Genomic DNA, 61,064 nt, shown 5'->3' with positions numbered 1-61,064 from the left:
TTCAGTTTGCAACTGGATCTGTTTCACTTGTGCTTCTAGGGAAGGATTGTCAGTCTTTCTGAGCAGGCCATTTGCTCTGAGGGTAAGGTTGATCCTACAGTCCCTTGTCACCTGAGTGTGGGTACTCATTGCTGCAGTCTGTGTGCAGACAGCACATAAACCTCACAGGCTATGGAAGGGAGAGGGACAGAGAAGTCAGGTGGGGATGGTGGGTGCCCAGGGAACACAGGTCAGGCAGCAGTTTCAGTGCCTCCAGGCTGTTACAAGAAGCACACCCTCTTTACTGCCTGAAGGGGGGAAGCAGAAGTGAAATTGTAAAACACAAAACTGTTACTCCAGTGGGTGCTAAAGCAGCAGTACCACTCACTGCAAAGTTGGCCACAGTTGGCAGCATTTCTTCTCTGCCCTGGTGATAAGGATCAATACAGTTAAAATTCCTGTAACAAAAATCCTGGCTGTGAGTGACAGCAGTGGTAAGACAACTGAGCTATTGTGAAAACACACCTTCACACTTGTGGTGTTCTGGTTTTGTGTGTGTGTATATTTTGTGTGTGTAGCTGCTGGAAGACACCTTAAGTGAAGTTTTGGTTCTGCTTTCACAGCAAATTTGTAACCAATAGACTAAAACAAACCCCAAAGCCAGTAATGGCTGGTGAGGAAATTGTGTTGTCTAGTTAGGTAAGTTTGAACAAAGATCTAATTGTATAAAGAGTGGAGAATATTCCACAAACCTGAATAGTGATGTTGATCCAAATCTGCTTATTTTTAAATAACTTTCTTTCCAAGTGTTTGCATACACTGTAGTGCTCTTGAAACAGCTTCTTGCTTGACCAAAGTACTCCTGTTCAGTTTTTGTGGCATGGTTTATATCTATTCAGCATAACATTTTTTTAGCTGTAAAAATGACAGGACATGGATAATTCTTCTTGTTCACTGGGGTTCATGAGAGCTGCCACTTTTTTTCTTTCTTTTTTTTTTTTTACACAAAAATATTTTCTTAATTCTTACAAATTATTTCACCTGTTCCTCTAGTACCTGGGGAAATCACTTCTGAATTGAGAAAAAAAACCTTCACTGGTTATGTAGTAGTATTATCAGTAAATCAGAGAGGAAAAAAAACCACCCCCACTTTCACTTACCATTAAAAAAAGCAGAACAATACCACTGTATCTGGAAGCTCCACAGTTCTGCCCTTATTAGTGAAGAATTTGTCCCATTTCTACATTGCAGTCTTTAGGCCAGGGCACTACTGATGTTTGTGTTGTAGCAAATCTCCAATACGTGGTTCTACAGCATCATCACAGAATAAATTTAGAAAGGATAAAACATTTCCTGCTTCCTCATTGTTTATTAGCAGTTTAATAAAACCTAAAATCAAAAGGTATTTTCAGTTTTTTTTAAATTCCTAAGTGCAATAAATGCTCCTGAACAAATGTGATTTTCCCCAGATCTTTTCTTCCTCTGGCATTTAAGCCACAGAAAGGTGAGTACCTCATAAATGAACTAATGATGGGAGTACAGATGCCTCTCCAGTGAGCAAGAAACTGTACACTGCAATTTCATCATTTTTCTTCGAGCTTGATTAGGATCTGAACTCGATTGCTGCACTGAATTGTTCACTTCAGGCATGCAGGGGAGCAAGTGCCACTTGCCACCCTCATCCAGAGCTGGTACAGGGTAGAATTCACCTCCTCAGCTTGTGGACAAGCAGCAAGTCTGTCTTTCTTTACCACTTAGGCAGAAACTGTGTAGTTAAACTGATGTTTAATCACTCAAGAGTGAATAGAGGTTCTTAAAGCTTATCACACATTCATTCCCCTATTAAAAAATGGATGTAATAACACATTTTTTCTGGATGAAGAGAGCTCTTTTTTTCAGAAATAAGAAATGGCCTGGAGCAGCTAGAATCCTGTGCCATGGACTCTGGAATGGAAGTCAGGTGTTGGTATTTTCTCCTTTGCCTCATTTTAGTTCAAGCCCAAGGTAAGGGGATTACAGTTTACCCTCTATTTGTATTTCTCTCAATAAGATACTTTGGGAAATGGATATAATTATGGGGGAACATGGAACAAATTAGAACCAAGTTAATTTCTCATTTGTAAGGATATGCAGAACTTGGGGGGTGGGAGGGGAGGGAAGAGAGGGAGATGGTATATCAGAGATTATAAAGTTGAAAACAAAACTTACAGATTGCAAGCTTTAAAGAGAAGGTTATTCTGGGAGGACTGGTGTAGGGCCCAGCATGGCAGTCCTCTCACAGAACCCCAAGCCTTCCACATAAATTATTTTTCTATTTGTGGGGTAGGAAAAGGGGCAGCCCTGAATTCATACAAGGAAACTTGAAACTGTACATGTTCTTTCCATTTCTAGTTTTAATAAGTGCATACTTTGAAATATTGTTTGTCAGTGAGAAAGTTCTATCTGGTGACAAATGTTTCTATTTCTTATGGCTGCCTTGTAAAGATTGAAAAATGTACAAAACCCAATTTCTTAATATGAACTAAGTAGTAAGATTTCTACAACTGGTAAAAGATTTTGATGTGACCTGGTTTTTAAAAATCTTACAACAGATGAGTCAAATAAAATCTTCCTTGCCTTTAAGCAAACAGTGTCACTGATTTTTCTTACCAAGGAGATGGGAAGCTTTAGGTCACCATTGTACATCCTTGTAGCCTGTGGAAACAGCACAGTTTAATATATCTGACTACCTGCAATAATGCTTGGATTGGAGGTTGTGTATTCTCATGAGAGAATAGGCCAGTAATGAGAGAGCATCTTTATGAACACTTTATAGAAGTAGTTTTAGTACATGCAGAGTAATTTCAAGCTACTGTTCCATATAGAAAGGTGGTTTAAAAAAACCCAACCCACTACATAAAACACACACAAAAACTACATCAAGAAACAACTCAAGCTGTGTGCTAACACAACAGTCATCTGAAAGCCTGGAAGTCAGGGTCATTTTTGCATTTCCAGGCATCACTTAGTGTTTCAATATTTTAAAACAGTCCAGTTTGACAGGAATAAAATCTAAGAGCCAGTCTAAAAATCAATACTTACACATAAAGCAGAACCAAACATGACTGCTTCCCTTATTTGTCTTCAATACCACTTAATTTAAATGTTTGTAGTTCATAATGAAAATCACCAAGTAGAGCAAAGCTTCCCAAATCAGCCTTTCATTTGAAGGTTCATCTTGAAGTGATTGCAGTCTGAAAGGCTGCACAACACTGTGACCATGGAAAAGAAGAGCCTTGGTGTTGAAGTCCAGCAGCTTGAGAAATTGTTGCTTTAGTTGAAAGGTTGTGCTTTGTTAAATAGCATCCCCTACCAAAAAGGACTTGTCAAATGAACATTTTTTTAAAAATAGTAATTAGAAGCAAAATACAGGTATCAAATGCCTAGTATAGTTCATCACAGAAAATACCTACACCGTGATATTAGCTAGTAACAGGTTATGAGGTTACATTAGTTGTATTAATTACTGTGTATAACTAAATAAAGGACAGATGTTGTAGTACAAAACCAATGTTTACATTGACTGCTGTCGTGGTTTTACCCCAGCTGAGAGCAGAGATCCACCCAGCTGCCTGCTCTTTGAAGGAAAAGAGATTGGGGGGGGTGGGGGGGTGGGGAAAGAGAAGGGAAAAGGAAGGGGCAAATAACAACCCCAAAACCAGGAAACCAAAAGCCTGTGGGTTGGGATAAGGAGAGTTTCCTAAGATAGCAGAAAGATCCAATATAACAATGCTAACAGGACTTGAGAGCAAAAAATCTATGAAACTGTTGACACACAATGCTGTTTCTCACCGAACCCACAGCTCAGGCCGTGCCACCCAGAGCTGTCCCAGAACCCGACTGTCCCCCAAAAACCATGTGTCCTGGAGCTGCCCCACTCTTCCTCCCATCAGCCCCCTTTATACTGAGAATGATGGAATTGGCATGGAATACTCTCTTTGGCCAGTTTGGGTCACCTGTCCTGGCTTCGTCCCTCCTTTCTCATTAATAGAAAATTATGAAGAGCTGAGAAAGTCCTTGACTGCCTGACAACAACTCAAACCATCAGGGTGTTACCAGCACTGCTCCCATTGTAACACCCAAACACAGCATCCCATCCTCTGCTACAAGAGAAGTTAACTCCATCCTGACCCAAACCAGGACAACTGCCAAGATGCAATTCAAAGCAGCAGCAAGAAATTACAAAGTTGCTCTGATTTGCCTGGAACCCAACTACTTAAGATAGAATTAGTCAGGCTAATCTAATAGAACCTTAAAGCAATGAATTACAAGCCCTAAGCTGGTTCCTTCTCTTATGACATGAGTGAATCCACAGAAACCTGTTGCCTTGGAATTCCAGTTGCCATCAGAATGCAAACAAGCCACTAGTGTTTTATTACCCTCCAGTTAAGCATCATGCTCAACTTCCAGGTTGTTCATGTACAGGAAAAAATTTAGGTTTTCAAAATATCAGAGCAGTACTTGCACTATGCAAAGGACTCACACCAAAACTCATGGCAATTGGATACCACTCTGTACTACCATTGCCTATGATCTCCCTTCATACACCTGTGGCCCATGCTCTGGCTAATCCTACTGGTCAGTTCAACATCAGTCTCAAAGTACTGATTGCCTTAGGAAAGATGGTCAAGATGGTCCCTTATCCCAGTAGGACAGAAAACACTGTGGTACAATTTCATGTCATCAGAGAAAGCAAGGGAAATGCTGAATTACTTTGTCAAGACAGACTAGAAAAATGTAATGGCTTGTTCAGTGTATAGAGTTCACCCTTTCAAGTGCTACACAGAGCTCTCCACTGTATATGCTCATAAACTAGCAACAGCCATCTCTGCCTAGGTACCAAGTACTTGATGGAGTTTCTTTGCTTGCCTTCCAATAGCTTGAGAGAGTTTCCAAGGGCGACGTGCAGACTGTAAGTTTCGAGCCATTAGACAGTAGTAGTTTGATATTGTGTGGTGCCTGCAGAGGAACAAGACTGTCATTAGCAGCATGAAGTCAGTAAGGTCAGTTAACTGGCTGTCAGGCAAATTCCTGGAAAACTGTTAGATGGGAGCAAGAGGTCTGGGACCAGTACACTGTAATAACAGCTCTAAACACCAGCAAGAAAGTATTGTTACCTCCAATGAACATAAATGGCAATACAGAAGTACTGCAATACTTAGGAGTGTTTCTTATGATACAATGAAATCCATTAAAACCAAACCCCCTAGGACAGTCCATGTAACTGGCAGCTATGAATTGCTGAGCTCAAGGTTTGTTTCATCATGGAAAAGATGAAAAAAGGAGCTGTAATACTCAAACTCACAGCAATCAGATACCAGAATAGAAAGTCACCTGCAAGACTGCAAGGGCACCTCCAAAAAAAGGCTTATTGCATAATTATTCCAGTAGGCAACACACAGACTAACCAGTGACAGAGCACATTTGATACATCTACACATGCAGAACTGGGACACATTGCTCTGTGGAAGCCACACACATCACTATTTAAAGCTTCAGTCAAACACTTAAACTGCTCTCATGTCCTGAAATGTTACAGTAATCACCTTCCTACACCAATCTTTGTTGCTGAAACAGGACATGGTATTCAGGATGTAACTTTCCCCTTAGCAAAAGGGTATTTCCAACATAAAAAGGTGAAGATACCAATGTCACAATACAGTGAATTGATACTAGAGGTGATGCTTAGAAACTTAAGAGCAAAGAATTTCTGTTCCCATCCATTTAGGTACAATTGCTGTGTTTAAAAATGCCAGCAATACAGGTATCAACTGCTGTCACTGTGATAGCATTGTCTTAACTGCTAAGGCAGTACTAGGGATGTAAAAGAAAGGTTGTAAAATTAGAGAGCCAAGGGTAACAGTTTGTTCTGTCATGCTTTATGATCTTCATTAGTAATCAATGAGAACTGAGGTTGAGTGACATTAGTACCAGTAGTTTTCTAGTCTGGGGTGAGAAAAGCTGCTGTTTGCTTAGAAACCCAACTTAGAGTTCATTGTGAACACACAAGGCTTCACTAACAGACAACAGAGGTGAGGTTTTACAACTGCACCATGATCTGCTGTAGCAGCCACAGCCCCAGTGAACATGAGGGAAGAGCCCTGTGGTTCTGCATGAGTTAACACCACTTACTCTCTCCAAACAGCAAGTTCTCTCCCCACAGAGGCATGCAGGTATAGACAAGGTAAGTGAACAACTACTTTACCTGGTTGATACTATCTTCAGTTACGAATGAGAGAAACTGTCATATCACTAACAGATGGGAGAATATTAGGAGTCAAATTTAGTGAACTTTCAATGGATATGATCATTAACTTCACACAAGATTTAACCCATAGTTATCTAGAAATGGTCCCACTGGTAAAAATTTAATTTTTGGAATTACATGGAATTTGAAGCCCTTCTGTGTAGGTAAAAGATGCTGAGCCCTTGCTAAAGGATTTGAGGTGCTTGACTTGACAACACATGTTCTAAGAGAGGAAGAGGTTCAGGGACTTGCCCTGTGACAAGACTTCTGACCATTAGTTTTTACTGTCTTAATATGTCTAATTCAGAATGACATCACCTTTAGAAACACAGTAGCCCATCACCTCATGGATTAACCAAGGTGTTGTGTAAGAGGCTTCTGCATCCCCTCAATTGGAGTCATGGATACTGTTGACTATTTGTTAACACAATGTTACCTAGTAAAAGGATTTTCTTATAAATGTGTTCTCAGCCTGGGTCAAGAGTAGGCTCTTGCTGGGAAAAATCTGAGTTTCACAGCAAGAAACCTGAAGACAAGGAGAGTATTTGACACGTTTTAGAAGCTGCAAGTCAAACTGCAGATTTAATTTGCACAGGTATCTTGAAGAAATGCTCTGCGATGCTACAGCTAAGTCCTGCAACTGTTCCTCATCCTGAGTTACAGGGATCCCTTAACCTGCAAGTGGCAATGTCCGAGTAGGAGGTGCAGTGCAAAAGAAGTTGAGTGACAGTGGTATTTACCTCTCCTCTTGCTCAATGGCATCATCAAATGACTGGGAGAGACGCTTCAATTGGCAAATTCCTGAGACCAGCTCCAGCTCACAGTCAAACTCTCTGCAAACAGAATGGTCATTACTGAAGATCAAACAGGGCAGACTGAGTAGGTGACATTATCCAAATCTCTTTTCCAGCAGTAACCACTATAGTTACCACCAGACCTCACCCAGAGAGGTTTAAGACTGTAGCAATCCTACTCTTAATACCACTACCAACAGCTTCACATCTCTGTTCATCCTTGAGACACCTATCTTCCAACTCAAGACACTGGGTTCAGATTCACAAGGCTTGGATTCAGCATCCAGCTTTGACATTTCTTATGTGTCTTTGACCAAAACAAAAGCCTCTGTGTATTACAAGTATTTCCCCAGGTTACAAGCCTTTACCTAATTTGTGTTAAATCTAAGGCAGGATGCTCTCTGCTGCCTGTCTAGAGCTCAACATAAGTGGAGCTATTCCAGGTATCTTTGCAATATAAAGAACAACTTTGGAAAAGTTAGAGCTCTCTAGTGTCTAACGGGGACTGGTGCTGAGAAACATGGCATAAACATACTTAGTGTGAAAGTGATTTTTGGGATTAGGATAGCAGCCTTCATATCTTCCCTGTCCCCTTACAAGATGCTCTGATCACAGTAATAAAAGAATGAGGTTTACGTCTTTCTGCTGGTAGAAGCAGAGGATGAGTAAGGGCTCTTCAGTGCTGCTGCTCTTCTTGACCTCCGGAGAGAGACGGCATCTTTCCCAAGCCAGGATGAGACACCTCTCCACTCTCTATGTTCAGACAACTCTGTTGGCCCAGGCAAGGCTCTTTTGCTGGATCTTGGAGTGCATTTGGAACTGGCTGCTGGAGTCACACTCTTCTTACGACAGGGGGTTTGAGGTGTAGCACTTCTCTTCTTGGTGGAACTGGCCGCACAACTTCTGCCAACGGATCCAGCTGGAAGGGTCACCATCGAGTCTACTGGGCCTTGGCAAGACTTCTGTATTTTCTGAAAGAAGCATTAGAGACACATTAATTAGCCTAGAGTTTGGAACTAGGAAGATAAGGGATATTTGAGCGGAATCCCTGGCTTCCACTCACATCAGGTTCAGTCTCTAACATGACTGCTTCTCAACTCTCTGTACCCATCTGCATCAGATGGGTCAGTTGGTCCCCCATTCCTTGGAACCTGTCAAGCAGGTATTGTAACAGAGCTCCTGCTGCTCCTATGCAAGGAAGAGCCAGGCTCCCTAACATGTAACTGACACAGTTAAAATCAGAGGTCTCCACAAATGCAAGTTCAAGTTTGGCACCCTGCTACCACCTAGTGGTTTTTGTCAGTCCAAATTTAGATTGACTGTAAAGACCATGTTAACACCACAGTACAGTTACAGGAAAAGGAATAAAACATAAACAAACAATGCAAAGCTCTATGATTTCTCCAAAGTGATTCTTTGCAAGCAATGTCAGTCTCTACCCACCTTACTCCTTGTGAAGGCTGGTCTACCATAGATGATGGAATACAGTAGGGGAAAAACATGTATTTAGCAATATGTTAAAAGTTTCTTTCCCCTCTGTTCTGCCAGAACCATAATTTGCCTGTCTACAGCAAGGATACTGAAGATTTTACTAGTTAGTAGCTATGACACAGCCATGAAAGTGTGCAAGTGCATGGGATAGACTCTGTGGAATACAGTATTCTGTACAGAGTCTAGAAATCTGAGTTCTGAAGTTGAAGCAAATGCTAAACTCCACTTCAACGTACCTGAGACACTGTTCCAAAAGCATTTTTTGCTGTTCTTTTAATACTTTGAAGAGTTTGGCACTTCTGTCTTCCTTCCAGACTTTCCCAGGTCGGGGTCTTATGAAAATTCATTTCTACTTGCTTTAATGGTACTCGTTTCCTTAGAGACATGCTGATAGTGTTGAGAGAACTCAAAGGAGCCCCTCTATTGAATTTGCTGGGTACAGGGCTCTCCTCCTCATCAAAGTCAGCCAGGAGCTGGTGTTTTCGCCAGGTCATTGTTGCCTTGACATTTTGGAGCACAGATACCATCTTGTTCCAATTCTTGGTTAACCTTATTTCTAAAAGAATCAGGACAAGATTAAGAATAAGAGCAAGGTATAGAGCAGTGGGAAAGAAATGGAAATCATTATGCAATATATTGAGTTACATTTGTCTGAAACAACAACGAGCTAAGCAGGCTTTTACTTGGAAGCTTGGAAAAGAGTATTGATTCCTACAGCTATTCAGGTCTGTGTAGATCCACAGAAAAGCCTTGCACTGCATTTCAAACACTGAACATCAAGACCTGGTAAACTGCCAGATTCAGTCCCCTAAGGTAGAATACTCCATAACTGCAAATTTTTTGTTGGTGTCTCAGACTAACGTCCCATATCCCAAATTTTTGCCTTGATTAATCAAAACTACCTTAACTGCCAGACATGTTTACACAGCTGTTACTGTCTCCTGCCTGAGTTACTACATGGAGGCTCACCCATCAGTTGTGATTGTGGATATGCATGTTCTGAAACAAACAGGATTGTTACTGGCAGAAGATAGTAGTGGGAAGGGCTAAAATGCTTGCCATCTCTATCATGTATGACAATTTGAACACAAACACATATATACGTAGGTATAGTTTAAATTCATTTTCACTAGAAAATCCTGCTAGCAGATTACTTCAAAAGAGCAACTGAAATGCAAGTGTATTGTAGCAATCTTGGTAATGAATTAATTTTATCAACACTGCATCACAGAGTACTGTCAATGGAAAGAGCCAGGAGGGCTCTACCATCAATATACCACATACTAGGAAAGCCTATTCCTATTCTTTACTACCTCTGGTCTCCTAAATCGTCTCCACCTCTCACAAGTGTCCTTAGTTATGCCAGGGAGCTGTAAGACTTGGTGAAATCTCTTCATTGGGAAGGTGTTTGGCATCCTGGATGCGTTTCCTGGGTGTGGCAGCCAGGAAAGGCTTGTGATGAGGGTCTGTTTTCTTCCTACCTCACAACTTCCCCGGCTTCCTTTTGATAAGCTGCTAACGATTGACAATTAATTGACACCAGAAAACGCTACTCGGGTGGAACGCCCAGAAAGGAGTAACTACCGCCCCAGGGTTCCGTTTACCCGTCACCGAGCCAGCAAGGCACAAGGCCTGGTGCTCCGGCTCATCTGGGGCCCAGGGCAAAGGCCGCGGGCAGCCGCCGCGCCAGGCAGCTCCCTCGCTGTAACGCGACCGCGGCCCTTGGAGCTGCCGCAAGCGGTTTGCGCGGCGCGGCAAGGCCTCCCCCCTCCCCTGGCACTGAGGCCGCGGCCTGGCTAAGCGAGCCAGCTCTGCCCCGCCGGAGCGGGCACAGCGGAACAGGGCGAGTCCAGCCGGCGCCATTAGCGCGGTCACTGGGGGCGGCTGAAACAAATGTGAGAGCCGACGCCACGGGGGAAGGGCCCGGCTAACGCTTCTCAGGCGGCCAGGAGACGCGGGCCGCAGCCGAGCCGCTCCGGTGGCTGCTTGGGGGTGTACTCACAGCGACAGACGAGACGGGAACCGGGACTGAAAGCGGGACGGGCCTGGCGCCGCTCGCTAAGAACCCGCTCGCGCCCCTCGTTTGAACCGCGCCCCGCCCACCGCGGCTGCCCGGATTGGCACCGCCGCCGCGGCCCGCGCTGGTTGGCTACGTCACTCACACGCCGCGGCCGTTATATGGCTCGGGTCCGGCTCTGCGGAGGGAGTCGGGCTTGGGCTGCGCTGTAGGGGGCTGGGATCCTTGTCCTTCCTGCGCCGGCGGGAGGAGTGAAGGAGGGCAGGGCAGGGCGCAGCTAGGCCAGGCCCGCTCCGGCCGGGTGGTTGCATCTTGACCAGCTGCAAGTGCCTCAGCGCCGCTGATGGCGACCGTGCTCGAGAGCGGCTGGCGCTGCCGCCACTCCCCTCTCCCCCCAGTCCCTCTGCCCCCGCGAACCAGGGGCCGGGGCCCCAGGGCAGCAGGAACAGCAGAAGGGTCCGGAGCTGCGTTGCCCACTCGGCTCTCAGAGCCGTAGTTCCTGTGGCTTCTGGTAATTCGTTATGAGCAAGGCAGGCTCTTGTCTGTGCGGTTTCCTCCAGTGGCTTCTGCGGCTTTTGCTGGAGGATGGCTGGTTGAACTGGTGCTGGCAACCCCCTCGGATGTGCTCTGTAGCCAGTCAGACAGCAAAGCCAAGTGCAAAGAATGTGGTTTGGTTTTGGCTGGGGGTGGGGGGTGTGTGGTTTGGTTTTGCTTGGGGTGGGGTTTTTTTTTTGTCTTACCCTAGAGGAAAACAAGACATGCAAGGCTTTTCTCTTTAAAAACACTTCTACCTAAAAAATTGCTCTGGAAAAACCTGTAGTGTCTTCTGTTTTCCAAAGGTTTGGTTTCTCCCCATGAAATTAAGCTAAGAGCTGACAGCTAGAGACACCTCCATAGCTAATACTTGGCTTAGAGCCATGGGGGTGCCGAGATACCACTTTGGTCCCAAGAGAATCCCTAAAAATAGAGGTGGTGCTAATTGAACAGACAGCACATACAGGCAGAGAAATAATATGTGACAGAAGAACTGTAAGCCAAAAGGGAAGCATCAGGCTTAAGGCAAACTGGGCAGTCAGCTTGGCCTTTCACACATGTTTGTAAAATAAAAATAGAATTATCCAAGCCTCTGTAGATGTAAACACCCTTAGAGATCTGCCTGTTTTCTCCATCTTGGGGTGCCTCTGCTGTTTCTATCCATTTCAACTTTGTTACCCAACGGAATAGGACATGCAAAGGAGGAAAGATGGATTCTTTGTAGATTGGCATAATGTAGTTTTAGTTGCAAGTTCTTGTAGTTCTTTCAGCTTATAAGCCTTGATTTTTGGGGTAGACTGTAGGAAAGTATCTCTAGATGTTTGTCCAGAGCTAAGAACTAAGTGATTTTGCCATGATAAGAGGTGCCTCTGTCTTTGCCACAAAACACTGGCTTTCCATGCCCTTTGGCTGTTTCTAGAGCCAACTAATAGCCTGTTCCCATGACAACTCAGGTCGGGGGATATAGTTTGCATTTCAAGTTTGCAATTCATAGCTTCAGTTCACTGCAATTCATAGAGGATGCATTGTTTCCCTTCTTAGCTGTTCATTGCTCAGCCACTTCATCAGTGGTGAAAAGGGACGAGACCTACGGTCTGCACCTGGCTTGCAGACTATGGCCTGTTTGTCACTTCCTAGGTCTGTTTTCCTTTCCACTGTCTTCACCTTAGCCCAAATGACTTGGCTCAAGTTGAATTTGTTCACTGCTGGCCCATGCATACATTTAGTTCTCATGACATCACAAAGGTTACTGCTTGCTACCATGGCAATGGCTGAACTTTGTGGAGGCAGCAGTCAGAGGTAGAGCAAACAAATGCTGTGCTCTCTGGAGGGTGATGATGAGAGCTGGAAGAGCACACAGGGACCTGAATACTAACACAGTCCAGCTGTTGAGAGTGCAACTGGTAACTTCTTGCACTGTGGCTGTTTACTTACATGTTTTACCATTACCCAGCTGGTCTTCTGACTTGCTAGCTTTCTCCCTGGCCATCAGAGCACAATGACTGAGCACCTGGCTTGAATCAGTGATGGAACAGCTTATATTGCTTATTACTCTCAACAGGGATCTATGGCAGTATACTACCTCAGATGATTGTCATGGAACAGTACCCCAGAAAGATGTGTCATTTGTGCTAGTTTTGTACCAGCAGTACTGTTCAAAAGTATACAGCCCAAAGCACTGAATACTTTTAGACACTAGGCCACAAACTGTTACCAACTGCAGCTCATGCTAACCGAAGGTTTCTAGAGGCTGTGGCTGCTCTAGCACCAGTTGATATCCTTTCACTGTTTACCTAGACTGAAGGCCAAAAAGTGGAAGGATGTGTCCTGTGCTTGTATTGCTGTTGTTCTTCACTCTCTTTTTTTTTTTTCTTTTGATTTAGGTTAGACTATAGTTTGGACTCCAGCCTTTTTCACCCTGACAGCCTGAGTGCAGAAGGCAAAGAAAGGATTGTTGGTTTGGAACGTGAAGCAGCAAACATTCATTTGCTGGGAAGCCTGTTCAGTTTGGAAAAGCAAATCACAGACTTTTTTTCACATAAATTTGGCTCAACACCCAGACGTGGAAACCTGCCTTCTCAATGGAAGATGACAGCGAACCTGAGCAGAGATCCTGGGCTTATCTACCTGATGTCTGTCTGAGGCGTGTCTTCCATTGGTTAAATGACAGGGACAGATCTCAGGCTGCCTTGGTCTGTAAAAAATGGAGTTGCACCATGTGTTCAGCATCGCTCTGGAGAACCAGAACCATCACTTTCTATGGCCGACCATCAAAAGCGTGCAAATTGCAGCTTCAAAGCTCACTATGGTATGTCAAGAAGTTTGGCATGCATTTGGAGCACCTGGAGATCAAGTTATCAAATCCTTACAATACTACCTTTACCCAAAAATTTAAAGTGACCATGAGAGTTCTTCTTTCACACCTGGCTAAGTGTAACAGTCGCCTAGCATGTCTGAGCATCAAGTACCTGGAATTAGACCGCTTCTTCTGGAGAAATGCCACCAGGATTCAGTTTATCAAGAACTTAGCTGCCTTCCTGAAAAAAATGAGCAAACAGCTTGATTATCTCAATTTAAGAGGAGCAAGAGTAACTTTGGAAGAAGGCTGTCAGCTTCTGAATTCTCTGAGCTGCTTGACAAATAAGAGCTTTATATCCCACATCAGTATTGAGGATTTCTTCCGTCTCCACCTTCATGTCTACAGCAGCACGTTGTTCCACCAAACTATGTCCAAGTTCCACAGTCTAGTGACCCTGACCTTCAATTATAATTGCATCTCTGATGAATTACTGGACATCCTAAGGGAGCACAGCGCTCATTCCCTGTGCACTTTGAATATCAAATGTCATGTCCATGACCCTCATGGGCAAGTTGTCTGGGGAATGTCATGGGCAAACTTGGTCAAGAGAGCCCCTAAACTGAAGGTTAACTTTTTCTTTGAGAGAGTCATGAAGCATGATCACCTAGCCAGGATCCTGCTTGCAGAGATCCCAGTCAAGAGTATCAGCCTGCGGAGCTGCTATTTACGTGACCCAGAATGGATAATGAGACCTACCCTCATCAATCTCCTCCCAGCCTACGGTCACGTTCTTCAGGTAAGAGAACCAGTAGTGACATGGTGATGGAGTAACTGCAGCAGTAGACAAGGGAAGAGCTATGGATGTCAGCTACCTGGATTTCTGCGTGGCTTTTGACACGGTCCCCCACAACATCCTTCTCTCTAAATTGGAGAGAGATGGATCTGATGGGTGGACTGTTCAGTGGATAAGGAATTGGCTGGGTGGTCCCATGCAGAAGGTGGTGGTCAATGGCTTGCTGTCCAGATGGGAGAAGGTGACAAGCAGTGCTCCTCAAGGGCTAGTACTTGTACCAGTGCTGTTTAATATATTTATTAATGATATTGACAGTGGGATTAAGTGCACCCTCAGCAAGTTCACTGATGACACCAAGCTGTGTGGTGAAGTTAATGTATCAGAGGGATGGGGGGGAATGCCTTCCAGAGGGAGTTGGACAGGCTGCAGAAGAGGGCTCAGGTGAACCTCATGAGATTCAACAAAGCCAAGGGCAGGGTCCTGCACCTAGATCAGGACAATCCTCATTATAGATAGAGATTAGGAGATGATGTGCTGGAAAGCAGCCCTGAGAAGGACCTGTGAGTACTTGTGGATGAAAAGCTGGACATGAGCCACCAATGTGTATCTGCAGCCCAGAAGACCAACCACATCCTGGGCTGCATCAAAAGAAGTGTGGCCAGCAGCTTGAGAGAGGGGATTCTGCCCCTCTGCTCTGGTCTGGTGAGACCTCATCTGAAGTATTGTGTCCAGCTTTGCAGCCCTTAACACAAGAACAGGGACCTTCTCCATCTTAATGGGAGAGTGGGCATTACTGTAACATACACTGTTATAACACAAAACTGAATCTCTCCTAATGTCAAGGTGAAAAATTGATCTGCTGACAGTCACTTCTGTTAGTAAAATTGGGAAACCTGTTCATTCTAGTTACTGTGCTCACAAGCTCTGTTCAGTAGTACTAACAGTGTTCATTCTTTTTCAAGAAATTAACACTTGAATTAAACAATGACCATGAATGCCTGGACGATGAACTGCTACAGCTCATCTTATCATGCAAGAAGCTGTTATTTCTGAAGGTCTTTGCATTTCTAAATACTACCTTTATGGAGAGGCTGCTACAAAACCGTGCAGAGAGGAAATGCATTTTGACTACCATAAAGGTAAGACTTTGTGCTTCAAAACTCCTGGTATCTTCCTCTCTTCAACATCCAGAGAAAGGTGATGTACTTGTGCCCATAGAAACCTCACTTACAGAAATGTTAACTACCTTCCCTGTGTTATGCTTAAGCATTATAACGAGCCTGAGAAACACTCACAGAAACAGGGCTTCCCAAACTATGTAGCTGTGTACAGAATACTACAGAAGTTTAATAACAAGCCCCCAAATTCCACAAGTCCTTCCTAGGCTGGGGTTCCTTCTGTCACCTCTAGTTCAAGCTAAGGATTCTCACTCACCTCCCAATGCTTATGTCTGTGCTTAATTTGAAGCATGTGGGTTGAATCCCACTAAACTGGAAAAAGATCATAGAATCATAGAACAGTTTGGGTTGGAAGGGACCTTAAAGATCATCTAGTTCCAACCCCCTGCCACAGGTAGGGACACCCTCCACTAGCCCAGAGTGCCCAAAGCCTCATCCAACCTGGCCTTGAACCCTGCATGGAACAGGGCAGCCACTTCTCTGGGCAACCCGTGACAGTGCCTCACCACCCTCACAGGGAAGAATTTCTTCCTAATGTCTAACCTAAGTCTACCCACTTTTAGTTTAAACCCATTACCCCTTGTCCTACTTTATTGCTACACTCCCTGATCAACTCCCATCTTTCCCATAGGCTCCCTAAGATACAAACATATGTCACTCTTTAGGCATGAACTAAGATCAGACCATAACTGCAGCTGGTGTAAATTCAGTAGATCCTCCCAGATCTGTACAGATCCATCAGTATTGGGGGTAAAAGGAACCTTGCTCTCCCCAAAAATTCTTTGGCAGGAGAAGATGCTTTCAATCAGTTTGGAGTGAAAGCAGAGTAAAACCTCAAAATTCTACTCAAACCCAAGGAATTTGGGCTCTCTAGATTCCTGACTAGTCGCAGAAGCTGCTTCTTGTTGTGAGTTGTAATGGGCTGAGCTTGGTCCAAGTATGAGACACGTGACTGTCATTCATGCACACAGGTCAAGATTTACACAGCGCAACAGGAGACCCACGAGAAGGATCAGCTGCTGCGTGATATTTACATGAAGTTTAAACACCTGATTGACTCAGAGCTGAATTATTTTGTCATCGCCTGCCCCACGGTGTGAACTGGGCCAGAGGAGAACATCCATGACATCCCCAAGCAATGAATGGATCCTTTGGAGGGCATTAGTAAATGACTGGAATCTTGCCAATCTGAATCTTTCTCTCTGAAAGGGAGATTACCCTGACAGTAAGAGAGGGGCAAGGGACAACGTGCATTAAAATGTTGGGCTTGGGAAACAGCCTCCTATGTCTCCAACATAATTTATTCTTACCCTTGCTTTGTTCTCCTGCACCAGAACCAAAGGAAGCAGTGATCCCTTTTCCACCTTTACAGGTATCTCCAGTGAAAATAAGTCCCTGCTCTTTTTTCAGCACTTCTCACTGTAGGGCTTCAAGCACCTTACCAATAAAGCCCAGCTCATTGTTCCCATTTTACAAATACTGAAACTGAGATCTGGGGTGTGGAAGCAATTATCTGAAAGCAAGCCTTGGCTTGATCTTGACTCAGATGCACTGTCCAGTGTATCACCAAACCCTTTCTCCTGTTGTGTGACATACAACCTGTGCCTAATTCTTAACAGCAGATGTTATGAACAAAACACAATGGCTAGTTCTGAGTGACCCCTCCACCTTGCCCAGCTTTCCAACAAGTGATTTCTGAGGACACTCCTGCTCATCTAGCCTCCACAGCTTCTAGACTTTTCAATGGCAAAAGATATCATTGGTTGCACATGAGATAAACAACATGGATGAATCATAAATTCATCAAATGCAGTAGGGGGGACGAGACCTTTAGAGGTCATCTAGTCATCCTCCTGCAGTAAACAGGGACACCTTTAACTAGGGCAGGTTGCTCAGAGCCCCATCAAGCCTGACCTTCACTGTCTCCAGGGATGGGGCCTCCACCACCTCCCTGGGCAGCCTGCTCCAGTGTCTCACCACCCTCATAGTAAAGAACTTCTTCCTAATGTCTAATCTAAACCTACCCTGCTCTTGTTTAAAACCATTGCCCCTCATCCTGTTGCTACATGCCCTTGCAAACAGTTACTCCCCAGCTTTCCTGTAGGTCCCTTCAGGTTCTGGAAGGCTGCAGTAAGGTCTCCCCTGAGCCTTCTCTTCTCCAGGACATTTCTTTTTTTCCCTGGAATTTTATTGCCAAGTGTGAGACTTCATCAGGCATTCTAGAGCACAGATAGTACCTGCTTCACAGCTAAGTATGTTTTATTTACCTTGCACAACTAGAACCAGGACAGCATTGAGCCAAGCTAATAAATCTGGAGGTGTGTCAATAAAATTTCAGCAGGTGCTGGCTCTGTGGAGCACGCACAATCTCCCAGTATGATAGCTTCAGAAGTCATTAATGTGAACAGACTCTCTCATTTGCATGCAAAGCACTTCATCAATGTACAGTGTATTCTCCTTGACCTGGATCTCCTCCTCCAAGGAAAGCTGCCGGCGGCTCAGACTCCTCAGCTCAGTCTCAGCCTGTGCCAGTGTGTCCTTTAATCTACCAGGGATGATACGGACAGACATTAGTTGAACACACAGGGCTAGTTGGTGGGGTTTTTTTGTATGGGATAAGAATTTGGGGGGGTGGGCAGGGGTCAAGATTGAAGGCAATTCAGAGAGACAATATCCATGCAGCTGCCTTTTCAGGCAGAATAGCTAGGACCCAATGATATTTTTGCTCATTAAATCAACCCAGTAATCTATCCCACAGATTCCACCACACCCCACCATCATTTTTACTTGCCTTTGAATATTTTTTGTAAGCTCTTCAACTTCACTAATCAGCCTGCATTGCACCGTGTCGTAACACAGTTCCATGTTGGGGCGATGATTTCTTGCTTCCAGGCGGGTTTGTGCCACTTTAATGGGTCCTTCTTTATCAGCAATTGCTTTCTTTAAGGCTGCAATGTTCTCCTCCTGTGAGGCAGTCTCATCCAGCACCTTAACAAATCCAACACTGTTACAATGGGTGAAATCACCAACATCATCTTTAATACTTACAGTAACACTCATTATTTTAAAATGCTATTTAATCAAAGGATATTTTATAGATGTCAACCAAGATGACGATTCCTTCATTAGAAAGCAGGTGATCCTTTTGAGAGGCACCAAAGATTTATGCTCAGGATTCAATTTTTAACATTAACACTCATTTTTCACGTATCAAATTCTGAGCACATTGACCCTGATTGTCTTAGATCACAATCATGAATATTCTATAGCAGTCCCATGCAACTAAAAATCACAAGGGGAAATCCTGACTTTACAGATGCCTGCAGCAACATTTCTATCAAGTGAGTGATTCAAAAAATTCACCTCTCTGGTGATGCATACACTGCTGAGAAAAATATAATCAACAATGACTTTCATGGGGGCTGCAAGAGGGAAGGAAAATCTGTCAGGGGTTGTCAGTACTGCAGAGGCAAAATTCTTAATGCAAAGTAGCTCCAACTACTGGATTAAGAAAACTGGTAGATAACACAAGCCCACTGTTTCCACTTTTTCACTGGCCCCTACCACTTACCATGGCAAGGAGAGTCTCTAGTTTGTGCTTGGCATCCTTGACTTCCTTCACCCTATTTGCAAATGCAACATTCACCGTCTCACGTTGCTTGCGAAGGTCACTTGCTGTCTGTGAGAGGATGCCATCAATCAGTGCCCTCAGGGCCAAAGAGTTGTTTCTTTCTTTGTCAGCCTTTTCAATGTTTATGTTTGAGAAATCTATCCAGTCTTCAGGGCTAACAAAACTGAGATTAAAAATAAAAAGGTCATCCACTGGCAGCATCAGGCTCTCTGACTTCATAACTCTATAATTCCTCCACAAAACCAAGAACAAAGCAGGACTGTTAACTACACGTCCCAGTGAGAGGCAGTTTTGCTGGGGACTCTACAGATAGAAAATAAAGATCTTCTCTGTTTCAGAATGAAGTAGGCAAGGGTAGGACAGAAGTGAATTTGCTAAAGTCACAGAGCAACTTTGTTAGAAGTTTCCTTTCCATGATAAAGGATTAAGTTGTTATTGGGGAAACATAGATAATAACCAATATTCCTCAGATGAGCTTTCTTTAAATAAGCTGTTACTACTAATACAATTCAGCTGTTACTATTAATAGCAGGATATTATCAGTATATTTCCTCTTTTCAGCCAGTTTTTCTACTTCTCCATCTAAACCACTCACACTAACCCTAACATGGAAGGGGTGCATTTGGTAGGTACATGACCGAGTTCGGAACTGACTCCCCACCTCATGTGTCCCAGTCCAATGTTTTCTCCACCAGGACAATCTGGGAGAAGAGGTTAGATTATTAAATCTATTCTGTCCTTAAGCAATGTGTGAAATTTCTCCTTAGTTGTGATCCTCAAAAACTTTTAGTAAACGGCAGTTCATTGGGAACATGATTATTGTGGCTTATTTCACAGACACTAAAGTGATGGAAAGAAGTAGGGAAATAATCTTTAACAGGGATGATGGACAGATATAGTCTGGTTTACACAGAATTAATTTAATCTTGCTATTACTGGAACAGCTCATACAGGCTGTATACTTATCATGTGTTCATTGAACTAAATAACCACTTACTTTCCTTCTACTTTCACTGCATCATTAGTATATCTGATATCAGGAGTGTTGCTTGTCAAGCTAGCACAGTAATCGTCGATCATCAGAGCTGTGAACTTGTCCTTCAGATCCATTTCCAGGTTGTATTTTGCTGAACGGTTTAGTCTAGGAGAAGAAACAACCAAACTCTCAGCCAAAGTGAGGGCACTCACAGGTGTTCCTAACATGCATGCAAACATGCATTAGGTAAGAAAAATGTTGTTATGGAATTCTTCACATATGAACTGTTAGTTGCCATGCCCCAGAATCTAGACTATGAAGCTGCCTCCATGTAAATTGATGGCAAAATTCATGTTGGAATTAAAGGCACAGGACTGGATCACAAGAAGGTGAGGGATCATGTGCAAGTACTTTTCTAACAAATACAACTTTTCACCATTACTGATTGAATAGTATGAATGAGAATTGACCTCTGTTTAACACTGAAGGTAACTTTGGACCTGTGTTCAGCCTGACCCTTCAACTCCTCAGGGTTACGGTTGTCCTACGTTTACCTAATCAGTGTCCAGTTACACTCTTCACCTCGCACCTGATTTGCTCATTGGTTTGTTCCAGCATACGCCCAAGCAAAGCAATAACCCCCTGGAGGACTTCAACTTCCTTCACCAGTTCCTCTTCTACTTCATCACGCACCAAGTCAATCCCAGTTCGCCTCTGCCTAAACAAAAAGAGGAAGAGCCATTAGTCACATTGTTGAAAGGCCAGCAGCTAACAGAAGGTGATGAAGGATGAAGCTGAGCTTTCCACATTGAAGGCTTTTCTTTGCATCAGGGAAAGTTTTTTCTTTATAGCCTTGGCTCCCTGGTGTATAACACCTGTTAAAGGACCATTACATAGATTATTTTTTTTCCCTCTCCCTGAAGGCTTTTCTTTTTAATCATCTCACCTATTCAGGATACACTTTTGGGCAATGATGAGTGGCTCTCTGCAGCTCTCCAAAAATTTCTCCAGTCTAGTCTTGAAAGTCAACAATACCTCTGTCTCATGAACAATCTGTTCAAGTTTGTTATCCAGTTCTTGCTTCCAGAATTTTATTTCTTCCTGTCGCTGTTCTGCAGAATGAAAATTGCAAACAGGTAGTACCACCTTATATGCCAGAGCACCATGGGTCAGGTCTTGGGTATGGCTAAAAATGGATTCATTCTATAGTAGAAATCTATGTAAAGCTGTAGACTGATTTGTGGAGACAGTTTTGCAACCATGTATCAGGAGGTTGGGTTGGAATAGCTTTCTGTGTGTTTTGGAGAGGTAATTTATTTGTTATAAAATAAAGAATTTGCCTCAAAATATTTTTAAAACTATTTTGATTTTTTCCATGAGATCAGAGAGCATGGCAATTGACATACATTCCAATTCATTATCTTCTAAGTCAATCTTAAACATATAGCTCAAATAACACATCCTGACACCTGCAAAACACGTTAATATTACCTGTTTTCTTGTTGACATCACTTTGAGTTTTCAGAGTTGTCTTTTCTGTTTCATCCAGCAGCCTCTGACTCTCAGCTATCACGCGCTCTGACCTGCATTTCTGAAACTCAGTACTGGCACGCTGCATCTTGTTTGCCATGTGCCATTCTGAGGGATGAAACTTGGGTGGAGCTTGCACCAGTCTGGCCATGTTTCTTTACAAAATCTCTGGATATAATGCAGGTCAGTTCTTGGAATGTGGAACCTGAAAACAGGAATAGCAGAAGCAACCAGGGGATAAAAGAGGTCCATGATGATGAGAAAAATTCTTGCCCTTTTTACCTGCAAAATGACACAGCTATGAAAAGAAATGACTTCTTGCTCAAGGCTCCCCAAATCTTTGCTACGGTGTTGTGGGGGTGAAGGGGGAGAAAGCTTGGAGTGGGAGAAAGCTTGGAGTGGGAGAATGAAGAACCAGGAGAATATGGCAGTGGAAACTAGGAGGAGAGTAAAAGGCTTGAAAGTGGAACTGAAAGGAAAAGATGGGCTACCTGCCATAGGAGGGAGCAGAGAAAGGAAAGAAAAGGAGACCTATGAGAAAGGGTGGACCTATGAGAAATCAGGACTTGACACACTGCTGCTCCAGTTCCATTAATAAGTCTGACAGAAGCTGAAATGTGAAAACTCCTGTGCTTCTTGTTTATGTTTCTTCATTGTCCCACCCTGTTAGCCAGCCTTCCTGGGGAGATTGGGCGGCGCAGGCGCCCTCCTTGTTGGTGTAAAAAAGAAATGCAATGGTCATTAGGGGAAAAAGACAAAGACCTGAAAAGCTGAAAAAGGAGATACAGCAGAAAATGAGGCAATGGAAAAGCCTAGGAAGGGCTAAAGCAGAACAAAGAACAAGGCATACCAGGGACATTGGTTTAATGTAAGGTAAAAGTAATGCCCAACATACATGCAAAGCCACAGCAGTTTGATTGTCAGTTTACCTATTCTTGTGCTATGCTCATCCAGCGTTCCTGAGACAGTGCCTCACTCCAAACGTACACAGCTGATCCTCAGCAACACACAGCTTTGCCCATGCTCCAGCACGGGTACCCTTAAAACAATCCTTCCCCCTCACACACCTCCTGGCTTATCAGCTGGACTGCTCCCAGGGTCGAACCCTGGTAATTGTCACATCCTCAGTTCCACTTCCCTGGAGGGAATTTGCCTCCAAACAGTCTTCCAGCCTCAGTGTCCCCAGCAGCAGCACACGGTTTCTTTTTCAAATGCGGGACTAAATATTCCATAGACAGCAAACAAACCAGTTGCTGTGGGAACAGCAAGACTGCCTCTAGCAACCGGCTGCTATTGCACCAGGTGGAAGCAGCACAGCACACACCCCCACACACCCCAATGGCGTTTCCTTTCACCCATTGCCAGTTAAGATCTGTCTGGAAATAAAAATGTACTCTTTGTACATTAATTGATAGATCACACAGCTTTGGACAGTATTTTTTTGATTGATTTATTGCAGAAATGCACAAATATTGTGAAAGCAAATGAAAGGCACGTGAAGTACCTAGCTAGCTGAAGTGTCAGTCATAAAATATCCTTAGCAGTAATACTTCATCTCTGTGGCAATTATATTCTTTCCTGGGACAAAAGAGATCAGGAGCCAGACAGAAGAAATGAAGGAGAGAAAGGAGCATTACATCAGATGGTAGTTATGCCACCTCCGTATAGCCCTGATGTAGTTTACATTAGAGCAGAGTTCCCAACAAGGTTCAAAGAGATTGCAAAGTGATAAAGAACCAAGCAGCATCAATCAAAAGAAGCTGAGCTGTTCCAAGACAGAAAAGTGAGAAGCAACTGCAATTATCAGATGCAAATACAGTACAGTGACAGCTAGAAAGCTTCTAATGAGCTTAATTTCAAACAGTAGCTGAATTCTGAGATCATTAAAACCAGTAACCACAGTACCTCTCACACCAGCTGCTGTAAACAGAAATCTGCAGGTACCCCAGATGGGTGAAAAAGGGGGTTCAGCTGAAGAAACACTGTCTTACGTGGAAATACAGGCATTTCAGAGATAGCCAAAGAAACCTACAGGCTTCAGAAGACAGACTTGACATTAGAACTGAAGCCATTAACCTGAGAGAAGGACTTAGATATTCAATAAGCAACAGACAATGGGGTGCAAGGCAAGCAAGGAAAATTAACAATACAGCTGAGGCCACAGACACTTGGAATGCTCCTGGTTCACCGGGCAAAGCAAAACTATGACTAGGCTGAATACTGATTGGAATACATTACCCAGACCACTAGCAAGGCAGACCAGTAAATCAGTTTATACGGTACTGCACAAATGAAGCCCACAGCTATTTGTACAGGAGAACAATGCTCTATGAGCTGTCTCTTGCTCTGCAGATTCCCTTTTATTCTAGCCATACTTTTTTTTTTTGGTTCTTCTATTGATTATTTGGGGGAAAAAAAAATCTTAACAGTGTAAAACTAGTTCCTTGAAAGTGGTAATTTTTGTCACATGAACAGCTGGAGCAGAAATTGGAGCCGCTTCCATAATAACTGAAAGATCTCTAATGACTTAAGTAGATCTGAACTCAAAGGTCATTTGAACAGAGCTTTACTTTGGGCAGCACGAGTCAGAGAATATCTATCAGGCTGCACATTCATTGTCTTCCACAAAGTTTGGTTATCTGTACTCTCAGTAACATTCCAAGGCTTTTAAAAATATGAGGAAATTAAAGTGGGAAGCGATGAAATATCTGCACACAGGTTGTGAATAATGAATGACTCACTTATCAGGAAACAGGCTCATCCGAAAGCTGAGGAATCCCCAGCTGACAGCCCTCCAAGGCGTTATGGTGAGACCTGTGGGTTCTGAAAACCCAAGTATGCGAGGAGCTGTGAGCAACACCATTGTGTGGTGTTGGCAGTTACCAACCTCATATTCCTTCTTGCTAGCTTGCTGTGGGAATGATTTCCCTGTAGACTGTGAATACCAAATACACAGCTGACCCTCCATAAACTACAGCTGACCCTTCATAAACTACGTGTCGTAAGAAAGTGACTTTTACCTCAGAGAGCGTCCCGAGGCTGACCATCGGTGCCGGCGGTCAAACAGCAGCGCTAGAGCTGACGCGACCCTTGGGAGAGTTCAGAAATGAATCCACATCAGGCGGCCAGTCCCCTCCTGCGAGCCCCTGCGCACTGACGGGCGGAACCTGAGGCGACGCCCCGCCCCTCCGCGAGCCGCGTAACGGCTGCCGCGCGCGCCGTCCCTTCCCGCCCTGCCCCTTGGCTGCCCCCGCAGCCAATCGGCTGCCTCCGCAGCCGCGGCCCGCCCGCCTCGCCCTAGCGCGGGCGGGCTCGTCGGTGAGGGGACTGGCGTGACGCTCCGCCAAGGGGCACCTCGGCAGCGCATTTCCCGCGCAGCGTGTGCGGGCAGCGGCGGCCAGCTGACAAAGAGAAGCGCCTCCCGTCCTTGGGAGCGCCCTGATGCAGGGCTGCCCGAAGGGAGCAGTTCCTCACCTCGCTGGATTGTGTCCAGACAGAGAAACTGAGCTCGTTATTCGTGAAGAAGTTGCCAAAGTCCTCAGCGCCTGGAAAAATACCTTGTGCTTGCTGTGGGGGAGCCTAAATAACCAGCGTTAATGAGAACAGACCTAAATGTGATGTGCCAGAGTAGATGGCGTGAAAAAATACCAGCCTCATTCTTCAGAGGAGTAAGCTGCCTGTGAAACTGCTGGGGCTGCATTTGCACACCAAGGACTCTCCACCGCAGCACCATTAACTGCTCACTGTCAACCTTGCTGAGACTGAAACGCAAGATACCTGAATTCCAGCGTTACGCCAGCATCCAGAGTGTCTACGCAAACAGGCTGAGAGCACTGGGCTTGTTTGGCCCCGAGGAGGTTCTGTGGAGACCTTATTGCAGGGGCTGAAGAGGCGACAAGCAAGTTGGAGGGGGACTGTTTACAAGAGCATGGGGCAATGGGGAAGGGCCTTAAACTGGAGGAGGAGGTATTTAAATTAGGTATTCGGGAGAAATTCCTCCCCGGGAGAGTGGTGAGACACTGGAACAGGTTGCCCATTCCTGGAAACATTCCATGTCAGGTTGGACAAGGCTGAGAAACGTGATCAAGTTGAAGGTGTCTCTGCTTATTGCAGGGTGACCTTTGAAGATGCTTTCCAACCCAAACTACTCTGATGTTGTATTAACTCCACTGAGGCTTTATATCAAGCCCTAGAGCTATTCAGCATAACCAAAAGCAGCTTTTAAATGAACCTTACAAATAGCAATACCAACTTTTATTTTGGACACGTATCTCTCTAAACTAGGCCAAGTTTAAATTAATGACAGGGTGAACCATGGTGGCTGTTTTATATCTAATTACAGGTATCCAAGATTTTGCACTGGTTTGAGCATATGTTTAGATTAAAACACTTTATTGGAAATGTGACACAGAGGGAGCAGTGAGGAAAGGCATCCATCCAATTATTGTACTTCCAAGGAGGAGGACTTCCCTCCTATATATGCAAACAGTTTTAACAAAATAATCTCAGCAGAGACATCACCTAGTTGAAAATCAAATCCATCTAGCCCTTAAAAGTGGGAGTAAGTTGCCAAGAAACTGCCTTAGACAGTACTTAATTTTAGGTACAGTGCAGAAATATCAGAAAATCCAGAAAACAGTCAATGTGTGTAAAACATACTACACCAGGTTACTATGTTGTTCTCCTTACCCCTCATGCTAAGCACGTGTTCTATATGTGCAGTCTGCACTCTTCTTTGAGCTAAAGCACGGGAGCCAGCAGGGGTGCACATTACATTCTTTAGTCACACACTCTGGATAGTCAAGGTTATTCATATAGATCAGACTTTCACAAAGCTGTCGATTTCTAAATGTCTAAAATTATGTCATAGCACCACCTCCCTCACCTGCTTGCATGCGAAACACCACGAGTTACCATTAACTTGTACTCTTCCACTCCCCTGGAATCAGTTTGCTGCTAAGAACTAGGTATCTTTACCATAACCTCTGCAATGGGAAGCTCAGAGAACCTGTACACACAGCTTCTGGGTAGCTGTGAGAACAAGCTAAGCTGTAGTCGGGATGTAAACTCTTCCCAATAAATTACAATGATTTTACTGTCTAAAACTTCCTTTTATGATTACTTGCTACCAGGCTTAAATTGGCCACTTACCTGTGTGAGCACCCATGTAACACAGTTGTTGTAGTTGGATGGAACCTGGCTCTGCTTGTCCATGAAAAGTATTTGCTCTAAGAATGTAAATGTGTGTATTGCATGTGCCAGTTGTGGACAGATGTCTCATCATGCTTACTCTAATCATTTCTCCAGCACACAAGTACCGTGTGTTTATGCTTACGTTGCATTTGGTGGAGCAACAGATGCACAATGACACCTCAGAATTACAGGAACTCAAGGCAAAGTCAAAACCTGAAGACAACAGCAGTCCTATGACAAATGCAAACAGCCTGCTCAACCTCTGTCTACTTGCATAAAAGCTGTGAGTTTACCAATACCAAGGATCTTGCTAGTTTGACCAAATATCTTTCCAATTGTGCCCTTGAAAGTCTTTCAAACCATGTTCATTAGTGCCGTGGCAACAGCCTAGCTACACTTCAAACACAACTTTATGATCTAGACCATCAGCAGTTAACTTTTACTTTACCTTTCTACACTTCCAGTGTTCGGGGGTTTTTTTCCTGACACTGCTAACCAAGTGGTTGTTTCATTCATAGTTTCTTAAGTAAATCTAACTAGAAAGGGAGACTGAGCTAAAATCACATTCCAAATGCCACTGAACTTCTGTGCTTTTAAAAACTGAAATTCAGAGCAGACAGCATGACTAGAACAAACATCTTCTAAGCAAAAGCTCTGAGTTCACTGATTTTGTTCAGTCACTTTGTTCTAAGGAGAAGCAGTAAATCTGAAGACCGTTTGACATATTTTATTATAAATGGCCATCAACACAGAACCAAAGTTATCTTTATAAATATCTACAAAAAGCACAAATGCAGGTTAAAAGAAACATTCTCTAACACAAGCAGAGGGCCCATGGCTTTAATTTTTTTATGTCCTATGCACCTGTTCTTAGGGAAGAAATAATTTTAAACGGCTTTTTAAAAAAATATATGTTTTTAGTGGTTTTGTTTTTAACATTCACTATGAAAACAAAGCTCTGTTGATTTATCAAAGAGAAAACCAAACAAGTGGCACATGATCTCTTTGTCCAGTAAACCAGGATAATTCCAGTGTATTGTGGTTCAACACTCCCCCATCTTTTGTATATTTCTGGCATGTCACTTGTCCACCTCAGAATCAGCCTGAGGACTGGGAAGACTTCATTCCTGCCCACACTGGAGAGTTGCTCTCCCCCAGAGTCCAGTCAAAGCAAGCTACAGCCTTCATTCTATTACAACTGTTCAGAGAGTTTTTTACCTTGCTAGCTCCCTGCTTTCCTGCAATCCTAAATCATGCAAACACACATGCTCTCATACACAGAACTGCTGCTATTCTTCACAATTAATCCAGGACTGTCAGCAGAGGCTTTAGCAAGCCTTTAAGCAAATCACTTCAGATTTGACCATGACAGACAAATGCTTTTGTGTAACATGTTAGTCACCTGTCACCCCTGTCAGCAGGTAAGAAGCTGTGTTCTCTCTGCTTTAAGAGACCAGAACAATGCCTGTTTGATGTGTGCACATGCACGTGTGTTGGAGTGGGGGAGCAGGGTTGGAGGAGAGGCGATACTTCCCAGTAGAGTACTCTAGGTTCTCATTTGCTACATGAATTCCCCTTGTCCATCTGCTATTTTGTGCTATGGTCAAGAAAGAAGTGGAATTGAAGGTGCTACCTTCTGGAGTATTACCTACATTTTAAAAGAGAACACCTTCATAGTACTTACTTGTCGCCACATAAAACTGTGTCCCCAGTCTAACAGAGACAGGACCAGCAAATTAGCTTCCTGTGACCTTTAAACACAAGAATATTAAAAATCCAACCTACCTTTAGCACCAAAAAGACAGCATCTGACTTTCTCTATGGGTTTTGGGGGGGGGTTGACTCTTTCAAGCATATCTCTGTATTACTGCTATGTTGATGTGATCAACACTTCAGGGCGCTGCTCAGCAACACTTCAGTCAGCCAGCCACGCAATTGAATGGAAGCAAAGGGACAGTAAAAAGCAAGAAATAACATTGTGTTCCATTTTCAAAATGTCACTTTTCCCATTAGCACACTTCACTTGACACTTCTGGGTGGAGAGGTGTCAATTGTTTCATTCAAAGTGTCGTAGATGATTGTATAGAGACTGGACATAGGTGAAGACACACATGGGATCTGGCTTGTGACCCATCATCAGCATGTCATCCACTTCTATCAGACGATCACAATGAGCCATTTTTCTGTAGTAATAATAAAACAAATAGACCAAATGCAGAGTTAAATCTAAGACCTGTAACTACTTCCAAGATTCATTATCTGTTCAGACTTGAGCATCACTGAGGCATTCAGGAAATCTCAGGTTTATCAGCAACATTCCACTTCACAATGAAGCGCTCAAGCTCAGGTTGAAGGTTGTTATTTTTGTGACTGTGGAAATGAAGTGTCACAGAATCTCTTTCAACTCACTGAGAAGCAACAGAATTTTTTACGTATACATATATATATGTGTGTGTGTGTGTGTCTAAAAACCTTGTAATTCCCAAATGAATTCCTTTGCTAGGGGCTGCAATAAGGGCAGCCAACTCTATATTAAGAATTTTCAAAGCCTTTCTCTGAAATGGCAAATCCAGTTTTGTAAGTTATTGCTTTAATTTAAAACAAACCAAAAGAACTCCCCCCCCCCCAAAAAAAAAACCCAAAACCCAAACCAAAACACCCCAACAACAAACAAATTGCTCTGAAAGAACCCCAGAGCTTCAGCATAGTGGTACCAGTAGGTAACAGAAGCTGCAGGAAACTTTGGCCATGAATTCTCACATCCTGTTAGCTTGCTAAGAGCTTATCAAACGCAGCTGCATACCACAACAAGTGTTCTTATTCTTATACAGGTCAAACAAAACAGAAAGTAAGAATCATGTCCATAATGTGTTTTAAAAAGTTACTTTCTAGCTGACAGGTTCATACTCATAACGACGTTAACAAACAAGTTATTTAATTTCCTGGGATACTGCATCAGAAAGGACCAGGACAGTGTGACTGAGGGTATTAGTTCTGTCCATTTCACAAAAATGCAGTTACCAGGTTGAGCAGCTCTCAGTCTTGGTCTAACTCTGCCTACACTGAATTCAACATTCATTCTTGTTCAACCACTGTACAGACAGATGTGAACCCTCCCACAAAACCCAGTTCCAAAAGTTACTCTACTCGCTCCTTACCACTCAGGCATCATGTTTTTTCCAGAGAGGCTAGATAGATATATCAACATACCTCAAATTCAAATCAGGTATCAAACACGTGGGACTGGCTAAGAAACTACAAGTCCTATGCCGAGTTCCTGTGGCATGTCAGTGAACACTGGATGCCTTGTGCTTTGTGAACTCAAATTTCTTTTTTACGATTGATACTGGCAAATTCATTAAGAATCATTAATTGTTTGAAGAACAAAATAATAATTTAAAAAACCCAAACCACCAAAAGACACACACACACACAGACAAGTAGGGTTTTTTCCTCTTCTGTCCAAGCATAATTCATGAGGCTGATTTCTCATGTTTAGGGTGTCAGTGCTAAGACTGGTGAGGATCACAGAGGTGAGAAAGCAGAATTCAAGTACTGCCTGAAGACTGTGAAGGACCTTAACATAGGACTCCAGTGAATTATCCTGTGCCTGGTAGAGCCACCTTTGATTTCAGACTGCCAAGTCTCCTGTTCTGTGCATTCTATATGCGGACATTTATTATCTTTATTGGCATGACACATGTAAACTAGTGATACATGATCTACAAGAAGGAGGATTAAACTCTTCACTGCTGATTTAGACTTGCATTGGAAATCTAGTATGATACTCACTCAGCCGTGGTGAAGGCCAGCTCAAAGTTCTGCTTGCGATTAGCTGGGTCAAGCTTATTATAATCAAAAGCTTCCGGAAAGAAAGAATGTACAAGAGCACAGAATGCCATCCCATCATTCCAGCTTGAGGAGAAGTTCTGGAGATCAATGTGCTGTCATGATAAAAAACCCACACGAGTTAATGCAGCAGGGGGGAACAGGGAAGAACAGTTGCTTTTACTCAATGCAATTTTCTGTCCTCTTCCACTAACCTAAGCAACAGAGCACAGGCTTTATTTTTCTTCCCCTATTTCTCTATCCATTAAATTATTTGTTTTGTGAAAAAACCAGCATGCTCGTCAATGGCAGCCTTTTGCCTGCAATGCCCAGATGCAAAGCAGACACACAGTCCCTGACTAAAAGCCCACTGAAAATACTGGGAAGAATCTTGCCAGCATCACTGAGCTCTGAAGAAGGCCCAATGCACCAGCTCAGTATCTGCAGAAGCAAAGGACATGGCTTATCCCTGCAAAGTATTTATAATTGAAGAACAGTTCATTTTGTGGCAGTGAATAACGCCAAAGACTATGCCTGCTTGCTGTGCTTTTCAGTAAGGCCCAGTTCAATACCTGTTTAGACACAGAGAGGTAAAAATATAGGAACATTTATGCCTATGGCAAAACTTGACTCTTAGAAGAAATACTTATTGTTACTTTCAGCTGCCACAAGTGAAAAGAAGGATATTTGGGCTTGTCTCATGCTGTTTTCTCATCATATAAAATTCAAGCCCCAGCTTTTCTGGTAAGTAACTGAGTAATTTACACTAGAGTTCTGCTTATGTATATTATAATATAGAGTTCAGAAATAATAATACAAAAAACACTGAAACAAATGAAAACCTAGGAAAAAAAGATTTCTCTCCTTGAAACTGCTTTTGCAATTGCAGTTTAAGGTCAGGTAAAATTACTAAAATCTCAACTTCTGAATTCTTTTAGCTACACTGATGTGACATCATAGGAATTAGCTCACTAACACCATGAGATTCACTGTCAACCACTTTCTACAAATTCACTTCTGTAATAGCAGTGGAGAGTACTTTGGTCTGCTGTGTAGCAGAAAGGTGATAGTCTCCACATACTGGCAAAATGTTTTTCAGATCTTGCCATATATAATGAGAATGCAAAAATCACAGCCTGCAACTAAGAAAAAAAAACTAAGAGTGTATACTTAAGTTTATATCCATAAGCACAAACGTACAGGCCTTCAGAAAAATATGAATGCATTGCTTTGACAGACATACAGAGTCTGAGTCGTGCAATCACTGGCTGTCTTGAAGCAGTGCCTATGCAAACCATGACGTTTGTGTACTCCACATGAAACTTGATGACCTTAAGGAACATATTGTCTAGCACGTTTTACATTCACTTTTTGAGTATACTTTTTTTTTTGCAAATTCTCCTGAAAGAGAAAGCTGCAAGAGCTAGCATGTCTTCACCTTGTATCCTATGGTTTTGGAGCGACACCAGTCTAACAGGATCTGTTTAATGCTGCTAGCGCTGGCAACAGCAAAACTCTGCGACCTCTTCAGCTTAGCTCTGGATTCTCCTTTTCCTCTGGAAAATTTAATAGACACCAGATTAAATTCCATTCTAGAAAAAACATAAACTTACTTGTCAGCAACAGCTATGAAACTTTGCCCAAGTCAATCCCTGACCAAGTGATATTTGAAAAACATGGTGCTGAAACTTCAACTTGTTGGTCCTGCAAGAAAAGCTCATTTTCATTTCGTTAAAGCCAGGACTCCAAGCCTTAAATCATACCCCCATCGTGGTGCAGAAGGAACAGTCCACACTTTCGGTCCTTGGTGAATGGCAACAGAAAGTCACTATGTTCCCAGTCTCTTACAATGATATAGGAGGAGACTTTCACAGCTCTTTCCTGATAAAAAGGCACCTGCTGCTTCAGTTGAACAACTGCAAAGCCAGAGGAATCTGTAGCTGAGAGCTTGCAGGGCTCAGTCTGTGAAGTCAGCGAAGCTGTACGTGGTCTCATATGGCCCCTCAGCTCAAAATCCTACATCAAGAGAGTCCTCCCACCCAGCTGTCTTCTGCTGGTAATAACTGACAAGTAACAAACCCAGTGTGGAGACAAGGGGTCTGACATACCTTCCAGCATCGGGCTCGAATTTCTCAAAAAGCGCTTTCCTGGCTTGTGTTCCCAAAGCCCGTGGGAGCGTCTGGGACCGCACCAGTTCCCGCCTCTTTTCAACCTGCCGACGCGCAGCGGGAGGAGAGGAGCGAGCGCTGGGGGTCACCTCGCAGTAACTGTCAGTGGTGCTGGAGAAGCACAACATGAGAAGGATCTGGTTAAACAAGAAAGCAGCTCTCCGTACTGCCATGAGTCTGTACAGGTCCAGATGCAACCTACTATAAACCTCCCAAAAACAGTCATTTCATGAGGACCCGAATGTGTCAAAAGCAATTTAAGGCAAACTTTTATTGACAGACAACAGCACTTAGGAAGAGTCTAAGGTACTTTCACAAGTGAGACATAGCTGGCTAAGTCACAAATGCTTTACAGTATTGAGTAGAACAAAACACTTTAATGAGAAAAAAAGTTGTGGCCTCACAGGAGCACTAAATCCCTTTAACTTCCAACTTTGGGGTTACCTGGAGGGTAAGGTACATTTTAGAAAGAGAAATTGATGACTAATTTGGGAAGTACTTTTGTAATTTTTACTTACACTAACAGAATACCAAGCTCAAGTCAGAGCTGCTTCACTGACTGCAAGCTGGTAATTCGATGAAGAAATTTACTCTAATTTGTTCATTTGAGCCATAAACCTATTTATCAGCATTAATGAAGCCACATACTGCATTTTGAAGTGTTTCCCATGACAGAGATGGGAAACTGAGGCAAAAAGCAATGACATCAGTGTCACACCTTAATTTCTGGTAGAGATGGAGGTCAGATCTGATAGCAAGTTCTCCAGGGTGCTCAGTGTATCATGACTCAAATACTGAAGTGCTGATGTTGGAACTAACAAGAAACATAATGCCAGATTTGGAATAATTTTTGAGGCAGATGCAACCCCAATTTGAGATTGAAATTGGCTGCCCTCCCATTTTTCACAGTGGATATTTTGCACGCTGAGGATGCCTGGATACGCCAGTAGTAACTGTTATACCATGTAATGCTATACTAAGCAACGTTGACCGAGAGTTAATCAAGAATGTGCAGTAGTCCTCCATCCTCCATCCAGGCATTTATCTACAAACTACATTCTAGGCTAGCCAAACTAAGGATATTTGATGGCAGTCATATGCTGGTTTCCAAAAATAAGCCCAAAGTAGAAATTTCAGCACAGCTGAGTATTTTTAGAAGTGCTTTCAGAACACCTGACAACTTGCTCCTCTTAACAAAAAAACCACTGCTGGCTGACACTTTTTCTGACTAACACTGCAAAAATACTGAAATCCACAATGAGGATTTAAACTGCTCTTACAAGGCTTTTATCCCTTCCCATCTCTTTTTCACTTAGCCCTCAGGAAAGCTCACAACCTTTAACAGGCTTAAAATACAGCATCGAGGACTCACCTGTTCTCCAAGCCAGAACACCTGTCCTTTGAGACTACACTGACCACAACAGCCTAACAAACTGTTACCAAAAAACACGTACCTTTCCCCAGTTTTGGTTCCACTTGTTGTCCCATAGCTTACAGTTGAAACAGACTTAGTGACACAAGTGGTATTCTCTGTATAAAAGCAGGAAAAACAAGATGCATCAGGGCAGAAACTTATTTTACCTCCTTTTCTCATGTATTTTCAAACCATTTCCTAACAGACAGCCATGTGTTGATTTGTGCTCACCACAGTGAAAGCTGCAGGCCTCTAACTTCCAGTATGAGCTAACAGGCTGGGGAGGGATTTCTCAAGGGTATCAATCCCTCTGCAAAAGAGCTGCACTGCTGCAAGGATGGTATAAACATACCAGAAAGGGCTGTGAAAGGGTATCTTTGATAAAATGACATTGGAAAAGTCGGATCATTACAGGTCCTTGTGCAGACCTCAAAGGAGGGCACACTGCCATAGATATGTCAGTGAAACGAAGAGATGATGCTACAGCTTAGCTTGCAGCAGTCATTCTGCCAGAGGTAAGGAGTCCTGGGAAGTATGCCACAATTTAAATTACCTAATTTCCACCAGTAAATGCTCTGGCTTATAAAGTTGTAAAGAACAGACTCCAAAGTTTACACAGGTGTCTAACAACCAACTTTGCATCTTCCTCTCCCCCACCCCAGAGGCTCTATATCTTTTATGCTTTGCCTCTTAGAACCCAGCTCCAGACTCCAATTATGCTTGGTAAAAACAGAATGACAGAGGAGCTTGCCCAGTTTTAACAAACTGAAGCTAAAACTTGTTGCATGAGGTAGCAACTCACTTATCAAAGGCTCCTTCTACACACAAAGAAGAAAGACTGGCATTTTAGAAGCAATTCAACCCCATGACTGTCCAAATCACTCTGAAAATGCTGAACTCTCCCCAGTGCTCTTAGAAAAGAGCCAGATCAACTGGACTTCTCACATACGACTGTTTGGTAAAAGCCAGCATGCAGATGTGACAAATTTCTCCACAAACAACAAAAAAATTGACCACCCACCATCACCAGATATTTAATAATAATTGCCAAATTTTAAGCTGAGGAGCACGATCCCTACTCTGGATAAGCTGTATCTTTGTTAAACTGAGACATGAGACCACTGTGAAATGCCAGTTCATTGTGCAGGCAGTAACAGCTTGGTGACATCAATCAGAAGTACTTTTGGATAGAGCTCGACTCATCTATTTTGACTGAAATTGAAAAATCCTTCAGGCTTTTTGCCCTTTGATACATTCATATATGAAGGAGACTGCTGACTGCTCTTGGGCTCAATGGAATTTGCTTCAACACCCACAGGGTGGGCCCATCACTTCCCAACTGCTGTTACCTTGCATCCAGCCAGTTTTCACTTAGCCAGATGAAATCTCCACCGATCAAACTGACTGTTCTGTCACACTTTTCTGGCACCTTTTTCAAAGCAGAGATAGCCTAACAATATGCATGGACACCACTATGCAAAGAAGGATAAGCACCCCTCACTTGGAACGGATTGAGAATCTGACACAGCGGAACAAGCTTCCGTGACACCTGGGAAACAATCTGCATGCTGTTCTGTTAGCAGTTTTCATATTATCATGTACTTCCTAATCAGAACTACATGCTCAAAAATCTGAATTCCCCCTGACACAGAGCACGGAATCCCTCTCAATTTGTTGCACAAGGACACACTGCAAGGGACACTCACCTCCAGTGGCAGATGAACCCATTGTTCTCATCGTACTTGAATTCCAGGCCTTCACTGAAACAGCAGAAAAAGAAGACAAAAGGAAGGCTTTCCTACATTCTTAGCTTTAACAAAATAAAAACTGAAAGAATGGTCTGTAAATAATCCCTGTCTCTTGCTGGCAACTCCATCTTGTCTCTCTCTGTAATTCCTGACCTAGATACATTGTCTGATCTTTAAGTGTCACTATCATTAAACATATATGAAATACAGCTCAATGATGAATGACTGCAGTAGGAATGGAATGAGCCTTTAAAAAAAAAAACAACAACAAAAAACGAAACCACAACTCAGTTTAGTTATAAGTAAGATTCTGCAATCCCTCTGACTTGTGTATGTGTGTCAGTCTCCTGTTTGCCATTTCTCCCTCCAAATGACTATTGAACTCATTTGCCAAATATCTATCTTTAACTTCTTGAAGGGCCTCAAGTCTCAAAGCAGTAAAAACTCCTGCAAATTTCACTGAAATTTGATGAGATACTTATTCAAGTAACTGTGCTAGAAGACAGGCTCCATTATGCGCTCAACTATATTAGGCAGCAAAAATTCTCAGCAGATCACAGAATCATCCAAGTTGGAAAAGACCTTCAAGATCATCAAGTCCAACATGACATTATAGCCTGGAGCTCCACCCAAAATATTCTAAAGCAGAGTGTCACACCATGGGGTATGTAGCCACAAAATCAAGGTTTCATAATTATCACTGGGTCACAGGACAACCCCATATCACTAGTTTCTTGAAGAAACAGGACACAGCTTCAGCAGACAAATTACTTCTGTCTCTTTTTACCTGACTGGTTAGAAGTTTTCACTGCCATTGCATTTTTGCTCTTGCTCTGTCCCAGCAGGTCAGCAGATGCATTAGTTGTTCCTGTTGTACTGATGGTCTCTCCTGAAAACTTCTCTGATATCCTAGTTACTGCAGTAACAGGAAGATGAGGCATCTGTAAGGAGACTGCAGGGGCATGGGCTTCAGGGGAAGAGTCTGACACCTGACTAGAAGTCAGTTCATGGGATGCTTTTGCCTGACCTAGCAAATAAAAAGAAAAGAGGAAGTAAATTTATTTGCAGACTTGTAACAAAGTTATAAGCCAATTTTCATGCAACATCTTTAGTTTACAAGTCACTGGAATTGTTCCACCTAGTCCTCCCTGTGGGACACTGCACCATTTATAGCACGCAGCAGAAGCATCCCTAGTCTAAAGTGATCCTTGCAGCAATTGTACCTGTTCTACATGAATCCCAGCAAGAACAATCAATAACCCACTACCATTTGAATTAGGTAAGTTCCTCCTCTTCCTCTGTGCAGCCCCCACCCCCAATCTCCTGCCACAGGTTAGGAGTCAGCCTTCTTGTTCTTCCCATGGTTTTATGGAATGCCTCAGTATTGTCTAAGACTGAGATATTAATTCCTTCCTCCACTGAAGTATGATGGAAATGGACAGGTAATTTGCAAGATGTTTTGGGATGCCAGGCTACAATGGCACCCAGAGCATCATAGAATCATAGGGGTTGAAAGGGACCTGGAGAGCTCATGGGGTCCAACCCCCCTGCCAAAGCAGCTCCCCAGCTCATATTGCACAGGTTGGTGTCCAGACAGGGCTGGAATATCTCCAGAGATGGAGACTCCACAACCCCCTGGGCAGCCTGTCCCAGGGCTCTGGCACCCTCACTGGGGAAAAGCTCTTCCTATGCTCTAACTTGCAGCCATTGCCCCTTGTCCTGTCCCCACAGAGCACTGAAAAGGGGCTGCCCATTTCCCCCTGCATCCCATCCTTCAGATATTCATCAACATTAAGCAGGTCCCCCCTTAGTCTTCTTCTCTCCAGGCTGAACAGCCCCAGCTCCCTCAGCCTTTCCTCAGAGGGGAGATGCTCCAGGCCCTTCATCACCTTTATAACAGGCCTTATCATCGCTCATGCCCCAAGACAACAGGACAGTAAGAATAGAATCTAATTTATGAACTACCATAGCGCATGCTTAACAATCAAGTTAAAGTTCAGGAGTTAAACTCCTAGTTAGGAAGTTAAACAGTATCAGTGCCACAGTAGAACAGCCAATTCTAATGCTTCCAACATGCGAGAGCTGCTCTTACAACTGCCAGGATCAGGTATTTTACAAGTAGCGCTACTTCATTTCATGCCCTGTTCCTACCTGATGAAGACTGACGCCCATTTTCAATGATGGAAGAACTAAAAACTCTTCTAAACTCAGGTTTGTGGTGGTCATCCAGGTCTACACTCTGTCAGAACAGATAGCAGACACAACAGCTAAATTTCAAACAGCAGCAAAAGTGAGAATAATATCCAGAAACACCTGCCAAGAACAGGTCTTCCTCCTGCTAGTGACCACAACACAGTAGAGGAACAATCATCTAACCCTGGGAGCCAAACCTGCAAACTGAGCTCTGGCAATGCAAAACTTGTATCAATCTTCACATAATTGTCCTCACAGACATCATGAACCTAGGAGGTATCACCACCCACTGTGAAGGTGATAAACAGCAGACTGCACAATAGTGGGGATGGATTGAGATGACATAAAACACTTAACAGCTCTGCATGTTACAGACACATTTTCAGAAGAGCTCACATTCAACAAAGCTGCAGTCTTCAACTGTTTACTCAGCTTGCAAAGCTTAGATAGTTTAGATACTCAGTCTGTAAGCTTTACACAACACATCGCCAGAACAACTTCTTTAAAATAACAACTGTCTCTCCTGATAATAAAAAATGTTTTTCATTTTTCTACCCATCTGCTGAAATGTAAGGCAGCTAACAAACCTCCCTAGAACACACCTGCAGAGCACAGTTAAATCGACTAACAGTGCTGAGGAAGAAACTGATTCCAGTCTGGAGGATGGAGAAGGCTGATGTGCTGGTAAAGCACTGTGAAGATCTGGGATCAGATTCTACTGTGCATTTAGTAGTGTCAGACTAAAGTACTTAAAAATCTACCTTATTGGAGATGTCAAGCTTCTGGCAAACCCATGTGTACAACAGTACTTCATCTGCCAATGCTGGCTACGTATGCTGTGAATAGCACATGGACAGGTACCTCTATCTGTGCTTAATAATGAGAAGTACTCATTTGGACAACATGATGAGGAGCTGATGAAGTTGAAAAGAAAGTTAACACTAAAGTTTTTCATGTCTTAGGCTTGCTCTTAGGAAATAATCTCTCCGCAGATCAGAAGTCTGCACGTAACACAGGGTTGCTGGAATTCCTCCCTCCCTGCAAAGAAGTTAGACTTTGGAAATCTCTAACTGGAAACCACTATAAATCAGACAAATGTCATAACCCAGTAGTGCAAATCCCACACATTCAGAAAAGGTAAGCACCAGATCATGAGATTAGAAATAAAAGCAATATTGTTTCTGTTTCCTCTCCGAGTCTCAGGTGTACATCTGTTGTGTCTTCAAGCTTTTTCTGGGACAAGGTCAAACTGTAGAAGAACGACAGACAAATGACATACATCTCTCAAATGAAAGATCCAGTCATCTGAAGTCTTTCATTGCAGCACCGATGATCAAAAGGGTCATGATAAAACTCATTCCACCTAGAAATGCTGCTTATCTTTGAGAGGTACCTCCCTCTCATTAACACGTGCCAGATGAAAATGATGCTTCACTCTGGCAAATAGTGAAACCACCACCAACTTCCACAAGGCAGGATTTCATGCTCTGCTCCATGCATATAGTTCACTGATGCACCAGAAATGGGGAATGACAAAATGTGTGAGGAAATGCAACCAAGGCTGCCAGACACCAGCAAGAATTGCACCACATTTACCCCTTAATTCTTCTACTAAAGAGCCACATTAGATAACACAAGTATTCTCTATCTGTAACTGACCCTGAAGCTTGAAGAAAAAGCCTTTCACACTAGGAGCATATTGGGAAAGCTCTTGAACGTGGGAGTAATCACTGAACAAAAACAATAGAAGCACTTTTCACAGAACCTCTTCTGAAGCAAGGCTGGATAACAATGGACATCAGGGAACAATTCTACCTTGCAGCTTCGTCACAGCCCACAGCTACATCACTGTGAATTGGGGAAAAAAAAGCAAACAAAACCAATATAGATAAGGATCAGGGCAACCTTGGAATGCCACCAGTCCAAAGGGACACTTCCAGCAAGTATGAAGGAATAATAACATGGAAATGGAACTGCCAAACTTCCTTTATCAAATATAGGAGTTGAAATAGTTTAGAATTATAGCACACAATGCCAGGTGCTCCCAGCTGTACACCCCACATCACTGTGTCTCATGCAGTTACTCCTAGGCTGGCTATCTGCTGGGTGCCTTCAGGACACCACAGAGAGACATCAACCGGTATTATTTGTTTAGATCTTCCCAGGTAGCCATAGCCAGCTATTTGTATCCCTGCTGCTTTGACCGCTGCAGGCAAGTTCTCCACAACAGTCTGTGCACTCTGCTTGTAGAAACTCTTCTGGCAGTATAAAAACAGAACACCATTACAGTAATTCTAGTCTCTCCTGTTCACAAAGGCATCAGGCTCAACTATAAAAACACTATGGAAAGGTCGTAAGCAATAAAGCTTTTACCAAAATGTAAGATCTGATCAACAGGAGTCAAAGGTCAAAACTCTTCCTTTCTAACAATCACAGGCAGGTAGGAGAGAGACCTTAGTGACTCAAAGGGTAACTAACAGCAACAAACTGCTCAGTGAGGGATAAATCCTCAGTACTGCAGCTATGGCTCCAGGACCCTGTTTTAAAAGCAGTTCTTCAAGCACACCCTACTTTCCATCTTTGTGAAAGCATCTCTCAGATTCTGGCCTGGTTAGAGAGCCAAAGTAAAGTTTGGCATCAAAATACCAGTCACCTCCAAATCACAGTGGCTAATGGCCATTTAAAATTCCACCTAAATCAGCATTTAGGCTGTTATATGTCAGATTTCAAGGACAGTATTACATAGAATACCTGAAGATTAGAATTAAAAGATTTGTGTCTTTACTTCTGAACTATGCTTGAAACTCCCCAGCTTCACCTTTTTTTCCCCAATCAAATCACACTGAAAAATAATGGTTCAGACAATGAAGATGCTCTTAATCACCAGTATCCTGCAAAAAGTAATCTGGACTCTTAACCCAAGCATTATGCTAGAATGCTGAAGGCAACAGAATCCAGTCTTTTTTTGGGATAAATGTTGCACTGATCCTGTACAGGGTAAAAAAAAAAAAAACAGTAAGTCTTTGCAGGTGGCAAAAGAACATATCTTGATTTACTACTATTTCCAGGTCAGTTATTTGCTATTTATATTTCGTACTTACTGATATATTTACTAAGGATAGAAGTGTCACCAATTTTATCACAGGTACTCATTTATCTGAAACTCTGTTTCAAGTGCTCTGCTCATATAACCAGAAATTGCAAGCAATGGAGGGAACACTTTCTTCATTACAGAGAATCTGGGTGACTGAGGCAGGGACCAAGGCTTGCTCTTTAGCTATCTGAGCACAGCCACAACAGAGCCATACCCACAAAATGCATGTTTTCATGGCATGCATTTGCTGTGTGCCTCTAGCTGCATTCCCCAGGGTTCCCAGCACTGAAATTCCATCTCGGTCAGCTCTGCTAATTTGGGAAGTCGTGCAGCCTTCTGGGGAAAATTGTTCGGAGGGCACCGGACTCTCCAAGTGAAGTGGGAAAGTTCCACAACTAACAGCAGCTCGTTCTGTGCTTTAATGCAGACCGATACCCAGCGCTGGGTATTTCCATTACCTCCATAGAAGACTTTTCACACCAAAATGTATGCAGGAGTGACAGTGCAAGCAAGATTGTGTGAGGGACCACACTCCCTTGTCCCCTCTCTGGCTCAGCTCACGTGAAACCAAAAGGTAGAGATCTGGAAGTCACCTGTAGACTGCTCATCTTTGTCTCCTGGGGGAAAAGGCAGCAGTTGCCACCACTATGCTGGAACAATGTATCAAGCAGCATCTTTACCTTTTCACTTCCCCAGCTGTGGGAATTATGCTCTTGTTCTTCAGCCAATAGGAACGAAAAGGGCTGGAATGCAACACAGACTCTCTTCTCATTTCCATCCATTTAACCTTGAGTGAATTTCATTTCCAACCTTCTATTTTCCATCCAAAAGCCTGGATAGACAACAGACCAGCTTTTCATGCTCCAACAGTCTTAAAGACCCCTTAAAACATGTCTGAATCAAGAAAAAAGCTGTCATCTGGTGAGAGTCAAGTCTCCAGTATTGCAGCTCTGTGGGACTGAGTCGGGGTGTGCTGTCTGGCTGCCATCTCCTGTTGTCAAGGGCTGTACAGGAGCTCGCAACTCTTCCCAGAGAACAAGACACATAGAAAAAGCATTACACGAAGCATCTCAGTGCCAGGTGAGTTTCCCTCTTCCTGAAGGATTCCATGCTCAAGGTGTAAGGCTCCACTACACTACAAGAAGTTTATCACTGGGAGGAATGCGGATGTTTGTGCTAGTGTAGGTCATAGAGTCCAAGACAGCTTGCATGAGACCCATCTCCTGGGGACAAAGCTGAGAACACGGCAGTGGTTGTGCAGCAACACTGCAGGTTGCTAAGTCCCTATCTTAGGAAAACGTCACTGCCTGCTATATGCTGAGCTGTTCTCCTTTACAAGTTTGGCAGCTGGTAAACAGCATTGCTGGCACACAGATCCCCCTGAACCGAGTCCAGAAAGGATATATGGATACTCACATGCATGTGTATTGACAACTGCGACCACCTCAGCTTCGCTTCTTCCTTTTAGCCACGCTGAGCTGACAGGTTGCTACCACTCTAACCAAGATCCCGGTCTGACCAAGTGGCACCATCATCAGTAACATCTCCAGGTGGCATCAAGGCTAAGACCATTTCTCAGAGGGCCTCCCAAAAGACCACTGATCCTGCATGGCAGCAGAGGAGCTCTGCGTCCTTAAACACTCCCCATGCCAGCACACAGCCTGCCAACATCAGCCTGCGCACCCTCTTGGCCTGCCCTCCCTCCTTCCCACCACCTCCCTGGCCACGACCAACACTTACTTGGCTTCGGCCAGCAAACGCTAGCTTGGCATGGCTGGAGAACCTGCTGCTGGCCAAACCCTCCCCTGGAGAGCCAGGTGCCGCGACCGTGGGGCTCCTCGCCGCCTCGTCTGCCCACTCCTGTGACAGCCCCGCTGACCGGCCGAGGGCTTCCACCTGCCGAGACAGGCGCTCCAGCTGCGTCCGCAGGCGCCGGTTCTCCTGCTGCAGCTCAGAGACGGTCTGTGCCAGGGGGCTGGCGAGGCGCAGCACCTCCTCCACCTGCCGCCCTACCCCTTGCTTGAACACCTGGATGTCCACATGGATCTCCCGGACGGCGCCCCGCAGGGTGTCTTCGTAGCGCCCCAGGGCCTCGCAGACGGTCTGCGCCTCCCGGCTGTTCAGATCCTCGATCTCGCTGGCCATGGTGTCCGCGGATCGCAGGCTGCGCAGCGCGGACCAGGCAGGCTGAGGGGCTCGGGAGCCGACAGCGCCAGACGGCCGGTCAGCTCCACCTCCGCCGACGCCTCTCCTCCCCTCGGAGGGCACCTTCTGCCTCCCTCCGGCTGCCCCTAAGCCCGGCCCCCGCGCAGGCCGGCCCCCTTCGGCACCAGCCCACCACCCGCTCGCACGGTGCGCGCCGCGTTTGGCTGCGGAGCTGCCTCGGCAGCGCCACGCAGGCGCGGGGCACGAGGGAACTGCGGGAGGCAGCGGGGTGGCTGCCCTGGGTCGGGGTAGAGGCTCCTTGGGAGAGGGAGATGTAATTTCAGGAGGCAACGGTGGAAGAGGGAGCGCGGAGGGACGAAGTTACCGGCTCGTTCTCAGCTGCCCGGGGCCGTTAAGCCCTGAGAACAGCGGGCGTGGTGGGCGCAGCTGGCGGGGCCGCGGGACATCCCAATCGGGCCGCGGCGGGAAAGGGAGCGGAAGGAGTGAGGGAGGAGGGTTGGGGCGGAGTAGGGGAGCGGCGAGCATCTCGTCTTCCTCGGGTTGCTGGGATGACAGTGCCGCAGCAAGCACAGCTTATCTCTTCTGGGGGGAAGGCGCCGAGGCAAAAATAGCGACAGAAACGCACCCGTGTGCCGAGGGCTCCCACGTCCCTTCACGCACACGAGCTCGTACCTACACCCACCGCACCCTCCCTCACGCTCGCCAGTTCGCAGCCGTGGGCGCGGATTCAATGGGTATTAATACGAAGCTGCCCAATCATCCAGCAGATCCAGCGTGTGTGGGATGAGCTACACAGATGGGTCACACTAGCCAGGGATGTGCCAGGGGATGCTCCGGGGTGTCTGCTGCCACCTCACACCTAACACCTCACAAGGAAAAGAAACCCAGGAGGAGGGAGAAAGATCTTGCCACAGCTTTTAACCCCGGCTCTAGATTGCACAGGGTTTGAATCAGTATGTGTAAAACCCTGGAGCCATAACAACAGAATTACCATTTGCTCATAGATAATTTCTTATCACATGCAACCTTATCTATCAATTATGTGTGTGTGATTATTCAAGTTGACACCTCGCAGCTACTGACTGTCAGCTAATGGCATTGATACTGGCATTCTTTGGAAAATGCTCCTCCCTACAAGGTGAAGATTTCCATTTTTACAGTATTTTTAAATTACTAAGGAAAGTTTATACCTACTCAGAGAATATTAATCCATCTGAAAGTTCAGTTTTCTGACAAAACATGTTCTACAAGAAGATTTTCATCCCACTGATTTATTTGCTGAGCCAAGCAAATAAAATTATTTTGTTGCTTTCAGACTCAACCACCATGGAATAATCATGAAAGCCTATTAGTTTTAAAACCGACACCCTCCACTAGCCTAGGTTGCCCAAAGCCCCTCATGTTACTCATAAGAGCAGAGTTTATTCTTTTTACCAAACAGGATTCGAGTCCTGTGACAGAAGCACCATTTAGAGGCCTTTCTATTCCACACTAAAGCCCAAGACAGTCAATTCACCTACCCTCACAACTCCAACAATAGAAGCCACACCTGCACGTACTTCTCCCGCCTTGACTCGGTTGCCATGAACTCATGATACCTTAATTAGAGCAGGATGCCACATACATAGAAAGTTTAAAGGTAGTCTAGTCTGTCCTGCAGGCAGAATTCTACATCTCTACAATGAGCTGCTCACCTCATGGAATTTTTCCAGAAACCCCTGTTTTCCTTCCCTTATCAGAAATCAGAAAATGCATGGCAACCTCCTGAAGCTTCGAGTCCTGTAGAATATAGAAACACATGATTTAGATGCTTTGGCCCAGCAGCAAAAGCAACTTACCTCCCCTCCCAAAGACCAAAAAAATGTAATTTATTAATAATGTGAAGAGCAGAGTTATTCACCCAGATGTTAAGCATGTTCTGCATACAGCCAGCAAAAGCCATCCACCGCTGTCACAGACACGCAAGACCATGTGAATTCTGTTTACTCTGGGCACTGCCATTGCAACTAAGATGCTTCTCCTCCTTTCACTTCTCTGAGCAACTTGGCACAGTGGCATTTGTTTTCCATTGGCTTTGGTAGGGCCCACCAGTAAATGACAGCAGCAGTTGCTGGGAGGCTCGGCTCACCCTGAAGCTCAGGATAACTGAGCAGAGATTCTCACTGGGCACATTTAACATTCTTTCCAGGCCAGCTCAGTACACAGGAGGTAGCATCCTGCAAACTACCGCAATATCCTTATGCTCAGAACTTTCAGTTATTTCCAGTACTGAAGAGGCTACTTCCTCCTTGACCAGACAATGCAAGTCTCACATTCCTGCACACTGAACAGACAATTACCTGCTTGCATAGTGTGTTCTGAATGTCTGAAAGGTGTCCAGTTCACAAACAGCACACACACACCCTGGTTCACAAGTGCCACTGCGGCAGAGGCCCCAGTGCTGTCTTTGAAAGACCAATCCCCAGAGCAAGTCATCATGCCAGCCTGTGTCAACTGGATCCTGCAGGGAGACCGAAAGGGGCAAAAGCACATGCTGCTGCTTTTCCATTATTACATCTTCATTTTTCAAATGCAGTGCTCTGCACTTGAGATAATCAGTCAGCCTGGTACTTGCAGGAAAGAATTTATTCAGTGAAGCATGGAACAGAAATGTGGCATCTTACATGCTCCTTAATCAGAGAAGGTTTGAAATGGAACATCTTCACTTTTTTTGTTGTTGTTTTGTATTTTTTACTCCTCCAATAGGCTCCTTCTCTCAAGAGAAGCTTTGTATGCTTTGGAGCAAAGTATAACAATGTAATATTGCCTTTTCGTGGCGGGGGGGGGGGGGGGTGGGGGGTGGGGGGTGGTGTTGGTGTTTTGTTGGAGGGGGTTTTGAGTTCTTTGGTTTTGGTTTTTTGAGTTCTAGCACCTCCAGAGCATGCCTCATGCCACTACACATAAAATGGCATAATTTTTTTAAAGTAGGAAAGACACAGCCTGCAGCCTTGGAGGCTGCACTGTTCCTGTTGTAGCTACTATGTGGATAGGCACCTTCTAGCCTCACGCTCACAACAACACTTAAAAAAAACCTCTGGAGAGATAAAGAAAATCACAGAATCACTAGGTTGGAAAAGACCTTGGAGATCATCAAGTCCAAACTTATTTTCTACCACCTTTGACCTACTTACAACCCGGTCAGAAGAAGTCTTTACACCATCGAGCCTATGACCTCATTGAGGTAGAGTACCTGAGAGGGGCTTAAACCAATCCCCAGATCAGACCTTCTTTAAACATTGAAATAACCCATTTCCAGATCTGGACTTGCAACTAGACTACTGGGTCCAAAGAAAAGATTATGTCTAAGGTTCAGTTTCTTTCCTCAAGTGGCCTCAGAAAGACCTCATAAATAAGAGCATAAAGTAGCTATTGCAGAATTGACTTCAATTGGGCATCACTACAGCAGGTGACTGCTAGGGATTTATCAAAGCATAGACAATTACAGACAGATACTCTGCCTTCTGGGGTTTTCCAATGAGCCCCTTGTCATTTTTTTTTTTGTCAAAGGTCAAATAACTGCAGACAAGAACAAGGACAATTACATACATAACAGTACAATGTCACTTTGCATTTTATGGCACCTTTTACAATATTAGAGACATTAATTATGAAAACAGTGAGGTCACTAGCTTTGTCAGACTCAAAAGTCCTACCAACCTAGAATAAGTCAGTCAGAACTTATTTCCCTGGCAGAGCTGCCCTCATCATCATGCACATCGGCATCCTAAGAGCAGTATAGTTTTCCAGGAGAGGCAGAAGCCAGACTGCCAACTGTATACAGTAATACATTGCATAAATGGCTTATTATCATTCCCCAGGAAATAACAGCAGTGTTTATTCACTCCTCATTAACGACTTGACAAGCCTGACATCAACATGCTGAGTGCCACGTCCTAGACAGGTGTGGGGGGGGGATACTGCTACTTCCACGACCAAAGCTTTCTTTCATCTGCACAGTTGCCATAGGTGGATGAGTAAGATGAAGTCAACATAACAGAAGGTACAGACATACCACCTTGCCAGGCAGTGTTAGCAAAAGGACACGAGCAACCAGTGCTGTCCCTGCAAACTGGGAGGCTGAGACACCTCAAGAGCAGAAGCTGGCCATCACAAAATACTCAACTTTGCCAGGACAAGTTAGGTATCGATGCCAACTCTGCTCATTTGCATGATGACACAAATCCCCACATGCCAGCACATACATATATCAAATGCAAACTTGCATGGCTGTTCTTGCTTGCTCTGATAAATATCGTGGCTGGAGTTACCATGGTGTATTCTGAAAATATGACCAGATTTATTATGCTAGCAGATATTCACTAAAGCCAATACACTCTTTTTCAATGGTGTTGTAATAAAGCATGTAAATTGATACAGCATTTTGAAACTAGGCAGATTTCTATCAGCCAAAGATTTGGCCTGCAGCCCAGATAACAAGCTGGGATAGGGGGCAAAACTGTGCACTGTAACCCACCCATGGGAAGCTGGTCACGTGGCATCATCTTCACTCCTGCCCATTTGTTCTGTTGTGAAGCCCCATCCTGACATCCCCTCGTCATCTGTGGGTTACGATGGGGTTGGCCTTTTACAACTCCTTACTAGGAAACAAGCTAAAAAAAGAGAACTGTCAGCCAGCTTCTGCTTATTGCCAGATGCTATGCTTTGTAAAGATGGTTTGGGTGAGATCCTGCTTGGTCAAGTCAGTAGAATTGCTAGTTATGTACAGGATGCCATATCAGGCTTTTCCCCCTCTGGTAAAGCATCTTCCCATTGACTGTCTGGATGAATATGGGGGGGTCAGTTGTTTTGGTCATAGACTTATGTTTATCCCATGAATTACCAGGTGGCATCCAGTTTAACTGTGAGCTCTCAGTACTTCTGTAATAGTAGAAGTACTTGTAACACTGGCACCATTCATAAGGCAGCATGACATCCTAACCACCAGCTTAACCCATCAGCTCTCGGCACATTGACAGGTTTAGGCTTGGAATCTTGATGACTGCAACTGACCACCAGGATACACGTCCAGCTGTTAGGACGTGACATTTTGCCAGCCTACATTGCTTCTTTCCTCTTCCTATGACAGGTTCCAAGCTACAAGAGCTTAAGCAGCAACCTGCAAGACAGCTGAAGCCTTCCATGGGAAAACCATTCCCTGTGGCAGCAGCAGCTGCCCTTCCTATTCCAAAAGCAATCCTCTAGCCAACGAGGAGATGAAGTTAGAGAGTGAGATTCAAAGTTCTATGTTGCTACGAACAAGACAGCTTGGATTAATCAGCATACATGTTTAAAATGAGCTGTAATGACTGGCAGTGTCAAAGCAGAGCTGAAAAAACACCCTTAAAGTGCTGGATTAATTGGGCAGTTTCATGGCATCAGGCAAAGCAGAGAGAATGACCATGTCGCTGAAATGCATGTGTCCACCCAACCCCACTCAAAAAGATGCACATGCCTGCATCCCAATTTTCATTTGACTGGCTTTGTTCTTAAAGACAAATACTTCTGAGCCTTTTGTTATGTTGCAACACAGGCGACATAATGTGCAGTGGCCAAAGCAAGCACAAACCACATCAACACACGCCAAAGGCCAGAGGTAGGCACCTACTGTGTGAAACATGATTATTGCCAGAAGGCAAGGGCACACACCAAACAATTGCCGGTACTCTTGATGTGCTTTGCCAGCACATCACCTGCCAATCAACACAGCATGCTGCAGCCATCATTCCAGAGCACTTAAAATCACAACAGCTGCACATGATAAGTGCGTTGCTGTCAGAGTTCCTTACTTCAGAGTCATTCCCTTTTGGACACAATTTGTAAGCTTGCTTTATTTTATGAACTGCTTTAGTGCCCTGACCCTCTTTTTATTCATGTCAGCAAACAGGTCAGAGCAGGGACTAACAACTGAGCTCCAGTGTTCCCTCTGCCACTGACTTTGCAGCAACCATTGGGCAAGCTATTGAATCTCTGGGACTACTAAGGCTTAAAGGCCATTTACACTCTTCTGGCAAAAACAGGGTGACAGGGAGCGGGTGTGACTTTGGTTTGCTGTGAGGCTTCTTTAAAAAGACAAGATCATATACAGAAAGAAGTAGATTCCCACTCCACAGTAGCTCAGATACGTTCTTGGATTCTTGTATGGAGCTGCTGATGGGGGTTGGAACTCTCTGATCCTTGGGGTCCCTTCCAACCCAGACCATTCTATGATTCTATGGTTAAACTTTGCAGAAAACAAGCTGATATATAAAAGCACTTTCCACATTCCACCCTTTGGAAATCACTCCTCTGCAGGGAGGTCTGGGATCACACCTAGCATCTCCCATGAGCCAGCATCTGAAAATAGATGTTCATCTGTTTACTCCCATTGGCCAGAGGAGTTCCCCCCTCTGATGCTTGTGAGGCTGTATCTGGATGAGGCCAGTGTCAGAGGCAGGGAGTGCAGCCCACCGATCATGGAGTTGTTCTGCACAGTTAGGGAAGGGAGTGGGCTCCCTTTCTTCTCACAACGGTAAATTTCAGCTGACTTTCCCATTCTTTGTGACCATCCTTCCTCACCCAAGAGACACAGAAAGTGAAAGACCAATTTTCCTTGCTTGTTCCAATAGCTTGCTTTTTCTCTCCCCTTGTTTTGCCTACAGCTTTTCTCAAACCTCTCCACGCCTTTTTCTTTAGTACCTTCTAAAATCCCTCTCTTGCTTCTCCCACTATAGTCTTGTCATTCAGGACAACAGAAGGACTGCCTTTCATACAACTTCCTCCAGTAGTGTTTTAACATCAAGTTTCAAGGAAGAGGATCTGGGGAGTGAGAAGGTGGAAGTGCTCAAAAGGTAGGAAAAGAAATCTAAATTGCATCACCTGAGTGTGATGGAATAAACAGAACAATATGGCAAATTTGGACAACATTCACTGGGTTTTACAGACCCTGACAGGAATGTGCAGATGTCTGTGTGGCCAGTACAGTTTGCCCACATAATAGGCGTAGGTGTGCCCATGTGCATTTGGGAGTTGAAGCACAAGGTAGGGAATCTTCACCTGAAAATAAGCTCTTTCTAGACTTAGGTTATACTAATTTCAGACCTCGAGACAAAGAGAGTAATCTAAAAGCAAAGTAATCCACTGGAATCTATGCAACAAGGATTTAAAGAGGTGTCTTAGGGGTAGAAAGACTTTGGATAATTCAAATAACAGAAATTGATTATAAAATAGGAGGAGTTGGGCACACATTTACAGATGAAGTTTCACAGACCAATGGCTAAGACTTTAGCAACTACAGGAGCATAAGCTTTCTAAATATTAAAAATGAGTTACCTTCTTAGTGATTTATCTTGGTCATTAGTTCTAATCTGCACAGGTTATTTGAAAACAGCTGAAGCCAACAAACACTTTATGTGGGCTAACAGCCAAGAGTCCTCAGTTGTTTAACATAAATGGCAGGCAACTTTCCTGCATCATCCTCACTTGGCACCAGGAATTATCCCAACACTGAAATGAGGACAGCAGAAAGCAGCAGAGCACAGGCACAGGGCACAGGCCTGCAGGTACATCTGCAATCACAGATATCCACAGGCAGCAAAAGGAACAGCCTGATTCATGCAAGGTCTGTCAGCTGCATTTGCTGAAGGACTACCACCATGAGGACTAAGGGTCTCTGTCATGCTTCAGGGTGCCAAGCCCAGTAAAGGGTAACATTTAAGAGACAGCGGTCACTGCCATGGCTGCAAACTTTGTTTTCTCAATACCAGTCTCAGATAACACCAAGGCCCAGTCAGCCCCTCTGCAGCAAACTGCTATGCAGTCGTGTGTCTGACAGCGTTCCAGGGGCGGTTCCAATTCTTTCCAGATCAGAGTTCTAGATTTTCATGGTGGAAGGCAACCTGATACTCTGGCATAGCTCCAGTTTGCACACAACTGCCAGCTGAGGGGAAGGCTCAGATGCTTTTTTTTTTTGTCAGCACCTGTCTTCAAAGCACTCTGTGACAGAAGAAACGGAAAAAATCTACAGTCCCATCACCAGAAACAGTTTCTTAATCACTTTCCCTTGGCAACTGCTTTATCTTGCCTAGTATCTTGCAATGTAGCTTATTATTAGCTATTTTTTTCCATAGGACTCAGCTTACCCAGTGAGGGGGCGAGTGGTGTCACCATTGGAAACTCTGAGACCGAGGCAGAGGTGGGCAATAGGGAGAAGTAACCACAAGTCTTACAGGGTTCTGGTGTGCTGTGAGAGTGACCCAGGCCAGGGGTTTCACAAGATCATCCTTGGGATGAAGGACAAAATTTGCTAGCTTTATGAGTGACCTCCTGGTTTTGCATTTGAGGGAGCAGGGCTGCCCAGCACCCCAACTGCTGAACGCATGCGTCCATGGCTGGGGAGCTCCCCCTGCGGAGTTGCCAAAAGACACACAAAACTTAGGAGAAAATCGCCAGTGCTTTGTTCCCCCCTCAGCTAAGTGCAGCCTGCTTTTGTCTTGATTCTAAGAAACACCTTTGCCAAGCATTTGGAGAGTTTCAGGAATGTCAAGGGACCAGCAGCATGCTGTTCTTGCCGACGCTTCAGGTGTAATCTACTTGGAGGTACCCCACTATCTCACACTGTGTTCCCCAAACACTTCATAAACTACTCCAGCTTCCATTACAGAATTCTTTGGGGCTCTTTGACCATTTATCAGGCCAGGGCTTGATAGCAGCTTTCCTGTTTGATAATGCTGGTTGATGAGCTCCTTGTGCATCCTTTACAAACCCTCTGACACACTCCAGTGCAGCACATAAACCCCCCACCATTTGGACAGTGGGCTGGCTGATAGGTCGGCTCATCTTTGTTCCCAACTGGGGGTCCCTTTTTCTTAAACACTTTTGCTTTTCTGGCTTGTTATCCTTCCCAGCTCACTTTGACCTCAATGGAGTCACATGTTGTTTCTGCTGAGCTGTTGCTTGTGACTCTAGCTTCATATATAGAGAAATGTGCTCTAAATTACTAGTTCTGTTCTGTTCTCCCTTTATTGCTGTTCAGGGACTTCTGAGTTAAAAAGGAAGCTATTTCAGCTGCTTATAAGTTTGCAGTCACAGAACTAGTGAGGACTGTACAATTCATATATGCTGAGCCACTCTAACAGCAAGAGTATCAGAGCATTATCTGGACATACAAACTTTGGCACTGAAAACTTGGAAAACCTTATGGCCACCACAGTATATTCCCAGACACTGGCTCTTCAAGCAATACAAGGGCAGGGAATGGTGATATACAATCTCAAGGTGATTATCCTGACTTAAATTCTTAAACTGTATTACCAGCAAAGTAAAACAATGCTCAAGACTTCTTCTGACTAAACACCTCTCTAATGCAAATCCACCCTAAGAATGAGCCCGAGTTTCCTGTTACTTAATGCTGTACAAATGCACTGATACTACACTAGCATTCCTTATTTCACCTCTTACATGCAACAATTACATCCAGACCCCTCACAAAGCTCTCTGCTTCTCTAACAGTCAGGTCCATTCCTCCACTTCACAGCGTTATTTAAATACAGGCAAAATATAGGACTGACTCCCATTGATGACACTGCCACACTTGGAAGAAGCATAGGACCTTAACTTCAGCGCAGTTCAAGCACACATAAAGAAGTGAGAGCTATTCTCTAGCTGGCACCAACTGCCCCAGACCATCTGAAGTTACTAAAGCTAAGAATATATACATTCAGTGCAGAGTCGCTCCCTCAGGCGTCTGTAGATAACAAGCTGTAGCATGCCAGGGATATAGGGACACGAGTAACGTCGAGAGCGCTACCACATGGGTGCTTGGTCACAGTACCATAAATACTGGACACTTCACAGATTATGATCTGGAATATGGAGAAGCAATCAGCATCCAGATGGCCTTTATCCAGCTACCAGGAATGCTGGCGGGCAAACCGACAGACCAAAGTAAGCAGGAAGTTATTTTGGGGGTGGCAGGGGGTTGCATTTGTATAAACAGAAAGAGAACATGACATGGCTGCTGCATACCCACCACTCTGCCTTCAGCTACCAGGCTGAGCACAGAGTTTGATCCTCCACGACTGCTGGCGTGCAAAAGCTGAGGTGTGTGCGACACTGGGTGCCAATTTATCCATGAGCACTCAGCATTCAACACAGAACAACAGAAGCAACTAGAATCTGTCTCCCTCTTCCTTAGGCAACTATTTAAGTAACAGTTCCTACAATTTTACCAGCAATGTGCAGAGCTTACTTGAGCACTTCACACTAGCAAATAATCACATTTTGCCTCAGCTTAACAGGTACCCCCATAGGGCGTTGAAACTCATGGTTGAAACTCATGACTGTCAGCACTGTCGTGAGCCTTGTACAGCACCAAAACAATTCCATGGAAGAGGATTTCTATACAGGCCAATAAATGAGCAACAAAGGAAGGTGCTCTTTATCTTGTTTTGTAAGAACATTCACAGGTGGATAAAAGCATTCTCTTCTCATTTGTGTTTTGCTTCATCAAAACCCTTTAATTCCAGTGGTTGCTAAGCCTTTTCTGGGCCCGTGCAGAAGCACTGAACAGGCTTGCTGGATGTTACTGAGGCATTAACATCTGAGCAATGATCACAGAGATGCAGAGAGCAGCAGCGTGCTCGCCAATGACCTCGCTTCAATTCCTTTCATACAGCACCAAGCTAATCCCCAATTCCCCAGATACATGTTCTCAGATACCTCTTCCTGTGAGTACATCACCAGGTCCTTTAAGGAGGAGAAGATTTTTATCCTCGTTTAACAGACAGGACAGAAACAGAGGTGTTTTCTGGAGCAATCTGCCTATGGCACCAGCAGTAAAGCTGCTGGACAGAAGTTCAGCTTTGCACAATTCCCATTCAGCCCTCTAGCTCCAGGCCTGAGCCTTCCCTCAGTGCTGCTTTGGCACACACCCAGATAGCCACGACAGAAGGAAGCAATGAGAATGCCCCCAGTCTGTCTCCTTCTCGACACCCTATGCCATGTCCCTCAGCAACTGAATATTTAAGACTTCCACAACAGAATTAAAGTAATATGACTTCCTTCACTAATGAGCTCTTTACAGCAGGGACAAGCATTGGGCCGCCCACACCAACAGCAAGCTGTCTCTGTGGCAGTGAGAAGCACACCTTCTGCAGAGGAACTCACAAGCAGAGGTGAGCTCACTTGACTGTTAGAAGCAAACTGGAAGCTATGCGAATGTGATTAACCAGTAGTCAGGGCCCAAAGCTTACCCTTCCTCATGGAATATGCAGAGTAAGCCAAGCTCTCTTTTGAAATACTTGGAGCCAAGATAGCACAGATGCACTAAGGTTCCGAAAGCACGCGGGCAGATAAAGAGTCTGGCTCACACCACTGAGAAATGCGTAACTTTGTTCTGAAGGTTTTTAGCAGTCAACAGAAATAGCACTTGGGAAAGGTCAGCAACTCATCTTTCTGGACCCAATAACAATAATAGGGCCAGCAACGTCATCCTGCGGTGACACCCGTAGTGAATTATGGCCTGTGTGACAGCAGGAGCAGATAAAATGCTGTAATGTGAGTCCTGGCCTGGACATTGCGCTCTCTATGGCAAAGGGGATATTATTTTCACCAAATACAAACGTACAAACAGCCACCCAAGAAGGGGGGCAGGGGGAGCAGGATGGGAAACAGACAGAGGATGCTATTACCGGCACCATGATTCTGCATCTTTACAAGCCAGCGAGCTCTGCTGCGACTTAGAACCACGGTACTGCTGTCCATGCATTTGACAAAGAGCAGTGAGAAACACAGATGAGAAGGCCAGTGATGACAAGGGTGTACTTTGAATAGATGTGCCTGAGCAAAGAGATTCTGGTAAACAAGTAATTAAGCAAGTCTCTAACTCTCACTTCTAAGCTGCACAACACCTCCCTGGAGCGTTGAAATGACTGGCTGAAGGTCCAAAGATTAAGACCTTGCAGAAGACACTGGCAGCTTTGTCTTCTTTGGACTGCTGTGTGTTTGGAGTGTGACTTTGGTCAAGTCATTCAAACTCTTATCAAACATGCTGTTCCCCTTGCCCCCTGCTTCTTCTTTTCCCTGCTAGAGTCTACTGTCCCTTCAAATCTGCACGGATGGTCCATCTCTAGCAATTTCATTCACCTTTTGCACCTTCAACAGAATGCTACCAAAACCAAATCAAACATTCTCCCCAGAATTCTGCATCTGCTCTATCCACGTCCACCTTATATTCTCTGAAACAGAGGGGAACCAACCACCAAGCACGTGTTACTTTTCAAGCTGCAGGGTAATGCCTTGAGCAGATGCTGAATGAGCTGCTTTCTAAACACTTAAAGCCTGAGAACCCGTGACAAACCTGAATGCAGAATGGGTAGCTTCAATAACAGAGCAAGATGAAAAGAAAGCAAGCCAAAGATCTGTCCATTATAGTCACACAGTACATAAAAAGGTATTTAAGATGGCTAGACTGGGGGAAATCTAGGTATTCTTAATGGCTCTCCAGAGGAACCTCTCGCCTCACCAGCAAGACAAGAGTCACCTAGCAAGATGTAGATGTTTTTAAATGATGGACCCAAGCCTAAAATAGTAACACTGCTGCTGTCAGCTACATTGAGAGGACCATGCAAAGCCTGGGAAGGTAGACACAGGCTACACATTCACACCCACTGTGCATGTAAGCGCTGAGAAGCTCCTTGACCTAATCAAAGTATCAGCGTATATTAAATATTTTAAAAGATTGGTATCCTACTTAGTGTCTCCTATTGTAATCAAAGAGGACCAAACAGAACACTACATAGTTCAGCTTTCAAATATGCCCTGACCCACACTCAGATTTTAAAAGCAGCTCTTGCTTTCCCCACAGATCGAACTGACCGCTCTCCCCGTCTCTCCTCAGCACCCTCAACCCATGCATTCAAAGCTGTCATTAAGTTTAATCTCCCAGTCCAGTCCAGAGGCTGTACAGCACTCAGCATTTGCCACATATGAAGAAGCATTATGCTTTCTGAGAACTGTGAATCACCATTCCAGGGGAGTGGCAGACTGATTTATTTCCTCCTTCAAAATTCAGCCTTTCTTTTACAGGCCGATTCTGATCTACCAAACAAGCCTTCCTGATGCTCTCTATTACACTCCAGAAACTAGAACCACCTCTCATTCTCTTCTCCTGCCCTTCTAAGAACAAGCTGCATTCTTTTGAATGCATCTTCCCTAAGCTAGAGTTGTGGAAGAAGAAAAAACACACAAAAACCTCCCCACCCCCAAATCTTCCCAAGAAAGTACCCAGAGCCAAAACACTCTATGGAAGCAGAACTCCTACTGCACACTTTTCTCCTCCAGGAAAGGTGAGGAGTTCAAAAAGATGCACCACTGGAAGGCATTCAATATGAGGAAGTGAACAGCACAAGCATTCCCAGAGAAGGGAATGCAAAGGCCCAAGAGTGTAGCTTTTGAGATTAAGATGTGGCACATCTCTAGCATGTTGACACACCAAGGAGGGTAAAGCAGATAGAAGTAAAACCTGCAATATGAGCTGCTGTCAAGCAGCTAAATCATAGAATCATAGGGGTTGGAAGGGACCTGGAGAACTCCTGGGGTCCAACCCCCCTGCCAAAGCAGCTCCCCAGCTCATATTGCACAGGGCGGCGTCCAGACGGGGCTGGAATGTCTCCAGAGATGGAGACTCCACAACCCCCTGGGCAGCCTGTCCCAGGGCTCTGGCACCCTCACTGGGGAAAAGTTCTTCCTATGCTCTAACTTGCAGCCATTGCCCCTTGTCCTGTCCCCACAGAGCACTGAAAAGGGGCTGCCCATTTCCCCCTGCATCCCATCCTTCAGATACTTATCAACATTAAGAAGGTCCCCCCTTAGTCGTCTTCTCTCCAGGCTGAACAGCCCCAGCTCACTCAGCCTTTCCTCAGAGGGGAGATGCTCCAGGCCCTTCATCATCTCCATAGCCACCTCTGGACTCTCTCCAGGACATCCCTGTCTTTTTTTATCCCAGGGAGCCCAGCACAGGACACAACACTGCAGGTGGGGCCTGACCAGGGCAGAGCAGAGAGGGAGGATCCCCTCCTGTGACCTGCTGGCCACACTCCTCTTGATGCCCCCAGGATCCCATTGTCTCTCTCAGCCCCCAGGGCACACTGCTGGCTCATGGCCACCCTGTCATCTACCAGCACCCCCAGGTCCTTCTCCACAGAAGGAGAATTGCAAGAATTGCAACCCCACTGGCTAGTTTGAAAAAAGAGAGAGAAGGAGTGGGGAAAGAGGGAGAAGCCTTGTCTCAGGAGAGCAAACGCAATTGATTGCTTGTTTGTCAGCCTTTGGTGGGTTCGCTTAATTCCAGGGCATTACAGCACTAATAGGAGTAGGGGGCAGGTCTCACATAGCACATAGTTGAATGAGTAGGAGATTGAACTATAGGAGCTAGATATTCAAAGCATAAGACAGAGTACAGTCGAGCTGTGATACTTACAAATATATTCCCCCTGAGAAAACTCACCACTTTGATTTCTTTAAGGTGCTTGTAACAGAAGAGGCATCCTCGGAGAACAGAGGCACATTCCTTCTAGGTGTCATGGGTGCAGGACTGCTCCCACCCTACTAAGGCTCTGCCTTGGTGCTGGCTGCCACTGAAAGGGAAAGACAAGGAAAATCTTGGGACCCAAATACAATTCTGAAAAAAAAACCCAAAACAAACCTGTAGCAATTTTCAATAAGACACTGGGTACCATCCTGCATTACAGCCAGTAGAGGCAAACTGCAGACACCTAGTGGCCTCAAACAGCCTCAGACCGCTCTCCTGCACGCAGCAAACTGTTAGAAACAAAGCCTGCATCTCAGCATTAAAGTCCGAAGTGATCTTCCATGCTCACCTCTTCCCCTACCCCTTACTTCACAGAGAACATAAAAGGAATCCGTAAATTACACCATGGTGAAGATTGCAAAGGATTCCTTTTCAACTGTACCTGTAGACCCAACTGGGAATTTAACCAGCATACCAATGGGAACACAAGCCAAACCCTGGAGCAACCAGTGCTTAGTCTGGCATCGTGCTACTCCCTGGCTACAGCCCCTGTTCAGTCTGCAGGGCGTTTGAGAGGTTTGTGTCAACAGAGGCACCCTCATTCAGACAAAACACAGAAGCAAAGAGCTTGCACCAGCACTTTTTGGACACTGTCACTACTTGTATGTTGGATTGCCTCCCGATCCGGAATGACTCTCTTCTGACATCCTAAAATTCCCAGCATTGCCCTCCATTGTGCACGGTACCCCTCAGACTGTGTCCTGCACTACTGCCTGAGGTCTGTTAAAGCCTGTTAAGCATTTGCTGCATTTTGTCTTGGGGAGCTGTATCTCAGTGAGAGGCAGGGATATTCCTCCCTTATTGAGCTTTTTGGAGCTCTGCAGGAACACGTATATTCTGTAAATATTCCCATTCTACATTAGTTATTGCATTTTTACTTACTTATTACATTCTGAAGGCTCTTACAAGTAGCCTCTGCAGTGCTTAAATGTATCACTGTGTGATATGACTGTGAAAGTTAAAGCAATGCCTATAGGTCAGATGGAACAATTAGATCATCTCATTGGCATTCCCAACCATGCTTTGCAGCCCAATGGCAGTCAGAAAGGTGCAGGTAAGTTATTCACAGCAAGTCCATGAAACAGTACCATAGTGTACTGTTCTTAGTCCAGATGTAAAGGGAACAGTGCCTGGCCATTTGCAAGCAAGTACCTTCACTCATAACCCAAACCATCCAGGAATGCCAACCTCTGACATAAGTAACATGAGCTATGAATTTACCCAGTCAGTGAGGAAAGTCTGTAAAGAATCTGGACTCCATCATACTTGAGGCAGTACAGAGAGCAGCAAGTCTGACCCGGTGCTCAAGAGCATTCTGATCGTGTAAGGTGAGAGCTGATGGGTGGCAAACTTAGCAGGCAGGGAACAAGATGGAAAGAGGGGGTGGCATTTCAGAATCTGCAAACTGGAAATAAAAGATGATATCAGAGTCAGTGTTGTCAGGGCAGCAAGAACACCACAAGCGAGCTGGCTTCCAAAAGGTCTGTGCTTCATCAGAACAACCCTAAGAAGTGGCTGAGACACATGGGTTAACACAACCAAAATACTTTCTCAGCAGAGACCTGTGAAAATCATGGGCTGATACAGCACTTCACACAAAAACTGACTGGGCTACATATCACACTATGGTAGGGCAAACCTCTGGAGATCAAGTCGGACCCCCCTGCTAAAGTAGGACCATGGAGCAGGTCACACAGAACAGCACCCAGCTAAGTTTCAAATACCTCGGGAGAAGGAGACCCCTTCCAACCTCTCTGTGCAGCCTGTCCCACTGCTTGAGCAGCTTTTCCTCATGTTGAGATGGACCTTCCTGTGTTCCAGTTTGTGCCCTTTGCCCTGTCACTGGGCACCACTGAAAAGAGTCTGGCAGTCTGTCACTTCAGGCTGCAAAGGACCAGGTCATAGGACTGCAGGAAAAACAAGAGCAGCGGTCCTTCTGGTCCTTCTCCCCATCTCACTACCAGATCTTTGCAAACCACATTAGTAAGCTGCACAGGAGACTTGTCCACAGCTACTCACCATTCCTCAGGGAGAAGGTGGCACTTTCCTCCACTTTAGAGTAACTTTACAAGCAGAGTCTTCCATTTGCAGCAGTCATGACTCAATCGAAACAGGATCTCTGCTGGAACACACACCCCTGTATGGTGACAGCCTGTCCCTTGAGACAGAGGCAGGCAAGTGCTGGCAGGAAGAAAAGCTTTAGTCCTCTGAAAGCACAAGGGGTTTTGCTTACCCAGGGCCTCAAAAAAAGAGGCAACAAAAAAGGCCCAGATTACCAAGGCTGCCATTACCACCCATGACTCCAGTCCTTAAACTCCCATTACTCTCAGCCCTGACACAGCTCAGTACACCACTGTGGATGCCCAAGAGGTGGTGTAAAAAATGCAGGTGAGAAGACAGAAGGCAGCTTTACCCTTGCTAGCTAATGTTCCCACATGGCTTTTACAGGCTCTTTCTCCCATAGAGAACTGGGAGACAGCCAGGCCAAAAGGTTTGGCAAGACAGCTGTGAAAAGAGCAGGAAGCTCAGCTGAGCTTTCATTTAGTACTTGCACTTCTATTTCTACAGCCTGCAGGCAGTTCCTTTTCACAAGCATTTCCTTGGCTGAGAAGAAGACAAACTGATGATTTGGGGACCAAATAACTCAGTCAGGGGGAATGGAGGGCAGAGCTGCATGCTGGAAGGAGTGCTTTCTAATTTTGTGCTGTGATGCAGATGGACAAGCGGGAAACCAACCCTGAGAGCTGAATGTATCATGCACTCACTTGCAGCTTTGCCCACTAAAGAGGATACTATAGCTTCAGTGGGAGTGAAAACTGAGTTGTGGATTACCTCTCAGAAACCAAGTTATAAAAGGGTGAGGAAAAAATTTTAAACATGTAAAAGCTCCAAACAAACTCTTCTCTCTGCCAGGCAGCCCCATTGGCGGGACCTGGTTCTGTAAGAGGACAAAACAAGAAGTGAGTGCATTCATCCTGTAAGTTTAATCAGCACAGCTGCAGCACAGGCATGCCTGGAAACAGGACTAAGGGAAGAAGAGCATCATTGCCAGCCATGATGATAAGAGGATAAACCCACCGGCTGTCACCAGCTGTCCTCCTACCGCCCAGGTAACTGTCAGCGAATCCTCTCTTGAGGTGGCACATG

The 61,064-nt window shown here is 44.6% G+C and overlaps 4 protein-coding genes across 4 annotated transcripts; 1 reads left to right on the top strand and 3 right to left on the bottom strand.

Annotated features, from left to right (window-relative positions):
* Nucleotides 1-4,850: 4,850 nt before the first annotated feature.
* Nucleotides 4,851-9,101, bottom strand: PIMREG (PICALM interacting mitotic regulator; the record flags this gene model as incomplete). Its single annotated transcript, XM_084272965.1, has 4 exons — nt 8,787-9,101; nt 7,696-8,030; nt 7,006-7,098; nt 4,851-4,977 (listed from the first exon to the last, which is right to left on the bottom strand). Exons 1-4 carry the CDS (start codon nt 9,075-9,077, stop codon nt 4,851-4,853), a joined length of 846 nt encoding a protein of 281 aa, XP_084129091.1. The 5' UTR covers nt 9,078-9,101.
* A 4,081-nt stretch (nt 9,102-13,182) lies between these two features.
* FBXO39 (F-box protein 39) lies at nt 13,183-16,471 on the top strand (the record flags this gene model as incomplete). Its single annotated transcript, XM_084273136.1, has 3 exons — nt 13,183-14,196; nt 15,156-15,332; nt 16,343-16,471. 3 exons carry the CDS (start codon nt 13,183-13,185, stop codon nt 16,469-16,471), a joined length of 1,320 nt encoding a protein of 439 aa, XP_084129262.1.
* A 1,285-nt stretch (nt 16,472-17,756) lies between these two features.
* Nucleotides 17,757-21,659, bottom strand: TEKT1 (tektin 1; the record flags this gene model as incomplete). Its single annotated transcript, XM_084273015.1, has 7 exons — nt 17,757-17,916; nt 18,163-18,359; nt 18,943-19,165; nt 20,000-20,143; nt 20,568-20,696; nt 20,925-21,090; nt 21,470-21,659. The coding sequence occupies 7 exons, from the start codon at nt 21,657-21,659 to the stop codon at nt 17,757-17,759; spliced, it is 1,209 nt and encodes a 402-aa protein (XP_084129141.1).
* A 4,088-nt stretch (nt 21,660-25,747) lies between these two features.
* On the bottom strand, nt 25,748-43,419 carry SMTNL2 (smoothelin like 2). The gene is made up of 9 exons (XM_084272835.1): nt 42,887-43,419; nt 38,011-38,098; nt 36,647-36,886; nt 35,818-35,871; nt 34,152-34,227; nt 32,638-32,808; nt 31,968-32,085; nt 30,494-30,645; nt 25,748-28,884 (listed from the first exon to the last, which is right to left on the bottom strand). The coding sequence occupies exons 1-9, from the start codon at nt 43,289-43,291 to the stop codon at nt 28,758-28,760; spliced, it is 1,431 nt and encodes a 476-aa protein (XP_084128961.1). The 5' UTR covers nt 43,292-43,419; the 3' UTR covers nt 25,748-28,757.
* Between the last annotated feature and the right edge of the window lie 17,645 nt (nt 43,420-61,064).

Source organism: Gallinula chloropus (assembly GCF_964237585.1).
Source record: "Gallinula chloropus genome assembly, chromosome: 19".
Taxonomy (NCBI): domain Eukaryota; kingdom Metazoa; phylum Chordata; class Aves; order Gruiformes; family Rallidae; genus Gallinula; species Gallinula chloropus.
The sequence above is the reverse complement of the archived record's forward strand: the minus strand, read 5'-3'. Positions and strand labels throughout refer to the sequence as shown.

Coding starts and splice junctions, on each gene's coding strand:
- SMTNL2 (XM_084272835.1), bottom strand. CDS start 43,291: ATGGCCAGCGAGATCGAGGATCTGAACAGCCGGGAGGCGCAGACCGTC. Junction 35,872..36,646: donor GAAAACTTCTAACCAGTCAG/GTAAAAAGAGAC, acceptor CTGCTGTTTCAG/TGAAGGCCTGGAATTCAAGT. Junction 32,086..32,637: donor TTCGAGCCCGATGCTGGAAG/GTATGTCAGACC, acceptor TAAATTTTCCAG/AGGAAAAGGAGAATCCAGAG.